Source organism: Pavona decussata, unplaced genomic scaffold (genome assembly GCF_977016875.1).
Source record: "Pavona decussata unplaced genomic scaffold, jaPavDecu1.1 SCAFFOLD_327, whole genome shotgun sequence".
Taxonomy (NCBI): Eukaryota; Metazoa; Cnidaria; class Anthozoa; order Scleractinia; family Agariciidae; genus Pavona; species Pavona decussata.
In genome coordinates this window covers 194,964-265,201 of record NW_028145715.1, presented here as the reverse complement: position 1 = coordinate 265,201, position 70,238 = coordinate 194,964, and the positions used below count along the sequence as shown (strand labels likewise).

At 38.9% G+C, this 70,238-nt stretch overlaps 5 protein-coding genes across 5 annotated transcripts in view; 3 read left to right on the top strand and 2 right to left on the bottom strand.

Annotated features, from left to right (window-relative positions):
- Positions 1-37,534, top strand: part of LOC146453643 (intermembrane lipid transfer protein VPS13C-like) — a 100,500-nt gene extending 62,966 nt beyond the window's left edge. Inside the window, exons 75-115 of the mRNA XM_085096421.1 lie at positions 265-333; positions 1,037-1,078; positions 1,545-2,079; positions 2,309-2,460; positions 3,761-3,853; positions 4,624-4,704; positions 5,857-6,029; positions 6,493-6,610; positions 7,668-7,796; positions 8,545-8,637; positions 11,622-11,732; positions 13,071-13,172; positions 13,793-13,879; positions 14,843-14,950; positions 15,436-15,522; positions 16,140-16,202; positions 17,024-17,286; positions 17,573-17,708; positions 18,471-18,746; positions 19,131-19,240; positions 20,359-20,485; positions 20,996-21,130; positions 21,968-22,049; positions 23,126-23,195; positions 23,965-24,067; positions 25,198-25,263; positions 25,510-25,566; positions 26,243-26,376; positions 27,715-27,796; positions 27,927-28,040; positions 28,411-28,486; positions 29,019-29,104; positions 29,393-29,470; positions 29,543-29,588; positions 30,189-30,312; positions 30,985-31,054; positions 31,446-31,496; positions 32,700-32,785; positions 33,736-33,868; positions 35,054-35,125; positions 36,072-37,534. Coding sequence (XP_084952547.1) covers positions 265-333; positions 1,037-1,078; positions 1,545-2,079; positions 2,309-2,460; positions 3,761-3,853; positions 4,624-4,704; positions 5,857-6,029; positions 6,493-6,610; positions 7,668-7,796; positions 8,545-8,637; positions 11,622-11,732; positions 13,071-13,172; positions 13,793-13,879; positions 14,843-14,950; positions 15,436-15,522; positions 16,140-16,202; positions 17,024-17,286; positions 17,573-17,708; positions 18,471-18,746; positions 19,131-19,240; positions 20,359-20,485; positions 20,996-21,130; positions 21,968-22,049; positions 23,126-23,195; positions 23,965-24,067; positions 25,198-25,263; positions 25,510-25,566; positions 26,243-26,376; positions 27,715-27,796; positions 27,927-28,040; positions 28,411-28,486; positions 29,019-29,104; positions 29,393-29,470; positions 29,543-29,588; positions 30,189-30,312; positions 30,985-31,054; positions 31,446-31,496; positions 32,700-32,785; positions 33,736-33,868; positions 35,054-35,125; positions 36,072-36,116 — 4,665 coding nt within the window. The 3' untranslated portion in view covers positions 36,117-37,534. The remainder of the gene's footprint in view (positions 1-264; positions 334-1,036; positions 1,079-1,544; positions 2,080-2,308; positions 2,461-3,760; positions 3,854-4,623; positions 4,705-5,856; positions 6,030-6,492; positions 6,611-7,667; positions 7,797-8,544; positions 8,638-11,621; positions 11,733-13,070; positions 13,173-13,792; positions 13,880-14,842; positions 14,951-15,435; positions 15,523-16,139; positions 16,203-17,023; positions 17,287-17,572; positions 17,709-18,470; positions 18,747-19,130; positions 19,241-20,358; positions 20,486-20,995; positions 21,131-21,967; positions 22,050-23,125; positions 23,196-23,964; positions 24,068-25,197; positions 25,264-25,509; positions 25,567-26,242; positions 26,377-27,714; positions 27,797-27,926; positions 28,041-28,410; positions 28,487-29,018; positions 29,105-29,392; positions 29,471-29,542; positions 29,589-30,188; positions 30,313-30,984; positions 31,055-31,445; positions 31,497-32,699; positions 32,786-33,735; positions 33,869-35,053; positions 35,126-36,071) is intronic.
- A 5,083-nt stretch (positions 37,535-42,617) lies between these two features.
- Positions 42,618-45,583, top strand: LOC146453642 (uncharacterized). The gene is made up of 2 exons (XM_085096409.1): positions 42,618-45,242; positions 45,353-45,583. The coding sequence occupies exon 1, from the start codon at positions 43,380-43,382 to the stop codon at positions 44,436-44,438; it is 1,059 nt and encodes a 352-aa protein (XP_084952535.1). The 5' UTR covers positions 42,618-43,379; the 3' UTR covers positions 44,439-45,242; positions 45,353-45,583.
- Positions 45,584-52,010: 6,427 nt separating this feature from the next.
- On the top strand, positions 52,011-53,175 carry LOC146453641 (uncharacterized). Its single transcript, XM_085096412.1, has one exon. The coding sequence runs from the start codon at positions 52,011-52,013 to the stop codon at positions 53,067-53,069; it is 1,059 nt and encodes a 352-aa protein (XP_084952538.1). The 3' UTR covers positions 53,070-53,175.
- Positions 53,176-53,725: 550 nt separating this feature from the next.
- Positions 53,726-55,931, bottom strand: LOC146453640 (uncharacterized). The gene is made up of 2 exons (XM_085096408.1): positions 55,614-55,931; positions 53,726-53,826 (listed from the first exon to the last, which is right to left on the bottom strand). Exons 1-2 carry the CDS (start codon positions 55,924-55,926, stop codon positions 53,726-53,728), a joined length of 414 nt encoding a protein of 137 aa, XP_084952534.1. The 5' UTR covers positions 55,927-55,931.
- A 4,058-nt stretch (positions 55,932-59,989) lies between these two features.
- On the bottom strand, positions 59,990-68,098 carry LOC146453639 (thrombospondin-2-like). The gene is made up of 6 exons (XM_085096414.1): positions 67,917-68,098; positions 66,092-66,242; positions 64,922-65,160; positions 64,097-64,267; positions 62,626-62,774; positions 59,990-60,197 (listed from the first exon to the last, which is right to left on the bottom strand). The coding sequence occupies exons 1-5, from the start codon at positions 67,990-67,992 to the stop codon at positions 62,653-62,655; spliced, it is 759 nt and encodes a 252-aa protein (XP_084952540.1). The 5' UTR covers positions 67,993-68,098; the 3' UTR covers positions 59,990-60,197; positions 62,626-62,652.
- Positions 68,099-70,238: the final 2,140 nt, after the last annotated feature.

Sequence of the window (70,238 nt, the reverse complement as noted above, 5' to 3'; positions counted from 1 at the left end):
CTAAAAGGAAGGGAAAATATTCACTCAGTGTAGGGTCTTTGTTGCGCTCATTCTGTTTGCAATAACACTGAACCAGATGCTCTCCAACACATGTAATAATTGCATTGTGACGTTGTAGATTGTAGTCTGGAAGAATTCTCTCTGTTGTCGTTTAAGGCAACAACAACAACAACAAATGTGTTACCAAAACCGAAAACAAAAGTTCTACCAAAATAGAACTTACTGAATAATACTTCATTCTCAAAATTTTTGTTGTTTTCTTAGCTGTGGACAACAGAAAGAACGAAAAAAATAAGGACAGTTCCAGGACCAACATTTCTCATCCATAATCAGGTAAGAATACTTTAGCTTGTGCATAGGTGTCCAATTTCTTTCGCGTTTCGGTGAACAGGCTCCTTACTTGAGTAACGAGCCCGCAAAAAAGGTAAACCCTCTTCTTGCCGATTTTTCCTGGCCCTTTTGCTCTCTACAGAGCTTGCTGACAGGTTAGCTTCGGACAGGAGGCAAAATACACAAGCTAAGCTATGGAAAAAGAACAAATGGTGGGCGTCTGACCTCAGCTTCTTGAGAATTTTGCTCAAGGTCAAGTTGGTCACCCAAAGGAAAATGATGACATCCGAACCTTTTACGTTGGCCTTCACTCACTGTGTTAAGGGGGCCCTGTCAGGGCGATTTTGCTGTATTTTGCTCAAAACTGCTCAAATATTTGACGAAAAACCTTTTTGCTATAATAAAATTGCTGTTAGAGCACCGGAAAGAAAATATTTAGGGATATCTCTAAGGAAGAACTAAATATAATCAGTTTCTAGCGACTTTTCTTCAACGCACGGGAAGAACTTGAAAAAACTGACATTTTTTTCAAGTTGCAATCCATTTCCATCCCAGCCATCCGCAGCCAAACTAATTAATTTCTGTGTACGAGTAGGGATATTCTTAACAGAATTAAACTATTATTTGGACGATTCCATCGATTCAACATATGTTTTTTGGCCATTCAAAGTAACACTGGATGACTTATTGCTCTTTTGTTATTTAGCTTGGAATTCATGCAGCGGTAACAGTGAGCCCTAAACACCAGGTATGAGAACTTTATTTGTGGTAACCGTATTGAATTACACCATCAAACTTTGCTCTTCTGCGTCCGGTGAGGAAGTGTTGTTTGGTGGGGGTAGGTAGGAAGCGGTTTATTACCCAAGAAAGAAACAAAGCTGGGACCAGCTGAAAAAATCTACATCTCTGGCGCAGCTGCCACCGTCGAACATTTTGGTAGTAGGTTATGTTCCACCTTAATTCTATAACACTCTGTATCAACGCATATATTTTTTGCTTCGTTTGTTATGGTACTAGTCGGGGAAGTTTGTTGAAACGTTGAGACAACTCATCTTTGGTGATCATTTTCTTTAATTTCATGATCTGTAGGTTTGATCACGTGGTGGTTTTGTAAGGAGCAATTAGTTAAATCACTCAAAGTATTAGAGCTTAAAGGGTTGAGTTTTACACAAATTTGCCAAAATATTATCTTGTTTTTTTTTTCTTTTATTTAGACCTTAGAAGAGAGTCAGCTCACCATAAGGCCAAGAGTTGAAAAACAACCTGCAGCAAGGCTACCCAGTCTTGCAGAAGCTGCTGCCGTGAACATTTCCACTGATGCGCAAGGATCTACACGTCAGAATGTCATAAGGAACTTCTCTGAACCACTGTTTAACCGCCTGAGGGATAAGCTGCATAACGTTCGAAAGAAAAGAGCTTCTTCTGACCCTGTCTCTCTGGAGGCAATCAGGCAACGAAAATTCTCCCTACAGAACACGACAACCTTTCAAGTTGGCCAGCCTCAATTTAAGACGAAATTTCTCAAGAAAGGTTTTTCTGTAGATTCAGGCTTGAGCACTGATGAAAGAGCTGCCAGTGGTACTCTGCCGCCTTCTGGTTTTTCTGTAGATGAGGTTGAAGGTCATACAGCGGAGGGTGAGGAGGTAGTTAAAAGGACGAGTGAAGAGGCGTTGAGTGCCAGCTCACCTCCTGAAGAACGTGAAAGCAGAGATGATACCCAATCTGCTGCAGATGACACTACTTCCGTTGGTGAGAAATTAAATGTGCCTGACTAGGTCATTATATTTAGTTTTTGAAATCTCGAAGTAATAATACATACGATCAAACGTCTACCCATACAAGTCGTTTCTGTAAGAAAAAGAACTTCGCTGTCAACCAAAGTAGCCGGATAAATCGGTTGTTAAGATAGCCTCATCAACAATTTTAGGATTCAGTCGTAGATTTTACCTTTTATGAATAGAATTTTCTGATATTTCAGGGCTTGCAGGTAGTCACTTGGGTCACACTATTGCCAATATTGGCTCCCTGGTTGGTGGAATGTTTGCACCTCACCAAGCTCAAGCTGCTGAGAGCAAGGACAGACGCACAGAAAACACTGGAACTGACGATGATAATATTATCTCTTTGACTGTGAGCTGGATTTTTGTTGTTACTAAGAACGTTACTTAACTTTGTCCCTTTTAAGCTTTGTTTTAAGAATACATCTGTGTAAACACTGATGTATAACATTTTTGTACTGAAAAAACAAAACAAAACAAAAACAAAGACAAAACAACAACAACAACAACAAAAAACGAAACAAAACCAAAACTTTTCAGTGTAAGAATGTTTTTTTTTCTCTTCACAATTTCGTTTACAATTAACTCGGCCAATGCCTACTGCCGTTCCGAAATTCATAAAAGGACTGGACCCTAGTTTACACATTGTTCAAAATTGCGTTATATGAAGAAATGTACCCACTGCCAGAAAGATCACATAAAAACTAGTACGTTTACCAAGTTTTGTTGTATTTCATTGCGTAGTAACCAGGCTGTGACCTGTCAAAGGTCATCCACATTCCAGAGAAATGTTTCTAATTCTGAGATGGCGTCCCCCAAATCCATACGAATTCTCTAATTTTTCCAATTTTTGAATGTGATCTTTCGTGTGGTGGACTTCATTTTCTGGTTTGAACTCCGGAACGGGCAATAAAGCGGTTTTCAATTGAGTGTAGAAACTAATTTTGCCGGTTTACTTTCGTTTTGCTTTACAACACGAGAGAGAGCTAAGTTGGTGAACTCGTGTTTTTAAACGGCAAACTTCCACAAACTTCAAGTTGGTACTTACGAGTTTGACAGTAATTTTTCCTATCCTTCTTTCTGTCGATTGAAGCTAAAATACTAACATCAAATGCAAATTCGCAAAATTAAACACTACAAGAAAAGTCCATGGTTCAAACGTTAAAATTTCAAGCACTGAGATGGTTACCCTACTTTTCTGTATACGAAAATATCACCCTCCCCCCTACCCCTCCCCAAATCCAGGTTGACGTATAAGTTGCCTTCTGGACACCGGAGCTCAACATTGTATTAAGGAGGAGTGGGGGCAACAAGGATCACTTTCGTCTTGGCGTACGTAGGGGGATAACAGAAAATCGACTTTGTCCCTCGATTTTTGTCCTGGATTGTCCCCAACAGTTTGAGAACATGTTTGTCAATTGTTGTTACCACATCCACACACGAGAATCTGTATCGACAGAGTTTCATAATCCAAATTTAAGTACCTTTAGGCTCGTTTGGTTTTCATGCATGTCTTTTGCATCCAGATTCAATTTTCAATTTTAAAATGTTCCATTTATTGAAGAGAGGGAGATGGAAGAATGAAATAAGTTATTTGCGACGAGTTATTATTTATTTATTTATTTTTGTTTGTATTTTCATATTCTTTGCAGGTTGATGGATTTTACAATGTATCTTTTGTACCTATTGCTCGCTCGGGTTCGTACCTTTATCAACTGTCTCCAAAAGATGCCGTTCTTCGTGAGGTAATTGTTGTTTACTGCCACAGTGATACCGATATGCGTACATTCTTCATCTTAAATACAGTTCTACTAGACTTCTGTATCTCATAACACTTGGGTTAAAGGGAGACTTACTGAATTATTCCCTACTACTCCCAGTGGAGCATAGGTCCATGGAAACTGCCCGCCATCTCAATCTGTTTTGAACTAGCGTTTCAAGCTACCTCCAGGTGTAGCCTGCCTTGCCCACCTCATCGTCTACCATCCTCGACTTCTCTTTCCCTGTGGGTTCCATCTCAGTGCATGCCTGGTGACATTGCATGTTGGTTTTCTAAAGATGTGCCCTATCCAACCCTACTTGCGCCTTCTTGTTTAGAGGGAGAGGGAGTATCAAATACTGTCAGTCTGTTCAGAACAAAATAAAGATAGTAACGTTATTGAGTTTATTGTTGAGTTAAAATCTCGATATTATTTGCAGAGTCACTTGACTCTGACTTCCGCTCAGGTCGTCGAAACGTCAGTCAATGTCAATCAATCAATCAATCAATCAATCAATTACTTACCCACGTAACGTCTATGAGCTAACAAAAGCTCGTTCAAAATACGCACGTGACACCTCAAACAGTCCTTCTCAGGACTATACTCACCCAGATGATCACAACTTACGTACTTATATTATGGTTCGTAGAGAAACCTTCAACAGGTAAGACAAGAATCTCGTCCAAACCATTTACAGTGTTATAAGTTTATACAATGACGAGATAACAGGCTTTTTGCTTCTGTTGTTTTTACAGGCAAACCATAAATGGTATGTTGTTGTTCAAGTGGAAATCAAGAATGGTCGTAAAACAGTCACTATTCAGTCATCATTGCAGGTAGGAAATCGAATGCAGTTGCATGTGATCTAGAGGGCCAAACACTGAGGAATGTTTCAGTGTGCCCTTTTGTTTTAATTTCCATCACCTTGTAAAATTCCTTAGATTTATGTTAGTTTCTGTCAATTTAGTGAAGAACATTAACGATAATAAAACAGCATGACGTTTCGACGACTTCATGTCGTCATTGTAAATGAGCAAAATGGAAATAACGGAAAGGCATATTTATAGGTATTGAAAGTGAGGAAATAAATTAGCATGACAGCATTCAGGTAAAGACTTTCGCGCGAATGGAATCACGCTTGCGTGTTCAGGAAATTTTACATTAATTTATAAACGCAGATTTGTGCAAGTTTATGGAAATATGTAATTGTTATTTTTAAAAGATTCAATTTTACACCCTGAATTGTATTTTTGGGCTTAGCTAGAACACGTTATCCGAGAGGAAGTGGACATAGTGTCTCAGAACGAGGTTCTCCCCGTTGTGTTTTGTCTGCTGAACGTGAGATCTGCTAGCAACCAGAGTCAAGGAAATCACATTAACTTATTAGCTATAGAGGGATTTAAAATTTCGTTCATGCCAAACGGCAAACGGTAGAAATGACCACGTGACCTTGTTTATCCTACATTTGCCACTCGCTGTTTTCAGTTTCTCAGTAAAATTGAGTTGTTTTGGGTTAGCATTTAAGGTCAGAATTATTTTGCATTATTTTCATCTGTGTACTTATTTTTTCAAGAAAACATAAATGCGAATCTCACGTTTGCCTTTTGCTGTAAACGCAATTCTCGATCTATTTTTTTTACTCTGTCGGAGACCTGGGTTATCTGACAATAATTTGGACTCTTCCTCGATTCCTGCTTAACTTGTTATTAGGTTTGCCTATAGTGCGAGGGCTACTTTGTGTTGAGAGGAAACTGATTTGCTATATATACATTACATGCTACACCCAGGTAGACAGGTAAGTCCGGTGCAGGTGCAATCGTGTTTAACAGGATTAGTAAGACCATGTATCCTCCACTTTCCGATAGCAAAACGAGATTTATAAAAACCCGATGCGAGAATCAATACTTTTGGTCAGTTCGTCTTGCAGAAACGTTGGCAGACTATAAACGCTGATGAGGACCTTTTTCATTATTTTAATTTCTTTATAGATCCAAAACAACCTTCCCGTTTCCGTGGATGTTTTCGTGAAGCCTAAAACTTCTTCGGAGTCAACGGAAGAGGTCCCTGTGAAACTCTTTACAGTCGCGCCGGGTGGTGCACAGAACGTTCCTTTGTACACAGCATACGATGAAGACATTTTCGTTAAACCAAGCGATACCAGGCAAGTAACGACTTCAGATAAACATGTTTTGTTTTGGGGCACTTCTTGTCCCTCCCGAAGGGGTGCTCTATCAGCTACACGAGTAGGACGTTTCTCTCTGTCGTGCTATTGTGTCTCAGAGAGGACAATGAAGAATGAATTTTAGCCTAAGCCACGGGGAGAAACCGCTTTTGAAGAATTATTCGGGAAAGCTGGAAAAATGGTATAGGATAACCTTGAACTTGCATCCCGTTCTTGTGGGGATGGGGTGAGAGGAATTGTAATACTACATTAAAGAGATTCGTCTTGAGTATCAGCCGTGCCTGGATACGACCTTACCTTATAGAGAGGCATTCAATGTATGAATTTCAAATGAATTAGAAACTCCTTCCCTGGGGGATGGAAACTGCTCAGTACCATCTCGATTGACAGCTGACGTTACTACATGTGGAAATTTCTGAATTTCTCGATATTTTTCTCTTAGTTATGATCTATCATCAACCGCATTATCCTGGAGAAAGTTCACCAAGGAAGAGCCTAGCTCTATATTGACTTGCCCATCAGTGAAGGATACTGCATCACCCTCTGCTTTTTACATCAAGGTATACCTACTTGTTAATTGACCAAACTAGTTCTCCACAATACAAATAGCCAATAGTTATTTTGTGATTGTCTGCTAAGATCTGTAAGCTGAGAGGCGCGGTGGCCATCCAACGCACTTAAATCCCTCCCTCATCAGTATCGTGAGCTGCGCATGTGCCAGTTTCTGCTCTCGGATCCTATCGGATTTGCCCCGTTCTTGTCATCCGCTATCGTGAAAGCAAAGAAGAAAACGTTGCTTACTGTCGACGATATTCCAATGATAGCAGATGGCCTCGAAAATTGCTGTTGCTTGAAGAGCTGTAATTAACCTGCCGAGCATTTCGCCTCCGTCCACGATTGAAATATTTCATCTGATAAATAAATCCTTTGTGAGTTTTGCGACCGGAGTTGTTCCTCTTTCCGCCATGGTCAGATCACTCGCTTAGGGACGCCATTTTGTTTTTCCTGAGAGAACTTTAAAAAATGTTAGCCAAGTCTTTTTGAAGTTTGAACAACAGGGAGCACATGCGCAGCTCATGCTGATTGCCATTTAATTCGTCCTGGCTAAAAGTACTTAGAGTCTTTTGGCATCAAGCTATTTTAGTGAAAAAAAAAAAAAAAATTGTGATAGGAAATAAGGAAACTAGAACGAGACAGTTAATTGAGGGACTGGTTATTAAACCTTGCCATGACAACGATAGTGCTTCAATTTATATTGGAAGCGCCGCGACCGTGCACAATCCTTTGTTTAAACGTTCACACTACAGTTGAATATCTTAACAAGAACTTTTCCATTGGACAGTTGCTCCAACACATTTCACAATCTAATGTGGTCTGTGCACGGTCAGGGCCAAAGATGCTAGCAAAATCATATAACAAAGAAGTTTGCAGGCTTCATAACCATTGTCTTTTGATTAAGTATGAACGAGACGACCTCGCAAGGTTGCTAACGTAATATAATTCCTGTTTAAAAGTGAAAGGGAATGAAAGGTTTCAATAAATCAGAAATCAATCCAAACCATCCAACATTTGCAGTTGCATTTTCAGAACGCCCTCGTGGTGTATATTACTTTCTAGGCGCTGTGTCAGACTGACAACTTAAACAAGCTGCCACGTGATCACGACTCCCCGCATCATGTAATTCACCTGTATCCTCCCCTTGTGGTGCACAATAAACTGCCTTTGGATCTTGAACTCTCTACTCAGGTAAGTTTGGTGTTTGTTGTGTATTCTGACGTACTAAGAATGCATCTGCCGATGAGTTCTCTTTGTTGTATTTTTTTTAAACCGGACGAACAGGGATGGTGCAGTGGTGAGAGCACTCGCCTCCGACCAATGTGGCCCTGGGTCCGATTCTCGGACTCAGTGTCATCTGTGGGTTGAGTTTGTTGTTGGTTGTCGTCCTTTCTGCGAGAGGTTTTTCTCCGGCTACTCCGGTTTTCTCCTCTCCTCAAAAACCAACACTTCTAAATTCCAATTCGATCTACAAAGTGTCCCCAGTTAGTGCACTCCGTTAAATACATTGAAACGTAAAAATAAAATGATTTCATTACTTTGCTGTTGCCAACGCGCGTTAAAGGTGGGACAGCCGTACATGATGGAAAACCAAACTTTCACAGATAACCAATTGGCGATTCTCCCCTCAGGAGTTCGGCAAGGTTTTTAACTTTTCTGTCAAGTCACGTGACCAGAAAAACTTGAACATTTTCGAGCATCAAGGTCGCTCGGTGTCACTTGAATTTGAGCATCGAACCGTAAAGAGTAACTTATGCATTTGCTGAAATGGAACAAAACAATCACAAAGTTAACGAAACGATATTGGTTTTGCTTTGTTTATAGGTGAACACTCCACTAAGGTTTGATTGCAGTTTGTTTTCCCTACACAAAGCAGTTCTTAATTTCAATGTGGTGGTAATCGGATAATTAACTGAAGTTGTCCTTTTGTCTTTTCCAGGCTCAAAGCAAAGACGTTGAAGTATTGCATCCCGGTGAGAAGTTATCTGATGTTTCTTTGTGTCCGGGAGATGCCTGCCAAATGACCATAAAGGTATAGTAGTATCATGTTTAATATAAACATTTGTAGGCTATCAAGCTAATAGCTGTTACCGTGCTGATCCCACGACATTTTTGTCATCCAGTAATTGGTGGTTTAAAACCAATAGGCCTGCACCTAAAAGCTGTATTTTCACTGGACTCTTATTACCTGCAGCTGCATTTTTTGTAGGGCTGGAACATTGTTCTGTTCCTCGTTCTTTTTTCCTCTCGACCAACCATGTAAGACGTTGAAAACGTTGCAAGTAGCCCCTCAAAAACCGCCACTGACTTGCGTTAGAGAAGTGTCCTATAGAGTGTGTGCACGGCGGCCATGTTGGAGGACTAAAACAATAGAACATATTTGCATAAAAATAGAATATATTTCCCAAACGAAAATCATTGTATTGTTTCCGTCCTCCAACATGGCCGTCGTGCACACACTGTATTCAGTGGGAAAATAGTATTGGTTTTATGCAAGAAAGGCGTCACAAGACGTACGAGACGTTTCTCCTTTTCTTGCTGATCGCTATGAGTTTGAAAGAGCCTTTTTCTTTTACCAGCTATCATTTAATACAGTAATAACCAACTTAACTTACCTAATGGATAAGGGGGTTCGTTTCTAAAGAAACTGTGATGTTGCGTCGGTGGGGAGAAGAAACGAATGTTTGGTTTATCAACAGAATTATTAACTAAAGGTAAATTGGCCGCCGTGAAGAGATTCGAGTGCTGACGTTTCGAGTGTTAGCCTTTCGTGAGGGCAAAAAGCTAAACCTATAACGGAGTACCTGAAACGCAGTTTCTCCCATGGTGATGCCATTCTATGCAATACTCTGCCTCAAAATCTGTGACAGTGTGACTCCCTGGGGGTTTTCATAAAGAAGACAATAGCACACTTTTTAGGCTCCCACGCGGTTATAGTGTAAAACAGTTACTTTTTACTATAAAATTTTAATATATTTAACAAATCGACGGCAGTTTTCTGTGGTCTATACTCTTTTAGCATACCTCAGTGACCGATTATCACGTAAACGCGCAATCTGATTGGCTACACAGGTGCCGTCTATCGATCGATAGACGGCACCTGGAGCTGTTGAAAAATGGCTTCCCCTTCGTGTTTTCGTAAAGTTTGTGAAGAAGACGAACAAAACGTTTTGCAAAGTGCCATGCCAGAAAAAAACAAAGAAAGCTACAAAGTATGGAATAAAGATTTTTAAAGGTAAGTGCAGAACAATTTCGAAATAAAATGCTTTATTTAAAACCAACAACAAATTGCGCGTAAGCTTACCTAAGTTCGTAAGTAAACAAAACAAAGTTGTCAAAGAAAAGTAACAATTGCGGTTCTTGTTTTGTTTTAAATTGGTTTTCAACCCAAAAAGAAATTACAACACCCATCGGATAACAAACCAAAGTCGAATTAAACACGTGTTTGCAGAGGTTTTACGTGTCAGTGAGACAAACAAATGGCGAACCGTTTAAGGTTTCTTCACTTAAAGCCATCCGAGCGGCCATTGATAGATACTTGAAGCAAGCACCTATTAACAAGCCGGGGTCTGTCGTCGGTGATTATGAATTTAAGAAGGCAAATGATACGCTAAATGCAGTCTGTAAAAATCTGATGAAAGAGGAAAAAGTTCGTCCAGTTGTTCATAAAACTCCCATCACAAGCGAGCAATTGCAAAAGCTTTTTGAAAGTGGTCAACCAGGAAATGCAGATACAAAAGATCCTAAACAATTACAGCGAACCGCGTGGTTTTACACATACCTGTATTTCGGGAGGAGAGGAAGAGAAAAGCAACACAGTCTCACTCCAAAGATGTTTATCCTCCGCCAAACACCCCAGGGTAGACGATATTTTGAGCTGCGAAAAGACTTTCCGGGGGCCGCGTTTTGTCGACAAAAAACTGGCCACCAAGGCTGTGTAAACGACAACAACGACGAAGCAGACGGCAAAATGTTTGTCAACTCTTTTCCAGAATTTGAAAATGCCGAGGACTTTGAAGTTAAACGTAGTTTGAGCTTAACATCATTTTTTTCCTTCTACGGTTTGCAAGTTTGAGACTGCGCAATGTATGGCGAGATCACTGTGTAGCTTTGTTTTAATTGATGAATGAATTTTGATGAATGAACTTTGCAAATGCGCCAGTTTTGTCAGAACGCGCGCGATTTAGCATGCATCATTGCACAAATGTATCAAAATTTATGAAATAAAAATATTTTTTTGCTTGATAGATCGATCACTGAGGTATGCTAAAACAATTAGACGGCTTGCTCTCGGTTTCTATCGCCTTTGATAGTTGGCTCGGGGCGATCAGCCGATAGAAACCTCGAGCTCGCCGTCTAATTGTTAATTAGAATAATATCTACTAATGTTCTATCACAAATGCCGTTCTTTGATTGGCTACGCTACTCGCTATCTATTCTGTGATAGATAGTGAGTAGCGGTTTTCAACAAAATGGCGGTTTTCGAAGCGTCTGCGATGAGGATGTAGACAATTTACTTGTTTAGTTTTGAACGACTAGTAGATTTATACTAAAACAATTAGATTGTTCGCTCTCGATTTCTATGCGTGATAGCTGATTCGGGCTGGGCCGTCATCAGCTATCAAGCGATAGAAATCTAGAGCTCATAATCTAATTGTTAAATAAACCATGAAATGGCGTCATGGTTTCCCTGCCAGTTTTGAACATTTTATGGCGTCATTTTATGGTCTATAAGAGTATTGACCATTGAAAACTGCCGTGGATTTGTTTTTTACAATAACATGGAAAAAGTACGAGCGGAATTGTCTTTATTTTCCGTTGAGAAAGCGCGCGCGTTACATGTGACGTCATTTTTATTGTCTGTATTCTTCTAGGCAATAGGTACGAGCCAATCAGCTGGCGGAAATTTTGACAGTTATTGTTAAAAAAAAATTTTCATATTGTGCTGATGATTTTCCGTGTATAAATAAAATTGACGAATTAAGTTGAGTGTTCATTTATTTCTTTTATGCCAAGATGAAAAATTACAAAGACGTCGATTGGATTGGACACATGGCCGTCAGGAAGGAACTGGATAAGTCGTTAGTGTTGCTAATGAAATCGCAGGAAGAAACGTCACAAGAACTTGTAAGTTTTAATGTGATTCAAAGATAAAGAAGCGCAGTTAGAATAACTTTAATTTACCATATATACTTCTTTACCATAACATTCGCCATCCTTCTTTAGTTACCACTTTACACGACGTTTTCAACATTCCTGATTTTCGCAGTTATCTACGCAACCAGACTGTTGCAAATCCTGGAAACAAAGTTCAGGCTTGAACCCATCGCCGAGTTCATGGGCCCAAATCCCGTTCAAGCCCAAATTTTTGTAGTCTGCTGGCTGCTTAGATAACTGCGAGAATCTTTCTTCTATATAATCTTTCATCCGCAGTTCGTATACATGTCATATATATTCCTGATCTTAGCAGTACACACGAAGCATGTCACACATCTCATAAACAAGTCCCATGAACCTTGTTCAATGACCTTAGCTCCCACGAGTCTCCTGTAGCTCAGTGGTAGAGCATCCGAACTAGTAATCGGAAGCTCTTAGGTTCGACGCCTGAAAGCAGCACTCGGATTTCCTTTTTCCGAGTATGCCTGTGTCATTCAGTGAGTAATATATCATTCTTAATCAAATGTAGTGAGCGCTTTTGGAAGTACAATATTAATAGTTAAGCTCCGACTGTCTTTGTTGTTGTTGTTGTTGTTGCATCCAAACTGATAACAGGCTAGCCTGCGGACAGACGTCCCCCATTTCCTTTGACCGGGAAAATTCGAGCCAAAGACTACAAGGGTCTATTATAAACACTCATTTTCCCCAAAGACAATGTCTGAATGGAGGTGGCCCTTTTTTGATTCGTTACGGGGTTTTAAGGTTGCAGCATCAGTTCTTTCATTAATTTTGTATGTTATGGTTAGTTTTCGTTTTGGAAGATATTGTAGATCTATAACACTAAAGGACAGCACTGTTGGAGAGCTTTCAACTGAACAGTCACACAGTAGGAGTTTCCTTACACGCTCAAGTTGGAACAATTTTACACAACCAAGAGAGGCTGAAGCCCTTCATCCTCTCTTGACAAAAAAATAAAAGTAAAATGAATTTATTTAATTGTCGAAGTATTTACCACTGTAAATCAGTGAACTAAATATACAAACTGAACATAACATATGTTTAAAATAAGAACTGGTGGGTGGCAAACCAATTGGCTTTCTACAAAGCGTGGCCTCGGATTTGAAAACGGGCGACCGTGAAACAAATCCAAGTGTAAGAGCGGGAGTTGAACCAGGGATCTCTGGATTATAAGTCCGGTGCCCTAACATTTGGCCACGCCGCCTCCCTTAAACATAACAAAACATAAAGTTTGACTCGGGGAGTGAAGGATAAACTGATAAGTACATCACAAACATCTTTTTTTTTTAGTTTCTTGGAGTGCGAACCATGGCACAGTCTGGGACAAGAGAAATGTATATTTACTCTCCATACTGGTTCATCAACAAAACTGGATTGCACGTGGAGTACAAAGTAAGTGAAGAAGTCTGAACTCTTAGCTGGTACTGATACGGCGTTTATTGACTGGCTCACGGGCTGACTTACGAAATTATATGTTTGCTTTGGATTTTTATTTTTGGTGAGCTTTTCCGTTGCTTAAAAGAGTGTTCCAACATAGTGTAAATTATCAGAACAAACATTATGGGTTTTTCTTTTATCATTGCCGCTTGTTCCCGAAAAAGTCTAATGGTTCTTTAGTCCTTCAAGACTGAGCAAGTCACTGAGGAAGAGAATACGGGAAAGTCTGACTTTTGATACCTACCCAGTGGCTTGAGTTGTAACAGTTTGTAAATAATAGACCATTTTCCGAGTTGCTGTGAACCTCGTTATGAAAGCGAGGTTAAGTGCAAAGCTTTTCTTATGAAAATTAGTTTGTTGCATATGAATGAAAGCTAATTTTCATAATAAAAACTTTGCACTTAACCTCGCTTTCATAATTGTTTTAAGTGTTTTCGACGACTTTTGTGCGAATTTGGCGAGGTTTTGAAACGCCTTGAAGCCGACATTTCTCGACTGCAGACACAATCTCGGAAAAACAAAATTAATTGATTGATTAATGTGATTTAAAAGTAATTTGTTTATATTGAAAACAGGTATCAAAAACTAAGCAAGTGTATGTTCAGTCTGCCGTGGAAAAGCATCCTCTTCTTTTCAATTGTACTGGAACATCTTACAGAAAGGTGAGTCCTCTTTTGCATTTTGGGGAAAATTTGATCTAGACCATGACATGGTATACAGCGGTTATACCGAAAGTAAATAACCTTTTGCTTTGCTTTTAAATTGCTATGCTATGTAATTTGTTAACAAAACTCGCGCCTCTTTATTAACCAATGAGAAGCAAAACCAAAACACGTGTATTTGCTTCAAACTCCGATTGGTTCGTTGCGCTGTTTGAGTCTGTTGTGATTGGTAGAGTAATTTTGTTGGTTTGGTTTTACGACACTTAATTGAAAACCGCTTTACAAGCTCTTCGTTGTGCCAAAGAAAGGAGATCGGCATGCACGTGCACATTTCTCTGGCAGCGTAACCACCACGTATACAATACGTAAATGCCATTTTAGTCAAGAAACACGGACGGCTAGCAATATTCCACAACAGACTTCTGTAGAAAACTTGACTTGTCATAGCTCATAAGCTGATGATATCAAGAAAATTACTTCGGAAAGATACTTAACAGCGAATCCTTACGCTGTTGCAAGACAAGTCGTTGAACTAGTGTTGCGCTTTGCAACGTCTGCTTTAGTCTTATCGAATTTTGTAGCAAAAGGTGTTTCACCTAGTCTTGATAGTCTCTTCTCCTACAGTAGGTTTCACCCTAAGGGGCGCTACTGTCAGGGCAACGTAGGTGGAAAAACATTTTTTCAAAGCTTGGGAAAAGGAAGGAAATTTTGTGTCCAGTAGTATTTCTAAATTCTATCTTACTGGTCAGTGATAAGTCAGGGAATCTAACTCGAGGCTAGTCACAAGGTTTAGAGGAGAATTTCCTTACTGGCAATGGTAATATCATTTCAAATAGATTTTATTGCCGAAGGAGTTGTCTTGTATGACCCGTGAAAGTTAGTTTCTGCCCAGTGAAAAGTTTTTTTTATTTTTTTCTTAAATTCAAACGAAGATTTTGTTTCCGTCTTATGTATGTTTTGCAGGCCAAACTAAGACTACAAGGACATCAATGGTCGAGCAAGTTTTCTTTGGATGCTGTTGGTGATTCTGGAAGAGTGGTGTGCAAGACAAACGATGGCAAAAAGTTTGAGGTGAGTTGATAAGAATCGGGAGCACCCAACGAGAACATTTAAACAAAATACTTAAAACGTTTTCGCCTGTGTTGCGAGATCGTTCTGTTAGCTCTTTTTAAAGACATACTTGTGTTTTGATCTGTTCGAATGCTTTAGCTGAAAATTTGAGTTGCAGAAACTTTAAAGAACGGGATTTTATTACCCGAGTATACTAGCTGCTGTTGGTTTTATGAAAATGCTAGATGACCTTTTTTCGCATTTCTTTAACGACATACTTGCCCCGTCGAAAACGAAAGGAATTAGTTTACCAATTTCAAGCTGACATTTTGCCGAAGAAAAGGGCGAGTTTTCTTAACGATTAAATCCTAATTTCTTGGGCGATAAGGTCCTCCGAACAGATATTATTATTACCGGAACAAACTGTTTCGAAGGCGAAACCACGTCAATCTTTGTTTGTCGCTTTGGTAATGTTTGTGGTAAATTTTGTTCTTTTCCTTTGCCAGTTTATTCTGCAAATTGAAATGTCAAGAACAGGACTAACCAAGGTTGTGACGCTAACTCCAAAATACGTCATCATTAACAACACAGAGGTAATGACTTGGTTCCAGTTCTTTTGCTAGATCTGATGGCAACCGATGACGTCATTCATTGTTCGTCTGTTCGTTTTCTTGTCCTCCAGACCAACCATTTAAGACGCTGCAAACGGTGCAGTCGCCCCCGACTTGCTGCATTAGTGTTGATAAGAGAGTTTTTTGTTTTTGTTTTTTACTTTACGTCTGAATACTACTTGGTAAAATTAAATGCACGTCATGTTTCCAGTTGTTTCGCGGTGATCTTTTCTCTTACTGCGGTTGTCGTCATCGTTTTAAGGCCCTTTGTTGATACTCAGACATGTGAGGTTTTTGTGGCTTGACTGACAGCATTTTGCTAAAGAATACTAAAAAAGGAGCTCTCCCTACCAAAATTAAACCTCTTCAAAATTTCAAAATAAGAAAAGAATGAAAAAAAAAAAAAAAAAAAAACGCCGAGGTGAGGGATAGAAATAATGAATGAACCTATATTTAAGTGTCAAGTGCAAATTATTGACGCTTAACATTAGTAACACTAATTCAAATACATCACTAATCAAATAGCATCCCCTTCTACCTCCGATAGTGGCGTTTGTGCCTCTCTCTAACCAAACTTTCATCACTGTTACTTTTTTCAGATCTCTGTATCATTTATTGAGAAATGCAAAAATGCGTTATGGTTTGTTGTGGAGCCAGGAGAGGTAAGAAAAGTTAGAAGTTAGAAAAGTAAAATATCAAAGAGGAGGAAGATATCCAGACACCACGAAGTGGCCAATTTCGTGGTATTGGAGATAGGATGAAACACTCTTTCAAGTGTTTGATATAGCTTCTCACACCGTTAGTACTGCTAGGAGAAATTAGAAGCCAGAATTCACTTGAGTATTATAATTAAAATCAATTGTCCAAACCTCCTTCACGGTGTTCTAGTGAAGTCTACAATCGGCCTGGCGCCCGCTGGCATTCTAACGTTCACCTTTATTTCTTCATCAGCTGAAAATAATCGACGAATGAAATTACGAACTTGTGATTTTGTTCAGGTACTATCAGCTATTTACGGATTACATGGAAGGACTATTTTGGCCCAAGTTCTCAAGGGAAAACTGACTTTTACTTTCGCAGTATTAATCTTAGCTCGGGTTTCATGAACCATTCTCCAACTCATTTATAATTCATCAAGCCAAAACAAAGCAAATCACTACCGTGAAGGAGGTTTAGAAATGTGATCTTAATTATCCTAAAATTTTGTGAAATTTTGCTGCGAATTTCTCCAAGAATTATCAATAGTTTGAGTAGCTATGTCAAACACTCGAAAGAGTGTTTCCCCCTCTTTCCAAATACCTCGAATTTGGCTAAAAAAAAATTCGGCTGCGCCTCGTTTTTCCAACCTACTTCTCGGTGTTTGGAAATCGGAGGAAACACTCTTCCTCGTGTTTGATATATTACTTATAGTGGTTTACATGCTGAAAGTGCGTGTATGTTAGAATGTTAAAACTTTTGGTAACTGTCGACATTTTGTGTTTAGAGTAAACCGTTTTGGCCCATTGACAAGTCCGGTGTGATCGTCTTAAAGCTAACCATGTCGAACGTCATCTCGAAGCCGTTCAGTTTCAACACATCTCACACGACTGTTCTGAGAATTGCTGACCTACAAGCGCTTACTGTTGACGTCCATGGTGAGGTTGAAGACGCTGTTACAACTGTGGTGGTTACACCCTTCTCTTCTGGGGTCGGGACGATTAGGATCGAGAACTTGTGTGACGACATTCCACTCCGATTTCATCAAAAGTAAGTAACAGCGTTTGCGATATATACCAATTGCGAGTTGCTGTGAACCTCATTATGAGAGCGAGGCTAAGTGGAAACTTTTCATACGAAAATTAGTTTTGTTTGCATATGAATGGAAACTAATTTTCATAATAAAAACTTTGCACTTAGCCTCGCTTTCATAATGAGGTTCACAGCAACTCGGAAATAGTCTATTAATTACGATGTCTCCTGAGTGAGCACATCATAAGTATTGCCTTCGTTTCACGACAGGGTTTTATACTTATATGGAACATGTAATTTACAGGGATAGTGGCCAAGTAACAGTTCTTGATCCCAAGCAAATGATCCTTTATTCTTGGGATGACCCCCTCGGAGTCAGGAAACTGTTCTGGAAACCTTACACTGGGCTAGACAAACCAATGGAGGCCACGGTGGACAAGGTAACTTGCTTAAGTTACGACGTTGTTAAGAGTAAACATGTTGTGGATGAAATTTCATCCATCTGCATTTAAGGTGAATAATGTAGATGAAGTTTCATCCGAAACATGTTTACTCTTTTTCTTTTTCCTAAGAGGTGTGTATGCTTTTTTTTCTTGACGATCTTTGTACAATCGAACCTTTTCTTCTACAGCCGTCTCGACAGTGCTGACATTCCAATTTTTCCGGACAATTCGTTTGGTGTTGTCCTGGTAGACCACAATTCGTGCAGACTCTTCCTCTTTTTTTTTCAAACATCTGAAATGATAATTATTGACATTATTTAAGTTGCATCAATAAGCGTTCAAGGTTTTGCGATTTACACTTCACCTTTGTCCGTTTGGACAATTTTCGGCACTTGGTATTAGTAACTGAAAAACTGCCTTTCACTATTCTGAACACGTGATATTACTGTTACAACACCGACCTGTTAGTGCGGTTTTCAATCGAGTGTTGTAAAACCAAAAGCAAAGTAATTTCTCTGGCCAAATACAACAGATGTAAACAGCACAATCAGCCAATCAGAACTAGAAGCAAATACAAATGACCTGCGTCAAGCGCGGGAAAACGCGTGTGACCAAGCACGATTGGTTTTGGTTTGGCTTCCCATTGGTTGAGTAAATGGCGCGAACTTTGCCAACCAATCATAGAGTCTAGTAAAGCAAAACCAAAGCAAACGCGAAATTACTTTCGACACTCAATTGAAAACTGCTCTATATCCACAGGATGATTTTGGTGAAATTCGAGTGGAGCTTGACGAGAACTCTCCGCCAGTCAAAGACGAGCGAAAGCAACTGGAGGACAGAGACACCACCTGTGGCCTCATGTGCGGATCATCTACCACGGTGCCTGATGGGATAGACCAGGGTGTGTGGGATAATGTGGATGGACGGCCACAGCACAGAGTGAAGAAAACTATCTACTGGGTGTCGGTTATGGATGGTCTTCAAAGAGTTCTCATCTTTGCCGATAATGGGAAGTTGTCCTGCTTGGCTCGAAAGGTTGGTAAAATTTAATACTAACGTTGATATTTTTTCCTCAATTCTCGAAAATATGCAAAAGTTGATCCTGTCAGATCTAGTCAGATTGTGGTGATCTTCTAAAAGTAATGCTTATAAATGTTGTGTTTGCTTCTACATTTTGAAAAAAAAAAAAAAAAACGATCTTCGGAGAGTAGCGTCAAAACCTGATCTCTAGTTATTCATGACGCAATTCCTAAATGCACAAGAACAACTTAAATCGGTCTGCTGAAAAACTGACAGGTCACAGAAATGAACTACAAGCGTAAACTACACAAGCTGTAATATAGTAAATTTGTATTTGTTTGTTTGGTTGTGACTAAGACTGCTAAACGCTTTTTTTTAAACGAATGGTTAATTCTTCAGTGCTGTGACTACGAAGTTGTTAACATGGAACTGTTTGTGTCACTGGATGGAGTTGGTTTGTCTCTCGTGAATGGAAAACCTGATGAAGTTGCCTACATTACTTTGTCCAGGTTTGTGGCAAAAGGTCGACAATTAATAACAATTTAACCCTTTCAAGGAACCATTATTCAAATCAGTTAGTGCTTTCCTATCTAAGTCCTATTGGTGTCATCATAGTACATGAGATGTCCACAAGATGACGTGTGCAATTCACACAAACTCGGGTCACCGTCGCCTAGTTTTTACAAAGTTTTCCGAGAAATGGTCGAAAATAATGAAGAACTACCCGACTTTTCTCTTGGAATTGAGTCTTTCCAACTGTACCGTACACAACGTAAATATCGTGATACAATCGAAACCTTAGTTCCGGCCTTTCAACCAATCTTTATTGTTTATACACGAAATTATATCATTTTACATGGTCTTCTTAGGAGTCGTGTAGCCTAAAATACATTAAGTTACGTAACTACCTAACCTGAAGGAGAAATGCAATAAAACTTTTAAAGTTAATTTTCACTGATTAAAATGGTCGCAAAAAATCTTCCCATTGACTGAAATTTTAAAATGGTTTAAATTGGGCCACTGCCTAATCTCTAAGGGGATCCTGTTCCATGGAACAGATTCCCTATAGTGTAGCCTCCCTTTTGCAGACTCAGTTATTGGTCTGGGGATACAACAATTCTCACTAGACTTTGAACTGAACATTTGAGTACTTAAACATTCTGTGGGCTTGGAAACTCGTTCATTGATTTCAAACTAATTCAAAGAAGCAAGCTTTCATTGACAATTTCAGATAAAACGTTTTCGTTCAGACCATACCGTTGTGGCGTGTTGGTAACCAGCCAATAAACTGGCAATTAAATAAAAAGCACCAGGGGAGAACGCTGAGCAATAGCTTTCGTCTGAATGGGTAAAATTTTGATTTGAACCACTGGTTGAAAATTTAGAACGAGCCCTTATAACATAATAAACGGTATCGTCCTAATAAGTCATTAAACGCTATGAAAAACGCAATGAAGATGGAGCACACAATTCCTTGTATTGTTTTTAAGTTTCTGTGTGAGTTTTTTCAGGTTTTTCTTTCTTAAGTATTTGAGTCGCTTGAAGACTTGAGCTCAGTAAGTGCCGTTTAGTTACGAGTAAGGCCTCAGTACGTCGTATCTTATTTTATTTGTGTCTTGCGGTATAGTTCGTCCTCGATCTGGCAGGTGGAGAGATCCGCTGGAAGATGGAAAACGCTGAATCTGGAGTTGTCGACTTGGTTAGAAGACGCCTGGAAATATAACGATGAAGTAATCGATTTGGAAGATAGGAAGGTATAATTACATTCAACCTTTCAACAATTGACCAGTTGATCAGGAAGACGGGAAAGCAACCTGTCAGTTGGTCGGTCGGTCGTTCGGTCGGTCCTTCCGTCCACGGTTCGTCCGTCAATCGATCAATCAATCAATCAATCAATCAATCAATCAATCAATCAATCAATCAATCAATCAATCAATCAATTAATAAATGAGTAAGTCTTTAGTTAATGAGGGTGCACACTCCTTCCTGGTGTCCGAGTATTTTACAGAGAACAATGATATCACAAGAAAAAATGATCATTAAGAAGTATACTCAATGTTGAAATGGTCTCTTGAGGAATTTTCGACCAACATCTTTCTTTGCTAATTCTTAAGGAAACATTTATGTGATGGACTGTTCCTAGGCAAAATTTCAGTATGAATCAATCAATCAATTAGCCGTAATCTAAGTTATTTTTGGCCAAATAACTAGGCTAAGGAGCTGGGAACAATCTGCTCACCCTTGACGTTTCCAATCTTTTTAAGGTTGACTTTAGCTCTATGACAATGACACGTCCTCACAGAGGTGCCATTCGCCGACTGTTTGAACCTGCAGTTTGGTTTAACTACGCACGCTCAGACCACTATCACAGTTTACACTGCAAAATGCACAGAATTCAGGTATGGTAGACGCCCCCTAGTATTTTCAAATTTAACATAAGCCTGTTTACGTGTTACAGATGGTTTTTATTCAATTTTTTGAAAGCTGTGATACTCTGTCTTAAAGGTGAAGTATCACGAGAGTTCGGTTTCATATCTAAACTTCAAATCGTTTTCTTATCAACAGAAGCCTAAAAGTAATGCTCAAATGTGTTGTAGGTTGTCACCCAGTGTACTGAGAGTATTGATGAGTGCCTCTGGCCACAGATGGACTGGGTTAGACTAACCGCAATTTGGAGGCTAACTGTTTTCAAGTTTTCGCATTTTTGTTTCCAAAATGCACTAGAGGAGGTCACGAGTTGTTCCTTTCAAGAATTCAGTTGATTTCTTTTTGTTGATGTTCTAGTATAAGAATTATTTTGTAAAAAAAGTGAAGGTGTTGTTGCACCATTTTCATCAGAAAAGGTCAAAATCCCAGTGATACTTCCCCTGACATGAGCAATGAGGACCATTTTATAACAGTGTGGAAGAATCTGTTTATGTGAAAATTATGACTAAAAGGAGTACATTACCCAGCCCAAGCTGATGCTTTTGACCGTTCCTGGTCGGCGAACTTATCCTACTCTCCTGACATTCAAATCCTAGCAGTATGCGGGATGTTTGTTTGTCCCATGAACCTAGTTTAATGGCCTTAGCTCCCACGAGTCTCCTGTAGCTCAGTGGTAGAACATCCGAACTAGTATCGGAAGGTCTTAGGTTCGACTCCCGACAAGAGCACTCGGATTTCCTTTTTCCAAGTTTGCCTGTGTCACTTTGAATAATATATCATTCTTACGCTGTTGTTGTTGTTTTCCTCAGATTGATAATCAGCAGATTGGTACGGTGTTTCCTGTAGTTCTTTATCCATCTCCCCTCCCTCCGGTTGTCTTTCGAAAGACAGGTATGTTATTGGCAAGGAGAAGGATTTCAATCCGCGACCTCCAAATCCGAATCTGTTTTCTCGAATTTCTAGTGTCTATTCCTATAAAACGCGCTCCTCTACCTCTGATCATTTTTATACTAAGGAATCTCGCATTAATGCCACACGAAATGCATTCTCGCGTGTTGGGGTCAAGATTTGGAACGGGATGCCTGCAACTCTAAAAAAAAGTACAAAAAAATCTTGTGAAGAATCCCTAAAAGGAAAGTTATTTGATTCACTTGAAACTGTAGACTCCTATATTGGACCAATTGAAAAACTAAAGCTGATTATCCATGATATTCTCTTTGCCAGTATAATCTGATGCTCCTTTTCCCTTTTCATCTCTTTTCTATTGTAATATTAATGATAATAAAAAATTACATATAATTTACTTTAATTTTGATGTATAGCCTTATCTAAATCTGTTAAGTTAAGTTAAAGTTAAGTTTTCCGTTTACTAGCATGTTTGTAATTTTCTGTTTGTAATAATTATTAACTCACACAGCCCGCCTCGATTAGCTCTGCTATATGCGGGCTGTGTGTATTCCTGTAAAAGATATGAATATTTAATAAAGTTGTTTAATAAGTTGTTGTATGTTGCCCTGGTGGCATGTATTTGCACACGACTGACTTGGTCTTCTGTTTCCAATTAGTTAAAATAAGATAAAGAAATCACTTTATTTAAGTGTCGATGTATTTAGCGCAGAGCACTAATTGGGAACAGTCAATCAATCGATCAACTTCATTTAACGAGGTTGACACCTAACAGTCTGTTACGACTAACAAACCTGTGGCCGTCAGATTCCAGGTCAAATTGGAATTTGGAAATGTTGGTTTTTGAGGAGAGGCGAAAACCCGGAGAAAGACCTCTCGGAGCAAGGACGAGAACCAACACCAAACTCAACCCACGTATGACGCCGAGTCCGGGAATCGAACCCAGGGCACATTGGTCAATGGTGGGAGGCGAGTGCTCTCGCCACTGCCCCAACCTGGTCCATTTTGTATTGCGAACAGCTTCTCGTCGCGTATAATTAATAATTCATTTGTACTTTCAGGGTTCAAGCCTTTCATTGAGGTGTCAGTTATTTATCACCAAGTGCCCAAGGAAGGCATGTATCACATCAAGTGAGTACAAAATTTCATGTTTAGAATTACTGCAACGTAGCCGTTTGGTTTTGTTTTTGGAGGTCGCGGATTGAAATCCTTCTCCTTGCCAATAACAGGGTTGCCATGATAAGGGAAAAGTCAAGAAAAAACTGATGTGCTTCTTTTTTTCAAAGTCAGGTAAAAGTCCGGGCATTTTTCATCAAATCAGGGAAATTCTAAATTATACCTTCAACGTCAGTGAAAAGTTGGGGAATTTTATTTTTCTAGCCACAAAGTTTGCAAAAGAGTTTCCTTGTTTGAAAAGGTAATGTCGTTTCAAAAATATTTATGATGGAATTGATTTTTGCAGTTTCATCGCCAACTTTTTTTCCAAAGTATTTGTCTTGGCTAGTCTGTCTGCTGAGTGAAAAGTCGGCAAAAGGCGGGAACTTTCAGTTCTTAACCTGAATGGCAACCCTATTTTCGGTAAACTAACTTAAGGTTTCTCACAGGTAACTAAATTTCTCACACAGCCCACCAAACAGTGCAGCTAACGAACTAGTCGGTCTCCTACTTGGTTTTGGAATGTAAGTGTTTTTTGAGATGTTACATTGGTCGTTTCCAAATTTTGGGTCGGTCGGTCGGTCGAGGTAAAACTAGTCTATGCCGTAACTATCATAATCTGGAAATGAGCTTTGGTATCAAACCTAAGGTGAATTACAAAACCTGGTGTCTTTTAAATTAGTCATATTTAAAAAAAAAAAAAAAATTAATTGTTGCGCATCCTCATTTTTTTTCCTCCGTATAGGTACGCCAAAGCTTTAGTTCAGGAGATGAATGTTAAAGTTGACAAAGGATTTTTAATTGCCATGGCTGGGCTTTTCAGGCAACAAAACGAACTTCTGGAGGAGGTATTGTGTCGTTCTTCCTTTTATTTGACCTTCAAGAAGATTGTGTTGTACAGGAACCAGGGACACCGAACGGTTTATTTCGGTGGATATCTGTTCGGATGGCCTTAATCACTCAGAAATTCGGATTTAGTTAGTGTAAAGAAAAGTTGCATTTCTCTTTGGTAAAATGTCAATTCAAAATTTCCTACCAGTGGAAGGCGAATTCCTTTACTGGACAAATACACTTTCCATTTGAAAGGGAATGAATTGTTTAACGTTGTATTAGCATTGTGTTTTAAACTGTCTCAGGAAGGTTTTTTTTTCAGGATTTTGAATGTAATCACTAAGGGTTAGACGCATGGCATTTGCGTTTTACAAGCGTTTATATCGACCTTTGTAATGACACAATCTGTTTTCACTCTTGTATAACGATATCTAAGAGTAAAAACGGCGGAAGTAAAACCCCTTTGAATCACCTTGAATCAACTCAAAAAGGACAGAAGATAAAAAAAAAAAAAGACACATTCATAATTTTGCTTTCAAATGGGAAACGTTTTTCTCGCATACAAAACGTTATAATTACACTATTTACGCAACGGTTACCGTGACGCTGAAATTACCGTGATTGTACAGTGCTCGAGCTCTTTGGCCAGCGGTTAGTGGACAGGAGAGACTCTGGGGAACTCGAATTTATTACCGCAGGATTTCTGCGGTAAAACAATGCAAACCGTTACGAAGCAGCCAAGCAAAAAATTTAAACAAAATTCCAGTTCCCCAGAGTCTCTGCTGGCGACCAACCGCTAGCCAAAGAGCCTGAGGACTCTGGGAACGAGATTGAAGGTCAACATACACGCTTGGGCTACCTGTGGTACAATGCGTGCAATCCTGGAGGCGACCTGCACCGTTTGCAAATCTTGCATGGTTGGTCGAGAGGACAAAAGAACAAACAACAGAACAATGCTCCTAACCCTAAAAAACAATGCAGCTGCAGGTTATCAGGGTCCAGTGAAAATAGAGCTTTTGAAGGGTGCAGGTCTACTGCAATCCCGCCAGCATTGTAGTCTATAACAGATCCTTTGTTGCTCTTTGGCTTTCTTTGGAATAAAAATGGTGTGAATTTATTGACGAATTTTCTTTGGCTGCCACGTTAGGAAAGCTACTTTGAGGAAGACCTGAAAAGAGTCGCCGTACCACTGAGGGAAACAGAGGCTGTTAAGGTATGTCTGGTCTAGAAGCATGACCAGGACGGTCACAGTTGTAGTTGAGGATGACTGTGCGGATGACCATGTGTTCAAGTCATGCCAATAGGCTTCCTAAGAAAGTCTGTCAGCAACGCTTTCGTTTATTTGCATGCCTAGCAATAAAAAATGCAAAGAACTTAACCTGTGGTTAAATATAACACGAGCTGAAGATTGTCCCTTGAAGAAACGTGCCTTACTTGATTTTTTTTTTTTTCATTGCAGGCTGCTTTGGAGACGCAAAAAGTTTTCCTGGAATTCTTTCATTTGTCCCCACTCAAGGTGTGATTCTTTTTCTTTTAGCCTCGATGAAATCAGCGATAAAACATTTTTATCTAAAGGCTCGTTTAAACGGTTTCAACATTCGATTCAACATCCGTTCAACACAGTTGTTGAACCAAATGTCGGGGGTTTTTGAACGGGTCGTTCAACATTGTTGAAAGGGTAAACGTATGTTGAAAGCTTGTTGAAAGTGTGTTGAATCAAATTTAAATTGGTTTAAACTCTCATTCAACATCGATTCAACATTTTCTTTGTTCTTGTAAATGTCGAATGGCGTTAAAACCGTTTGAACACTCCGTTCATCCAACATTTGCCCAACATCCGTTCAACTTTTGTTGAACGAATGTTGGGCGAATGTTGAAACCGTTTAAACGAGCCTTAACTGGTATCCAGCGTGTTGCAAAATTAAAAAAAATAGACCATTTCCGATATATTAAAATTCTAGCTTGGCTCTTTATTCCCCCAAGCCTCGTGGCCAATTTCGAATTTCAATTTATCGGAAATAGTCTATTAGCTTTGTTATTGCCCAATGTGCCGCAAGAACACTATGAGGATGTGTGTGGTCTTGTTTGCCCGTTGTTAGTTCTCTTGTTGTTCCTGCTGGTGTCACAGTCATACATGTACTTTTAGGGGAGTAATACATTGGTGGACGTACTAACTTTAACGTGTTCTCTAGATTAATCTGAGCTTTTCGCTGGCATCCTCGTTCGACGAAGAAGATGAAGAACAAGCTTTTGCTCAGGATCTTTGGGACTTCTTCATTGATTCTATTGGAGCGACCCTTACTGACATCAATGATGCGGAACTAAGGTAAGAGTTACCACAACACTCGTAGTTTACTTTTCAACGTGAACTTAATGTTACGTTGCGATGGTGCATTAATAACCTAACTTTGCTATGGAGACATATTTTGCTGGTGAGAATTAAATAAACCTTTATAAGGAATATGATAGTGTAAAATTTCTATGAGGATGTTTTTTGCGAAGTTGTTAATATTCGATTTATTGATATTAATTAACTCCAATAGACTATTTTCATGATGGCATTATTTGATTACAACTAGCTATCAGAATTCATTTCGTTTTTCTTTTCAAATTCAAATTTTGTAATCCCAGCAAAGAACAAGAACAATACACACTGTAGCTCTAATTAGCATGAGAAAACAACAAAAAAAGAAGGATTCTGGTAGTTGCAGTTAAATGACGCCATAGTGAAAACGTCCTCCTTTTCGGAAAGATTCCAGAGAAATCTTCAAGATTCCATTCAAATGCCGGACATTACAGAGAGGAATTCTAATGTTCATTTCATTCTCGGAAATACTGGTCATGCGTGGCATAGTCTGACTGTAATAAAATATCTACTCCTTTTTATTTTATTCCTATTATTACAATTTGCGCTACAATGTATTCGACACTTTACTAAAGTTTCTCACTTTACCACTAAGATTTGTTTTTTTATGCATTACGACATGCTGTGTGCTGTCATAGTGTAAACTGAACTATGGGGACTCATCGTATATGTTCATGTTCGCGTTCGCGTTTGTGTTCGTGCTCGTGTTCGTGTTCGTTTTTGTGTTCGCGTTCGCGTTTGTGTTCGTGCTCATGTTCGTGTTCGTGTTCGTGTTCGCGTTCGCGTTTGTGTTCGTGCTCATGCTCGTGTTCGTGTTCGTGTTCGTGTCGGTGTTTGCCTTCGTGGGTTCGTGCTTGTGCTCGTGTTCATTTTCGTGTTCTTGTCGTTGTTCGCGTTCGTGTTTGGGTCCGTGCTTGTGTTCGTGTTCATGTTTATGTTCGTGTTCGCGTTCGTGTTTGGGTTCGTGCTTTTGCTCGTGTTTATGTTCGAGTGCTTGTTCGTGTTCGCGTTCGTGTTTGGGTTCGTGCTTATGCTCGTGTTTATGTTCTTGTGCTTGTTCGTGTTCATGTTCGTGTTCGCGTTCGTGTTTGGGTTCCTGCTTGTGCTCGTGTTCATGTTCGTGTTCGTGTTTATGCTCTTGCTCACGTTCATGTTCATGTTCATATCTATCTACTACGAAGTACTTTTTAATGACAGGGGTTTTTCAACTTACAGGTGGTGTTAGTGGTGTCAGGTGGTGTTATGTTATACTTGTAGATGCTTCACTTTCTTTCTTTGTGACCTTTTCTTTTGTTGCAGACTTGCTTACTTTCAACGGGTCAGTGCATTTCTGACGCAAGAGAATCTCGTTGCTCAGATTAGGCGACATTACACCATGCAGGTAATGAAATCAGTTCTGACAAATAGTTCATCGTTTTTCTTTTTCACTGTTCTTGTAACGTCTCTGCACAAGTTCGGTTTTGTTGCTGATGTTGCCGTTGAGAGTCATACGGGTTGAACATTTTCCACAGGCTGTTCGCCAAGTCTATGTCCTCGTTTTGGGTCTTGACGTGCTTGGAAACCCATACGCACTGATTCATGGGATTGGTGAAGGATTTAAGGACTTCTTCTACGAACCTTATCAGGTGAGGTTTCTGCTTTCACCATATGACCCTCGTTTAATAGGAAACTGTATCCGTGTGGGTCGATTGCAAAGATTGTATTCCTATTAGTAATGTGTTGTACTTTAGAGGGGGAACTGCAATAACGATGATGTTTGTCTAATGAAGCGTCAGGTCTGTAACTTTTGAGTGTTTTTCACTTAAGCCTCTTTATTGGACATAGTTCTTATATTAAGGGAAAAATTAAAAGACACTGCTTAGCTATGCCGCGTTAAAATCCAAGGAAAACTATGAACTTCCGTCGGCGTTTTGGGGAGAGAAACAGATGTGTGCGCATTTACGTACAATCTGTCCTAACAAAATGGGGTGTCATTAATATTCATTTTTCTTTCAGGGTATCATCGCTGGGCCTGGGGAGTTTGCTGAAGGAGTTGCCCGAGGTGTGAAGAGCTTGCTGGGTCACGTGATAGGTAATTCACAGATCTCTTTTGCGGATTTTACGGTGCACTTAAAGGGGAAGTATCATAGGGTTTTTGATATCTTTTGTTAAAAATGATGAGATAAGACCTTCAATCAGCTGTCAAATAATTCTAGAATGACGAGGGGAAAGAAATCAACTCAATCCTTGAAAGGAACAACTGGTGATCTGTTCTAGCGCATTTTGGAAACAAAACAAAACTTGTAACATTTTTCAAGTTTCAATCCATACCGACCTACTCTGTCTCTGACCAGAGGTACTAAGCGACAGTTTTATTGCACTGGGATGGTAATTTATAACAAACTTGACAATTATTTTGTTGTTTCTGCTGACAGACAAACATTTTTGGGTTTTGAAATGACGGCAAATTTGCGTGAAACTTCCCCTTTAAACAATGTTTATTCAGCAGTTTTCGGCACTGTTGTTCTCAAACATTTTTGTTCCACATTCCTTCCTGTTTGGGTTTTTTTTTATAGATTTCATGTGATTGGTCATCTTAACATTTAGTATTTATTTGTTCCTAGGCGGTACCGCGGGGGCGTTCTCTAGGATCACTGGGTCCTTGGGACAGGCAGTAGCAACACTCACCTTCGACTCAAATTTTCAGATGGTAAGTACAGTCAACTCCCGATAACTCGAACCTTCAAGGGAAATTGAAAAAGGTTCGAGTTATCGGGAGTTCGAGTTATCGAGGGTAAAATTATATATAAAATGACCTGAAAGGAAAAGAAAATTGGTTCGAGTTAGCGGGAGGTTCGAGTTAGCGAGGGTTCGAGTTATCGGGAGTCGACTGTAACTTCGTCAACTCTGACACTGAATTGTTACCAACGGAATAAAATCCACTAGTGACTTGACCTTGTCCGTACAGGGGACTTAAGGTATGTTTTTCTTTCTTCAGCGAAGGCGTTTGCGCATGCACAAAGAACCTCATGGAATCGGTCGAGGATTGATTATGGGAGGAGAGAGTCTGCTAATGGTGAGTTTAAACATTTGCTTTGTTTTTGGTGTTAAAGAAATGGGTTTACTTGACTTAACTTTCCTTTTTCAGGGTCTTTTCTTTGGCGTGTCCGGAGTAGTGGTCAAACCTGTTGAAGGTAAGCAACATGTGGGTGAAGAAATCCATTCCTTCCTCCCACTTCTTCCTGCGTCATATGTCATCCTCAAATCGCCTGGGCCGAGGGCACAGGTACGTCATCGGTGAAGGTCCATTTTTGAAGACCTGCCACTATGGGCAATTTGGGTCCTGAATAAAAGTTATTGAGAAAAATAGATTTAGCTATGCTCACTCTCACACTCACTTATGTTCTGTCGTGGATGAACCACATAGCTTCTCCACAAAGCCTCGACCATTCCTGTCCCTCTTCAGCTGCCCTCACTTCTTCATCGAAAGAGACCTGTAATCCATGAGATAAGTGGCAAACGTTTCACAACCTAACAGTATTTAACTAAACTCAGCATTTAAAATAGGTATTTTCGTTGCTTTCGTTAGAATACTAATACTGGCTCGACCAAACACACCCAATGTGTCGCCCAAGTGTACCAAAATTCCATGATTGGGCATAAACATTACTGGTTATTTAGAGTTGGAGAAAGGCGGACTAACCCATTCAACGGTTGAGTAATTTAAGGAATGCTTTCTCATAAACTCGTGGAAGATTCCATTTTTTGTTTGTTTGTTTGTTTTTTGTGATAAGGTGCTCGCTCTGAAGGTGTTGAAGGGTTCTTCAAGGGAATTGGTAAAGGTCTGCTTGGACTGCTTACTCATCCAGCCGGAGGCGTTATTGACATGGTCAGTTTTACCCTTGATGGCGTGAGAAGGTGAGAAGTATTTTGGAAATTTGTAATGCAAACTGCCTTTATCATGAATGTCTGAATATTAAATGTGTAGGTGCTAATAGGTTAATAATAATAATAATAACAAAATAAATGGAAATTTCAGTGGCGTCCACAGAGTGGCTCTTTGATCCTCTGTTCCAGGTCGAATTGGAATTTGGCAATGTTGGTTTTTGTGCAGCCTACGCGTTGCCATTAGGCTAGTTTTTGTGGAGGGAGGAAAACTGAACGGGAGTACCTGGAGAAAAACCTTCGGAGCAGGGACAACAACGAACAACAAACTCAAACCACATATGGCATTTATAAACACCGGGAATCGAACACGGGCCACATTGGTGGGGGCGAGTGCTCTCACCACTCCACCATCCTTGCTCCCCCTTCCCGTTAAAACGTTCGGCTGTTCAGTAGTAGCATTTCTGGGACATCCAAAGCATTCAAACTCTACACACAAATACCCCTAACTGAAACCTAGCTAGAAATCCAAACTTGGCAGGAGGCAGACAAGTTAACAATATTTCCAGCATGCCTGGAAAGGGGGCCTATCTCGGCACTATCGTAAAACCATTGCCACTATCGTTTAGAACCATATTCGTCCATAGTAGTGAAATGAAGACCTCTTGTGTATCTATTGATTAGATTGCTCACGGCTTTTTGCAGGTCAGCGGAACTCAACGGTGAGGACATAGCACATCGCATGAGACTTCCACGCTTTACAGCTCCTAACATGGTAAACGCAAATAGCTAGATGTTTCTATTTGAAGAGTTTATTTTACCGATAGTCGTTCAAATGTTTCGTTTTCCCTTGTAAGGAATCTTGGGTGCCGTTTTCTTGAACACTTTGAAAAGAATCCATAGAGCTTTACCACGGTAATTTGAAATTTCGATTTAGGCCAGAAAACGAAAAACCGTTGACACTGCTGAAAAGAGCACCTTAAAATTAGTAAAAAAAAAAGCCAAGTTAAAAAAAGCAAATTTTTAAAATAGCGAAGATATAGTTTCGTAAGTCTGAAAATTTATAGACGTTCGTATGGAAACGAGCAAGCGGGCCTGCATCTAAATTTTAAATTACCGAGATTAGAAGAACTGATACAGTCTTTGTATCCCTTCTTTTTTAAAAGCCTCTCAAGCCATTTTCAGAACACGATGCTGAGGGAAATTGTATCTTAAAGGTGAGATATTGATTCACTGTGTGCTTATTGTATATACATGTATTATTTTAATAAATAAAATAATCGTTTGTCTCACGATGTAGTCACTTATGATGTAGATGGAATAGAAATTCTGGATGCCTGGATATAAACGATAAACAAGCACAGCAGGAAATCGGAGCATCTGCGGACCACTGAGGAGACCGTTTCTTCCAGAAGCAGCGAGGATCGAAATCCGCCAATCAAAGCCGAACTTCGTGATGGAAATACTAAACTACAATCTGCACCTTAAATGGCTACATCGTGAGACAAACGATTAGTTTACTTATCATTGTATTCTACCACCGTGACCAATGATCTCCTTTCACGGTATAATATTTTGTTTACTTCCTAATAGCGAGCGCCAAGGTTACTCTCTAATTGAGTAATATTGGAGGCAAATGATCGGTCAGACAATGAACTTTTTAATGTATGTTAAAGTGCTAAGTGAACCCTTGAATATTCCTACTGAGCGTTTTAAATAGGGATTATTAACCGAAATGGGGGACCGCACGAGGCAATGATAAAAAACTCTGGCCTCGGGATTAATTGAACTCGCAACTTCCGGACTTGATCGTCCGTCCCTCTACCGACCGAGCCACGAGGCCAGACGGGAGCAAGTCGTGGACGATAATGATGGCAATTGCGGCAATGTGAATGTGAAGGGTACAAATAAATGTTGTGCCGCTGGCACTAACGACACAAATAATGATCAGATAATTAATTCTAAGTAGGTTGTAAATTAGGCGCATTCCTTGTAAATCCCGGAAAATCAATGGAGACAGTAGACGGTGAATAATCATTAGGGGGATCTCCATCTTGCTTCTATTAGTTGTTAGGTCCAAGACTTGCAGCAAGTACGTCCAAATACAGGTTTTTAGTGATCATTCATTAATCAGTCGGTATGATTTTGAGCTATGCATGACGTTAGGGAGATATTGTTGTTGCTGTTGTTGTTGTTGTTTCATTGAGTATAATGTAACTGTATATATTTTTTATGGATTTGCTTGTATCAGTAGGTTGTATTCAGTTAGATTTTTCTATATTGTAAATATTTCAATTTTTTTTGTCACTAATTACAAAAACTGGTAACGTAGCAGTGTTGGGCACGTAAATAAAGGTTTTGCTGCCTTACTATTTCATTGGCGCACCGTCACATCAAATGGTACATGTTTACTTCGTCAGAGTTTGGATCAATATGATGATGTTTACGTGGACCACGTGACTGTCACTTGTGAAGAGTCCAGCTTTGTTATCCTCCTTACTGACAGGTAAATTGCTGTGAGTTCAACGCTTCGTTTACTTCATGTTGCCCTTTGAAAAGTGATTGAACATCTCGATCAGAAAAAAAATTAAGAAATAGCTTAATAGGCCATTTTCGAGTTGCTTTGAACCTCATTATGAAAGCGAGGCTTCGTGCGTAGTTTTTGTTATGAGAATTAGTTTTCATTCATATGCAAATAAACTAATTTTCACGTGAAAAACTTTGCACTTAGCCTTGCTGTCGTAATAAGGTTTAAAGCAACTTGAGCGAAGGGCGACCTGCACCGTTTACAACGTCTTACATGGTTGGTCGAGAGGACAAAAAACGAACAACAGAACAGTGTTCCCTGCTCTAAAAAGCAATGCAGCTGCAAGTTGTAAGGGTCCAGTGAAAATACAGCTTTTGAAAAGTGCAGGTCTACTGACTCGGATATGACTTCTTATCATGTCGTCCTAAGAAGGTTCTCAGAGATAATGACACAACACCACCAGAAAATGGCCAATTTTAAATCCCAGTTAGCTGTTTATATGTGTAGCCCTGGATTTGAACACGGGGCTTCTCTGAAGAAGAGAGGGACTTGAACTCGGACCTTTGAATTACAAATCTAGCACCTTGACCACTTGGTCACGCCACCTCGCGATTAAGTAAATATTAACACAAATTGTGAAACTGACCGCGTATTACTTCTCACCTAAATATTGAATGACGTCCTCAGTCGGTTGCTGTCATAAAAAGAACACTCTGATATAATTGCTACCCATCCGTTTTCACAGTCTATTTTTTCGGCTCTTTTAAATGCTAAAAAGTTTTAAAATTTCTGTACTCATTCGCATATTACGGGGGTGAAAAGGCACACCTTTTGGGCGGAGTTCCCCCTCCCTTCCCCCTCCCCCCTCCCCCTTTATAGAGTACCTCACCTAGGGCTTCTCACGTGTGGTAATGATGTAATTTTTGCAGGAGGATATTAAACCTGTACCAAAGTAAATTCTGGCACGGCTGGAAGGTCAGATGGAGTTGTTTGTACGAAGACATTGCTGGATTTCCCTGTATAACGGCAAATGCACTTGTCATCAAACAAGAATCCGATAAGGTAAATAACTATTGACATTGACTTCCGTGATTGCTTGTACGATTATTACAGTGTAACTGCTCGAAGGCTTACTGCTTTGGACTGGTTTTCGATTATTTTCGAAAATAATGCACGTGTTCGCTTCGTTTTTGCTTGAAGGTTTTAAAAAAGAGATTGACAAAGAAGAAAAGAAGGAACGAAGGGAGGGAGGAGAGGGAAGGGAATGAAAGGAAGAAAAGGAAAAGAACAAACTCGCGCCATTTTCTAATCCAGCCAAACTAAAACTCAACTTAATTTACACTTTAAAAGATACTATCTGCCGATAGCACGATCTCGGCGGGTAGATTTATTGAGTGATTATTTTGGTTTTGTTGGCCTTGTTTCCACCAGCCATCAATGGTTTAAACTCAAAAATCAGATGAGCAAAGCCATTATATTAGACTAAAAAATAGGCTAACTTCTTTCAAACAAAAGAACAGAGTGGAAGCTGAGTAGCATTGTTTCCCCGGCTCAGCTTTCCTGGCCTTTTTTACAGCCAATTGTTTTTGGTCTGTCTATTTATCCGGACTGTTCATACGTGTTGGGCCAGTGATACGAATCATGAACTTTGTTTGCTCACGCATGCGGACGAACCATACTTAAGGACGGTGCCTACTAATAACGAAGTATTTTTGTGCGGTTTATGACTATGCGGGAAAAGCAGATCTTAGGAAGGCCTATTGGAATCCAAAAAGAAAATTGGGGGTAGCCACGCATTTTTCAGAGATAATTGAGCTATAATATCTCTAAAAATCGCCAAAATATGAAGCAATGTATGGGATTTTTTCCTAAATTGAAGCTTAATTATCTCTGAAAAATGCATGGTTACCCCCAATTTTCTTTTGAGATACCAAAAGCGTTTGCTAAGTTCTGCTTTCTCCGCATAGTTTTAAACCGCGCAAAAATATTCCTGTATATGCAGGCACCACCCATAGGAAACCCGAGTATTTCGAGATGCGCAGAACGTATGCGCAGTAACAATAGTAGGCACCGTCCTTAAATTCAATTTCGTTGCTACTCCTGGTCGAGAATCATGACTGCGAGGACGGGAATCATGATTCTCTTGATGAACACTTAGTACTCTCACAGCAAATGCTGAGGGAAAAAATATTCTTTAAATAAGTAAAATCCAGATCTAACATCGACTGTAACGTTGACATTTTCCAGGATAAGGGATCCACCATAGATCTTGCAGCTCCTATGTATGAGATTGTCTCCAGTGACAAGTCAGAACTTGAGGTTGGTAAAAAGTAATCTGAGTTGTATTATTTTTCCGGTTTCCGTGGCAACCAGCGATAAGCAGGCAAGGATTACAACTCAGAGTCCCTTTCAACTTTTTATCAAATGGAACTTCTATTCTTATAAGACATCTTGAAAAACGGTATATTTTCTGCTTTGTTTGTTTTGGTCTGTGTGTGTGTGTGTTTGGTGCCGTTTTCTTGTTCAAGTAACATCAATTCGTAAATGATTATTTCAAATATAGCGTTGTGTTTTGGTTTAATTCTGCGGTTTGTATTGTTAAGCCCGTTCCGGACGCTGCTCCACTCATGTGCCAAGCCTAATTTTTTTAGTTCGACTCAAGAGTGACTTGGGAGCGACAAGTGACTCAGACGGCGTACTTTCTACCGCACCTAATTCGCCAAACGTGCAGAAAAGAAATAAACAATTTTCTCTGAGTCGCAAGAACAAGAATTCTGTACAAAGATGTGGCTTAGCTGGTGTAGTTATTTATCGCCAAATGGCAATACCGTGAGAAAAGATAAACTTAATCGGTGATTTTGCATAACTTTTTCCAGAAATTATAGCTTTAAATTCAAGATCTCTGATGACGATGAAAAGAGCATGTAAAGCAGATTTTTGTGAAAACAATTCCCTCTAAATGATATACAAAACTTAGCAAATTGAAAGCCAAAGGAAGAGATTACCGAGGATCAAGCGATAGTCACCTTTGGCCTTATTTCACGCTTAAACCTTATGCGCGACTCTTCATACTATGAGGCTTTCAGCCAATCACAAGCGCCGCAAAACAATCATTAATTTAATTTAAGTTCGGCACACAAGAGTAGCGGCGTCTGGACCAGCTGCCTCTGCACCTTAATTCGCAAAATGCGTCAGTGCCTGTCGAACCTAACGATGTTTGCCTCACCAAACTTGCCGTAATCGAGATTTTTCTAATTTTTTGCAGATTCTGAAGTCGAAGATTGATAACTCTATTCGTCACTACAGCTGAAGACGAGAATGAAAAGAATGCTCTTATACTGAATGTAGTAGCTTTCCGGCGAATCGGATTGATTTCTAAATCACATTGAATTTGAAGAGTTCGGTCCATGGGCCTGTTTCTCAAAACTCTCGAAATTTTTTCTGTCCCTAGAAGTGTTTTTCAAATCCCCTTTCTTTGTAATTTTTTTCAACGTTTTAGCTTTCAAAAATTATTAAAACTCGAAATTCTGGCAATGGGCATTGTACCCGTAAAGTAATTATTCGAGACCGAAATGCTTTCGGAACTTTTGAGAAACGCTCGCGAGGCCTTTTTTCAGAACTTAGGAAACACGTATCAAATTGTGAAAAAGACGCTGCAGTGAAATTGCTCAAATTATTGACATTTCCTTAAAAAGTCGCGTCGGCTTGCTCAGAGATTTAAATAGTTAGGTTGTGTTTTTAAAATTCTAGAGATTTTTTTATATTAATATATTTCAGGCTTTCAAACAGTGTGCAGGCGGCTGTGGAATTATAGACTTTAGGAATATGAATTCTAGTTCAGTCGTAAAAGGCATTTCATTGTTTTCCATCAATGAGAATTTATGGCAACCTTCGAGCGACTTTAGATAGTGCTTGGTAAGTTGTTTAAGATCTTGGGTGATTGAAAAAAATTCATCGAAATTGACCGCCGTGTAGTTGCAATTTAAACACAGCATTATTATTTTACTGAGGTTTATTTTCAAAATGATGTACTATTGTTAACAATCTTAACATGTCTAACGTGCTGTTGATACTATAGGCTTTTGCACATTATGCTTCTGATTTCCCACTAAAATGCTCCAACTTAATGCTCTATTTTTCCACTCGGTTTACCTTAAAAAGTAATTAAAGGGGCACTGTCACGGTGATTTTGCTATATTTTCGTCAAAATGGCTCAAATATATGATAAAGAACCTTTTTCCTAACATGATATTGCTGTTAGAGCACTGGGAAGGAAATATCAAGGGATCAATCCAGGGAAGAACGAACTATAAGCAGTTTTTGACGACTTCTCTACAATACACGGGAGCAACCTGAAAAAAATTGGCCAACTTTTTCAAGTTGCAATCCATTTCCATCCTAGCCATCCCCAGCAAAAGATAATTAATACTAGTTTCTGTGCATTATTAGGGTTATTGTTAACAAAACTAAACCATTATTTTGACGATTCCATCTATTCAAATATTTTGTTTGGCTTTTCAAAGAAACACAAAAAAATCGGTGACACTGCCCCTTTAAAATGCTCGGACAATGAGTCATTATACACTTGCTTATTATTTGATTAATTAATTAATAAAACAGAGTGCAAACTGGATTCTACAACAATGATAATTCTATTATTCATCTTGCTTTTAAGGCTTGATGCTTTAGGTAAGTAGCTCACTGTACTTGATAAAGTTGTTTATCGAGTTTCAGTTGTCATTTTTTCTTTCTTTCTTTCTTTTTTTTTAATTTTCTCTCAAAAACTATTTTTTTGGAAAAATGCCACTACAGTGCTCGAATAATGCTTAATGTTTTTGCCTCACCAAAATGCTCAGCATTCAAACAAGTTTTAAATGGTATTTCGGTTATTCTCATAGCATATTTAACAATTATTCCACGAGCATATCCAAAAAAAAAAAAACGTTCAAGAAATTTTGCTAGACCTTGGTGATTTTCGCTTTGCAAGAACAACCAGAAGACAATTTAATGGTCGCGATTTCTCGGGCATGCTTTATACAATAATCCAGTTTTTATTAAAAACCAATTAAAAAAATCGCAGTCAACTGGTCACAAATCGTGCAGTCTTAAAGCGCTTTTCATTTCTCAGAACTGGCCGGCCAGACTGGTCAGTTCGTATGCGGAATTTGCTCATAAAAAGGATAAGTTGTATCCTAGTCCTTTGAATTTCTTCAAAGCAGCGCGTACTATTTTCGAAGTGATTATTTTTAAAGATTTTTCAGTACCATCACTTCAAAATGACGCATTCGATGTAAAGACCGGCCTGTTCTGACAAATGGAAACCACCCTGAGTCACATTTTTAGGGACAGATCTCGTCCCCTGAGCCGGGAGAAATACTCCGCCTTTCCCGCCAGTGAACTTCCCACCTGCCCGCCAATGTTGTCAGGTTTTAGACCACACAATGAAAATTCTTCCTGAACACAGTCTTAGTTACATTTGTATAGGGACGGATCTCGTCAGGCTAGCAGAATTGTGAGAAACAACATTGAGAGGGAGGAGGGGAGAACGGGAAGGAGAGCATTAAAGTTGTGACGTGTCCCAACCTACAGTCAGTCCGGAACCCGCCGGAACCCACTCCTAACCAGAAAAAAAAATTAATAATAATATGCAAAAAGAAAGATACCTACTCAATACAAAGTAGTTTCACCTAAAAAGAATAAGACGGGGTAAATAAAGCTAAAACAAGAAGAAAAACTTAGCATTCTAGAGAACGTCGCATATCTTCTAATACAGTCGAACACCACCTCTTGTAACCGACCACCTATCCTAAACATCCAATTTTTTTCCCGATCAAAAAATTTTCCCGGTCAAAGCCTTATTGTTGGAAGCTCTCGTAAACGACCACCTCTTGGAATGCGACCACGGCCACTTTTTGAGGCGAGGGCATTAAAAGTTTTCATTATTTTTAACCTCTTGCAAGCGACCGCTTGACACATGGTCTGATCTCCATGTGCGCTGTATGTGCTAGGCTACTCAGAGTTTACAAGGAACTTTTAGTGACAACCTAGCACTGCTCGTATTGTAACTAGGAAAATGTATGCAATGAATTCTCTTCTAATAAGATGTGTCAAACTTGTTCTCAGAAGAGACCCCCTGCGGTTCGACTCTCCTGAGCGACCACCTCTTAATGTAGATGTCTGTTTGCTTGCTCTAAGAGTGAAGGCAATTCTTGGAGAAAGCTGTCTACCTATCAAATGGCCACAAATTAAAACAACGCGTGCTCAACATATTTCCAGACGTAACTAATCGATGACCAATGACATCAATGAGTAATCGATGGTTAATCAATGAGTAATCAACTGATTAGTCATTGATTCTTGGCGATGATTGATGGGTAATCGATGACTAATCGATGAACAAAAATTTAATGGCCTATCGATTACTCATTGATGTCATTGATTATTTATTGACGCCACTGATTACTCATCTATTAGCTATTGATTACCCATCGATTACTCATTGATTAACATTTAACAATTATTCCATGAACGCGCGTTGGATATGAGATGGTAAATAGCCGACGAGGCGCGAAGCGCCGAGTTGGCTATAATTAATCTCATATCCAACAAGCGCGAATGGAATAATTGTTTTATTAAATTCTCCGCGTTTGGATATTGCTGTTGAAGTTTACTGAATTTTTATTTTTTAAGAAAAAAATTCCTTCCAATTAAAACGACCGGATGTTGAGGCAACCTCCGACCAAAGTGCGCGAAAAGTAATGATCACATGACACGCGCAGCTCTTTGCAAGCGGGGTTGAATGAAAAATCGAAAGCGAAGAAAATCGGACACAGTCGGACATCTAAAATTCAAGAAACGTTTAAATGTATGAATTATAACCTTTCTGAGACTAGCATTCAAGTGCTTTTGAGGTTCCAGCTCATCGAGAAGCGTAATAGTTGTGCACATTTGAGCAAATGTTCTGCTGTGTGGTGCCGAGCGAAGGAAGAGATCAGGGCAAGGACGGCTTTCAGTTTTCATGCTGAACTGAATTCCTCGCGGACGATTTAAAACACTTCAGGCAAGTCCAAGTGTACGAGGTACAACCTCACTGAGACAAGCATTCAGTGCAAGTTTTTAAACTGCAAGCTTATTTGAGAAGAGTAAGAGCTGTGCACATTTGCGCAAATGTTTTGCTGAGTGGTGCCGATCGACGGGAACGAACATTATGGCCGCCGCTCGTACGGATTTCAAAGATGAACTTTTCCTGAAGTCCTCGTAAATGCGTAAAAACATAAAGGCAGGCATAAAGCTCTTCCTAAGAGATTTCTTCGATTGGCTTTAACCTCTTACCGCCAGGATTTGCAAGCCATCCTGAAATTTTTAAAGGTAACCGGTTGTTATTGTTGTTGTTATGTGATCTAAAAATCGTAAAATCTTGCAATTTTGAAGATTTCAAAGGAAACTTCAGAGATACGTACCATTAAATAGTGTCATACCGAACTTTGTGGCTTTTATTGTTGTTTTATTGAGATGGCATTGTTTTGTATTTCTTTCTCTTTTTTCTTTTCCTACATCAATTTCCGAAGAAACTTTCGCTTCCCACCGGAAAAAAAAATTTAGCTCAGCGACACCTGGGGCATTCGTTTTCTATATAAGGTCGAACTACGGTATATGAGCTGATAACCGAGATTTAGTGAACCAATCAGAACGCTAGAAATGCAATATCCGAGGCTGAGAATTTAATAAATATTAGTACGCTGCACATCTATAACTGATTTTCCCGCATTTTTCTTTATTATAACTCGCTTTATTCCCGTTGTAAATCTTTACTTAAATGGTACGCGACTATAATAATAGGCAAAGGGGAATTTTACATGCAAGGTTAAACGGGGAAAGTAACAGAATTCATAGGAATCCAAGACTCGTCTGTAGGCTATTGCAATGTATAGACCATCTATGCGAAAAAAGAAACGGCATGTATTATATTGATTTGATGGATGGTAAAATTACGGGAAGGAAATGTTCAGAAGGTCGAGTTGTCTGTCTCACTCTCCTGGCTAAGAGTTTCAGAGTCTGGAAAATATACGTGTAAATTTTAGGCAATTTTTCCTACCGGGGTAAAAGTTTCCAGTCTAAGGCCTTTATTTTGATCTATAAAATTAATGTAAATATGAGATTGTTTTTATTTCTTTATTTTCGATTCGGCATAGTTTGTGTAGCCACGAGATTATATCGATGACTAATCAATGTCATCAATGACCTGAATCAATGCAATCGATGACCTATCGATGACTGAAAAATTGTGGCCTATCGATTATTCATCGATTACTCATAGATCATCGGCAATAATCAATGACTAATCAACTGATCTATTACCCATTGATTACTCATTGATTTCATTGATGTCATTGATTAGTTACTTCTGGATATTTTTACGTCAGAACGTGTATTTACCGTAAATGTGTTTTCGTTCATGATGTATCTTTGTGTCGGTTTTATAACACATTTTTATCATGACCCCGGTAATTTTGGTCTGGCAGGAATGCTTAAGTTTTTCTCCATATTTATATCCCTATCATTTTGTCTTGAATGGCGCCCCATCAGGGACGACGGAGAAAGAGGGTTGGGGGGGGGGGAGGCTTGGGAGGCTTTAGCACCACCAACTTTTTGCGAGGACGACATTTTGTTTTGTTTTAGTATGAGGTACGCATGAAGAATAAAAGAGAAAGAAGATGCTCCCAAGAAAACGACGCGCCCCTTCACGTTATGAAGTTGGTACTAGCGAGCCACAACATCCGAGCACAGCTCGTGACTACTACCGAGGACTATACTTTGAAGCAGTTAGATTGGTAAACATCTGCCATAAAATAGCGTTTCAACCAGCCAGCATTTGTTGTTTACAAGAAGCGCGACGAAACGTGAGTGACGCCCGACGCGAAATCTTTGAATGTAATATACACAAACCAGATATAATTGGCTAAGTAGCAAGAATCTGTAAGCTTGTACACCAGTTCAACAGGAGAGTTTTTAACCGCTAGATGAGTGGAAAACCTGGCTTCGTTCTAAAATGTATCGAGCACGTTTTACTCATTTGTCCATCCACAAGACAAGACTGGGTGGCATTTGCCTGGTACCGGTTGCCAATGCTTTTGTATAGCTCAATGATAATCGCCAGAGAAATTTTGGGAAATTCACGGTGGCGAATTTGATTAACTATTGTGTTGAGATATAAGTGATGCCATAAGAGTGCCGTTGCTACACTGAACTACCGACTCATAATTTTGAAATATGGAGCAAAACTTGTAATAATATGTTATAAAACGCCATTTTATAGTTATGAAAATTTAGTTACTGTTATTGACAGTTATTGTTGTCATTCCAGAATCGTTTTTAAGCAAGGTATCGTATCTCGTACAATTTTTGACTGAATAGTAAAGTACTTTCATTAACGTTAATCAGTCGATTCATGCTCACAAGTTATTTGAGAAAAGACGTAAAATACAAAAAAGATGAAAGTAGATGAAAGTAGTGTAAGAATCATACTTGCTTTATTTTGTGGCGAGACCAAGTTTACAAAGCTTCAACCTTGTACAAAAACTGTCGCAAACTTTTCGACAGAAAATGTCTCGCGGAGAATGTTGAAAACTACCATTACCGAGCCTCTAGATTCCAAACTTTTCTGGGGGAGGATGGCTCCAGACCCCCCTACAAACTCCCCCCCCCCCCCCCAGCCCAGTTGAAAAAAGGCTCCGCCGTCCTTGCCCATACAAGCTCATACAGCAGCTAATGATTATAATGAACTCAAAGTTTTAATGGACAAGATTTTAGGAAAGCAAGAACCAAAGCTGAATTGCCTGATTCCGATGGAAGTTGCAAGAGAATTCCTCGAGGACAAAAATTGCCAGGTTTCAAAATCAAAACGCGGAGAAGACTTAAAAGAATTTGTGAACGTGGTAAGAAAGTAAGACTGAAAAGTTATTGAAAACGTTCAATTCACTGTACATGTACCGTGGTTCCTAAGGAATCTGTCAGTTGAGTTGATTAAAATTTAAATACATGCGTCTCCAAATGGTCAATAGCTTAGGATTATATAAATAAAAGACAGACACCCGCATTTTATTTCTGTTTCTCTCGTCTGTGATTTTTCAACAGTTGCGGTTGCATCTAACTTTGATAGAGCATTCTCATAAATTAACTTAAACCAAAAGGATTGAAACGGCGAGATTGACTGTAAAAATAGTCATATCACAGCTCATTTGACGGGATCTATGTTTACATAAGTGACCGATTCTTTTTGTTCTCAGACAGCTAGCTACAGCTGGTCAAAGCCGGCAATCCAGCATGGATTGAGAGGTGAATATGAAATGATTCAATATAATATTGTGTCATTTTTCCCTTTTATATATCTGAAAGCGATACGTCCACGATAATCAGCCATTGTTCATTTTCAAGAGTTTTCGTGTCCAAATGGACTGCCACGGTTGAAAGGATTCAATTATTAACCGGTCGCTAGTACAAATCCAACTGCCAAGTCAGTTGATAATGGACAAAGAAAGCTGATCACTGATTAGCATGTGCCGAGTGGGCAATCATGGCAAGGAAGACAGCAGTTTATCGCCGGGCTTTTGCCCGCATATTAGCGATCGTCTTGCTTGTTTTACAAGGAGTAATGCTAGATTATTATCTCATCATCGATGGGAGCTCTTCATGGGTGTTTGCGTGGATCATAACAGATGCTATCGTGTTATCTGCGTGGATCTTTACAATGTGGATGTCGCATAGAAAATCACAGAGCATAAACGCCGTGGCTAAAGATGAAATCAAGCTCGCTTACATCGCATGGATTGTGTACGCTGTACATTTAGTACCCCAACTAGCGACTTTATTTAAACTGAAAGCCACTGTTTTTGACAACGAGAAACTTGTCTTTGGACCAAACACGCTGAAAATGAATTTATGCCTCACGCCGTTGTTGTTTTTGTTTCTGATATACGCCCACCACGACGCGAAATCGCACTCACGACGAAAATATTATCTAGAGAAGATGACGGCAGCGGTGGCTCTTGATTTGTTTGACAGCGTAGAAATGCTGGAGTATCTCTTTGACGCGGAGAAAATCCCAATTGAGATGCAAAATGCTATCTTGGCATTTTCCTGTATGAATATTTTTCTTCCAACCTTCGCTTTGTTCGAGCTGAAATTCAACAAGTTTCACGACAGCGGAGAGGTTTCACCGATCTCATTCAAGTTTATTTACATTTGTAGTTTCATGGTTTTTGTCAACATTCCTTTCTTGGTTTTGAGGCTAATATTATGGCATGATTATCATTTGGATATCTCGGTATTGCTGGCCAAAAATGCTCTGGCAATTATTATGGGAATCATTGAGATGTTTGAGTTTTTTGGTGAGCAAAGGCCAAGAAGATGTGGGACCTGTGCGAGGACCTTTGCCAAAGATTTTTTCAAAGCGCATCGCAAGATCTGCTTGACCGAAAACGATGTGAAAATGACAGCTTGTGAAACGTTGAAAAGTGAAGAAGAAAAGCTGGTTGCCAACTCCCCCGAGTCACCACACCATACTGAGATGTCCGAGATCGGTTCAGATACGCATAAATGTTTGTCAGGAATCACAAAGGAGTCTTGCGTTTGATTTCCTGATTTCGTAGTTAGGAAGCCGGAAAATAACGCCAATCTAAACATTTACATTGTTGCAAAACGGCGTTTTCTTTCAAAATGATACAGAGTAGTGTGGCTGTAGAATGAGTAAGGCTAAAGAGGGATTTCACTGTGTGGGACTCGCCGTTCAGCTAGACAGCGAGCAGTCTCTCTTTTGCTCGAGAAACCGCGGGAAGAACGCAAAAATCTGAGCGAGGACGAGTCACGCGCACGAGCGCCGGAAGGCGCTACTCGCGGCTGTGCAAATCGCGCACGCGACTCGCGCTTCGCTGAATATCTTGCGTTCTTTCCCGCGGTTTTCTCGAGAAAAAAAAAAAAAGACTGCTCGCTGTCTACGCCGTTCCTAAGTTACGTGTAAGAACCTGACATGTAAAAATCCGACGGTGACGTCAACGAGAACGTCTCAAACTCAGGATTTTTAAAATAGTTCTGCGCATGTGTTATACATTTTGGTACAAACAACAAAGTGAAATGATGAAATTCAAAGTTTCATGGCGAATGGAAACACACGACGGCAAGTTTGATTTAAGTAGAACGGATTGGAATAATCATCGCGAGGAAGGCTGAGTTCAAATAACGCAACTCACATTTTCGACTGACATTTTTGTTGGCGTTGCAGAGGAATTGTTAAAGGTGCACTTTCACCGAGAATTTACAGTATTTTGGTCAAAACTTCTCAAAAGTTTGAATAAGAACCTCTTCTTTAACGTGAAATTAGTCAATTACAGAAGGAGGAAAATATGAAATGATTTCTCCGAGCAAGGTTAAACTATAATCAGTTGTTAGCTTCTTCGTAATTATTCCAACTCGTTCAACTAAATGTTGTAGGCAAACTATTTAGGAACTAAATTGCTAACAAGGCCGTTAACGGCATTCAAGTTCATTAAGAGAGCGAAACGTTACTCGTCATTTGCGCACGCTCTCCACAAAATTCAGTTTGAATTTGTTCTTTCCACCTTGTCGTTAGGCGGGGACGGCGAAGAAACCAAAACTTTCTGATTTAAAGTATAAATAATTAAACTAAGAATTTTTGAGGGGATGAACAAATATAAAGTACGAATGACATTTTTGAAAGATTGGCATTTGACAATAGTCAACATCACGCCGGTAATTTAGATACCTTTTGATTGGTATATAGCTTAAGTGAAAAGAGTATTACACCGTACAGCAAAAATCAATAAAGAACAAGAAAATGTCATGGATGATCGATTGATCAGGCTCAGCCAGATTCTCACAATTGCTGCAAACGATGAGGAATTTGCCTTGCGAGGCAAAAAATATCAAACCTTTTGGATATTTTCCTCATGGCCTCGCGAGGCGAATTTCTCACCAAAACTTCGCCGCACACGAGAGCAAACGGCTGAGCTAACTGCTCAGCTCTTTCTTCACGTGTACGGCGAGCTAAAATCCTGCAGTGCACTTGAGGAAAGAGCTGGGCAAACTACCTTGCGAGGCATCGCGAGGCAATCTGCTCAGCTGTTTCCTCAAACATGACAGATATTTTCCTCATGGTCTTGCGAGGCGCAAAAACTAATGAAAACTCAACCGCACACGTGATGAAACAGCTGTAGTGAGTTAATCGCCTTGCAAGGCAGTTTGTTCAGCCCTTTCCTCAAGTGTGGGGCATGCCTTAACTCGAAACTCGAATGCGTTTATCAGTGATTCTTCAGTGCGTTGACTACCTAGTTTGGGGAAATTTTAGAAATTTTATGGAATAAAGGCTAGTTCATAACTCTACTTGAAGACTGTTGTGCTATTGACTGCAAGTTTTTAGTTGTTTCGATTATTTCGGGTGAAACAAAAAACTTCCTTATGAAAAATGTACACGTTTTAAGCTTATTCTGTTTTAAAAACTCAAGCTTAAGTCCAAGGGATAACAACTTTTTAAATGAGCGTTTTGGTTACTAGTCAAAATTTAGTAATTCTGTCAGTAGCTTGGTTAATTTTTTCTAAATTAGAATATACCGAACTAAAAATCGATATGTGAAAGCAGGGGCGTTAACAGTGACCACGCTTAAAAACCTTGTAAAATTACAACCCAGTGGTGGTTGGACACGGTCCGCAAAGCATGCTGGGGCGAGTTGTCGGTTCGTGGTCAGTTGTAACAAACCTTCGTGCTGTGCAGATCTCAAGGAATGACAAATTTTCGCTTCAAAAAGGCAGAAAATCGGTTAATTCGGTAATTTATTCGATAAGTTTTCTCCGGTTACCGTAAGCGCACATCAACTGACTAATTTAACGCTCAAAACGTTGGGTTTACACGGCAATCCTAGCGATCGATCGATCGAAAGCCGGTACAGCCGAAACTGCTCCATGTAATCAGTGTAATTACCACTTCCATACCATTGCAAAACCAATCCTGTTGTCCTTATATGAAATCGTACCTTTTGAAATATAATGTACGATCACGGGCTCGAAAATCTGGCAATGAAATATTCAGAGTTCATAACTGCTGGAATCCAATTCTGGTGAAAATAGCCGAATATTATAAAACGAAATGAAGTAAACAAGGATTGTAGGGAAATGAAGATTTTCACGGCCTTACTGGATAGGAATTTCGTTTAACCATTCTGTATACTGGTTGCCAATGAGACTGGGACATGGAAAAAAGCTCTCACACAAGTTCAGCTTGCAAGAGTCATAAATTTTAGCCACACAGGAGTACTAAATTAGTAAGTATATGTTTGACATAAGTTCTTCAATAATAATTTGTTTTATTACATCACATGTTGCATGAGGGAAATGAAAACATCAAATTGATCTTGAATGAAATAAGTCAAAAAACCTTGTAAACAATGCCAAATACTCTACCTTCCTTTACTGGGCAGACCCTTACTTTGTATGGAAAGACAGTGTATTGGATCAAGGTGAGGGGCCCTGGGTGCATGCTCCCTCTTTAATTATATATTTAAAAGAAAATAAGGCCTTTTAATACAAACATCAATACACAAAACAATGTTATGGAGATTATGTACATTAGTACCCTCAAACATAGAGAGTGTGAAAGCCAAATAGCAAGGTGGTAAGGAATCACAAATGAACAATAAAAATTCAGAGTAAGTACAAATAGCTGCTCAAAAATGATTCCATAGTCCAACAAACTATGATAGCACACAATATAAAAATATTGACTTCACAAAAGTTTTGCCCCCCCCATCCCCCTTTCCCATTACTACAGTGGTTCAGCCTTATGACAAACTCCAAAAAACCTGTGAGCAATATTCTCTTTGATCTTGGAAGATTTCTAGTTCAGTACTAACAAGACAGACTACCAAATATCAAATCTATGTTTTTATTTTATTTCAATAATAACAATAACAATAATAATGAAAACTGCTCTACATATTGCACATGTAATTCATAACTTGGCAAAGGGGCACAGTATTATAGTCACACTAGATGTCCTCCTCTCCTTTACATGTACTAGTCACTTTAAATCTACAACATATCTATGATGATTATGTTATTGGATAATTATGTAATTGGATTGGAGAAATATTGAAATACAAATTGAGGGGAACTCTGCTCACAAGGCATGCCCCCCCACTCATAAACTAAGGGCCTGTTTACATCGAAGTGTATCTTGTACACCAATGTGAAGGTGGATGACTCCGCATAGTTTGCCGAGCATACCAGAGATTTCAGCTACTGACAATGGTCAAGTGTAATTGAGATCAAATTAGCATACATCTTCTTTGAAGGTCATCTTGCAAATCAGCTGTCAATCCCTTTTATTAACAACACAAATTACATACAATCTATACACAATTATAGATTAATACAATAAGCACAGAGGTAATAAGCCAAATCATCAATAGAGATTTCATATATGCTTGACTTTTGATGTAAAATATATGCCTGAAGTGACCAAATATTTTCTTGTATGGGAATATATGGAAATATATACAGTCAGTTAATGCATAGAGTGTATAAATATACAGCTCAGGCATGCAAATTATTGTACAAGCATACAAGATATACTTTAAAAGTATAAGTAGAATGTAATTTCTGCACAACTGATTCTTAATTTATGGAACTAAGTCGCAAGTGTTTCCCCTTTTTAGTTATTAATTTTTCTGTGGATCTGTGCTTGTGATAATAATATTTCCGATATTTTAGTCGACATCTACCAACAGTCCATAGCCCTGAAGCCTCAACATTTTTGTCCTGAGGTGAAATAGCAGGTCATTTAGAACAGCCGGCTAGAGCTTTCACTTGAGCTTTACAGTCGAACCAGGTCAAGCGTACCCCCCTAGACTCTATTAATGGATCGATTACTTGAAAATTGAACCGATAAGTGCATTCATTTATTCGTTGTTAGCGCGGATCGATGTTCAAATTAAAATTCGTATAACATAGATCCGCGCTAACAGTAAAAGCAATAGCCTGTAAAATTCAAACTACAGTACATAATTGAAACAGCTCGTTCGTTCAAACTGTTCCTGCGTGTTGTTGACACATTCATATAATTCGTTATGCAAATTTGGTCATGGCAAGAGCACAAAGTCAAGCACTTGCAAATGAGTCGGGTTCAAAAATTCCAATTTATCTTTCATGTATAGCTAGCATTACCCACCTTGTAGCATGAAAAAGTTTGGTATGTATTATTATTTCACCAGACTGTCCATTATACCGCGACGAATAGCGCAACACATGTGCTGCCATTGTCGAAGGTCAACTGAAATGAACATCTTTCACTGTGAGTTCGCATACTTTTCGCCAAATTAATTTGCATATACCTCAAAAAGAGAACCGTTTTTTATGATAAAACGCTTCCAGTCCTTTTTCATTTTTGTTTTTGAATAACTAACGGAAAAAACGCAAGTGTACAAACGTAAAATGTCCATTTAGTGATCATTAGTGAGTTTAAACTTACGCGACAGGACCACCGTGCCCGGTTTAAAATGGCGAATTTTTTTTCTGACAGTACGCGTTGACTGCTGTAAATCAAGAAAAATCTGCTTTTTAAAAAATCCATTGTTATGTAAGTCAAGAATTGCCGCTCTGAATATATTAAGAGAGGTTTTTCCCGCGGGCTTTCTGGTTTTCTGGTTTCATGTATTGTTCGTATAATCCAATCAGAAATCTAATTTTGATTTGAATACTTGAAACGACTAACGGGTTCAATTTTCAAATAATAGATTCATTAATAGAATCTAGGGGGGTACGCTTGACCTGGTTCGACTGTAATTGTAAACCTAGAGACAAATCAAGCAAAGAGGAAAACGTCACAATAAATCTTTGTTTTACATCGTGACTCGCTCATTGTTTGCTCCTCACAATCGCCAAACTTTAAACGCACATAGCAGAAAAACGGTGAGAGGTGCGATGGGGTGCGATGCCATAACATCCAAGAGCAACTTTTTATTAAACAAATGGTGTAACTTTTTTTCCTGGAACCCTGACGATATAGCGTCAAAAAGCAAACGCGTTCATTGATCATTGCACATGGAGAAAAGCGGCCATATTGGACAAGCTTGCGAGGAAGTCGAATATTGACGACAATAACTAAGGAAATTATGAGAAAATACAATCACTGGTCACCTACATACCTCGTCACTTGTTGAATCCTTTCATTTGGAAGAAAAGCCGTCTACACGGTAAATAAAACAGTAAATAAGACGAAGCAATCATTCGCGTGAAGATCCTTCCTAAAAACGCTGGTGAAAGAATACGGTGATGTGATTGGCCAATTACTGCTACCATGATGCTCTTCGGACCGTGTCCAACCACCACTGCTTACAACCAATGAAATTTCTTTTAAGGCGTTTGTCCTATGCTCCATTTACACCAAGGGTTTTAAAAACACGTTTAAAAGCTGTTTAGTTCAACACAGTTTAAAATTGTTTCCTTCATAAAAGCTGCTTCTGGTTTTTTGTCGACTACAGATTTAGCGCAAATCAAAGCATAAGTTAAAGTTTACTTGAATCCTATGTCAAAGCCAATGGTTCAGCTTTCTGTTACCAATTTTCATTTTGCTAAACCTGGTTTGATTGAACATGTTTTGTTGGTGTGAATGGAGCCTTAGATGGAATAAACTTGAAGACCATTTTTCGCTGAATTTCTGGGGCGCATCAAACTCTTTTGAAAAGGTTTGTTTCTGAAAATTTTATGTTCAGAACGGTGAACTATATGCAAGGAGAGTTAAGCTAGTGATTGCAGAAATAAATCCGATTTTGTGCTAGATTTTGCCAGCATATAATTTGTTTATTTGTTTACCCACCGAACACCAAACCCGCACAAAAGAGCTCTCAAGGAAGTCGTTCAAAGGTGCGTTCCGGGTCGAATTGGCATTTGAAAATGTTGTTTTTCTTTTTGTGGAGGGAGGAAAACCGGAGTCCCCGTAGAAAAATCATCGGAGCAAGGACAAAAACCAACAACAAACTTAACCCACATGTGACACCGAGACCGGGAATTGAACCCGGGCCACATTTGGTGAGAGGCGAGTGCTCTCACCACTGCGCTATCCCTGCTACCATACAGTCGTCTAGGCGCGTAAATGACACCAGTATCTCAGTTAAAAAAAACTTCCATATAAATATATGTTATAAAAGAAACGGTAAACGCCACAGGTGTGCAACCATGAAATAATGGATGCACGTAGTGGGAGGTTTGCTAAGCACTCAAGAAGCCGCTGAGAGTTGCTCTCGGCTACGCCTCGAGCAACTCTTACGAGAAAACCTCCCGCGTGCATCCATAACTCGATAGTTGCACGCTACTTACGTTTACCATTTCTTAATAGGCCTTATCACGGTTTTCGACGCCATTTTGACGGGTAGGCAAACAGGCTTGAAATAACAGTGTTTGTATGGAAATCCGATGTCAAATAATTTTGATAAAACATCGCTTATGGAAAATTCATGAATTGGAAACTTTTGGCACTAGGAAAAGGATTTTAGGAACAAAATTGGAGGGATGTAGCTATGACAGAAAGCGTCCAGTCGTGTTTTGAACTTTCCATGCATTTCCCTGTCAGTTTTTTCCCGCGAACTATTTTTAATAGCAGCTCACGGCTGGTTCGCAAAACAGACAAATGTATGGAAAGTTCTTAAAATCCTTTTTCTAGTGCCAAAAGTTTCCAATTCATGAATTTTTGAGAAGCGATGTTTTATGAAAATTATTTGACATCGGATTTCCATACAAACACTGTTATTTCAAGCCTGTTTGCCTACCCGTCAACATGGCGTCGAAAACCGTGATAAGGCGTACTATGTTCAGTCTGAAGGAAGGCTCAATCGTGTCACAAAAAAAGCTCTCGTTATCAATTGTTGTACTTGGCATTAACAAGCGAGAAAATAAAAACTAAACTGTCCAGGTGTAGGACCGAATTTAAAAAGTGCTTTAAAAATATTCTTCAAAACATGATTTAAAATACGCGTTAATTGCTATTACTGAATCACCTGCCAACATCGAGAGAAGAGCACGTTTACAGGATCATACTCACTGTAAACAAACTAGCAAATGTTGAAATCAATTTCACGACACAGGAACTTCGGTGTTAATTTATTCTGCAGGAAGATCAACATAGCGTATGCAGTGGACAATCATGGCAAGGAAGACAGCAGTTTATCGCCGGGTTTTTGCCCGCATATTAGCGATCGCTTTGCTTGTTTTACAAGGAGTAATGCTAGATTATTATCTCATCATCGATGGGAGCTCTTCATGGAGGTTTGTGTGGATCATAACAGATGCTATCGTGTTATCTGCCTGGGTCCTTACAATGTGGATGTCGCATAGAAAGTCACAAAACATAAACGCAGTGGCTAAAGATGAAATCAAGTTTGCTTACATCGCGTGGATTGTGTACGCTGTACATTTAGTACCCCAAGTAGCTACTTTATTTAAACTGAAAGCCACGGCTTTTCATAACGAGAAACTTGTCTTTGGGCCAAACACGCTGAAGATGAATTTATGCCTTACGTCGATGTTGTTTTTATTTCTGATATACGCCCATCACGACGCGAAATCGCACTCACGACGAAAATATTATCTGGAAAAGATGACAGCAGTGGTGACTCTTGATTTGTTTGACAGCGTGGAAATGCTGGAGTATCTCTTTGACAAGGAGAAGATCCCAATTGAGATGCAAAATGCTATCTTGGCATTTTCCTGTATGAATATTTTTCTTCCAACCTTCGCTTTATTCGAATTGAAATTTAACAAGTTTCACGACAGCGGGGAGGTTTCACCCATCTCATTCAAGTTTATTTACATTTGTAGTTTAATGTTTTTTGTCAACATCCCTTTCTTAGTTTTGAGGCTAATCTTATGGCATGGTCATCATTTAAATATCTCGGTATTACTGGCGAAAAATGCTCTGGAAATAATTATGGGAATCATTGAGATCTTTGAGTTTTTTGGCGAGGAAAGGCCAAGAAGATGTGGAACCTGTGCGAGGACCTTTGCCAAAGAATTTTTCAAAGCGCATCGCAAAGCCTGCTTGACTGAAAGTAATCTGACTATGATAGCTTGTGAAACTGTGATATGTGAAGAAGAAAAGCTGATTGCGAACTCCCCCGAGTCACCGCAGCATGCTGAGATGTCCGAAATCGGTTCAGATACGCATAAATGTTTGTCCGGAATCTCAAAGGAGTCTTGCGTTTGATTTCATAGTGAAGAAGAAAATGACACCAACATACACATTTTTTCCCCACATTATTGCAAAAAGACCTTTTCCTTCAGGATGATGATACAGAGTATTGTGGATGAAGAGTGATTAGGGTTGAAGAGGGATCGGCCGTTCCCAATGTACTACTTGTAAGTATCTTAGATGTCAAATAAAGAAGCCCTTTTCCGTAGTGTTCAGCCCTGCAATCAGTTTGGTTTGCTTACATGTCAGATATACCATCATTTTTAAAATGAGGAAAAAAATCGTTCTGCGCGTGTATTTTGCATTTTGGCACATTTCTCTGTTGTTATTCTGCAAAACGACAGAGTGACAGGACGAAATCCAACGTTTTATGGAGAGGACTCACGTCTCCACAAAACTTTGAATATTATTAATAATAATAATAATAATAATAATAATAATAATAATGATGATGATGATGATGACACCGGTAATAATAGTTTATTGAACTCTTTTACTTACTGAATTAACGAGTTACTGATCGCAATGAAAAGTAAATAAAGTCAACTAAATATATTCTGTATGCATTAAATGAAATCATATACACTACATCGGAATATGCATAACATTGTTAGAAATGCTTAAAAGTGAAAAAGTCTTCAGTGTGCTTAGTTCTGCAGGTGGTAACACTCTTATAAAAGTACAGCTGGTCTGATTTGTGCCTCAAGGTTTAGGGACGAGATTGGACTGTCTGTTTGGCTGTGCACAAAGCTCAAAGGCGCGTAGGGAAAACCTGCAGGTGAAAGAACAAAAAAGACTAGAATTTAGTCCTTTTAAAACTCGTGATATGTGCATGGCTAATGAACGAAAATGACACTCGCTCGGTCGTTCCATCATTCCATCGGTCGTTGAATGGGCGTTAGGGCTCCTTCATTTAAAATACACGTTTCTGGTGCTCGAAATTTAAAAAAAAAATAGCCTAGAGAACACTTGACCGCCGTAAAAGAGGATATTGGGGATTTTGAGAATCTCAATGTCAATTCGATGAACTACACAAGCTCTCGACCAATAAAACCGAAGTGCGGACTTTCGGCATGGATTTTTAAATAGTGGACTTGAGAACGCTACGTTACGGTTTAATAATCAGTTGTGTTAAGCCAGTAAAGGTGGTAAAATGTTACCTCTCAATCCGAACTAAAAAGATAACACATAAAAATAAAAATAAAAAGCAGAGGAGGAAAAGAAATGATCATAGAATATGCCCCCTACCATCCCTCCCTTCTGGGAGTCGATCACATCACGGCACGTACAGATTACCGAGGACTTGCCAAGATGCCAACCCAGCAACACTGTCCAAAGGTTGAACAACAACAACAACAACAACGAACACAAATCGTAGAGGGGCAACACCAACCTATTGAACTGCTGATTAGTACTCGACTTCTGCGGTGTTTCTTTGCTACATTATCGGACGATTGCTGCTCATATGAAAATCAAAGAAGCAAATAAAACAACTTTAAACATAATCTGAAATATCATTTCATTCACCTGTTCAATTTACGCTCACTGAGTGCTATGATTATTTTTTAAATGTGCACATGGTATTTACTTATTCCTTAACCATAAATCAGTTCCGAAATAGAGCTAACAGGTCTCAGAATTTTTCCTGAAGCTTTTTTGTTACATTGCATAGTGACCAGGCAGCTGTGACCTGTCAAAGGTCGCCCGAATTCCGTACAAGAGGGTCTCATTGCGCCATGGGGCTAACCGTCAGGTCTAATAGCCTAAAATTTAACCATCAGCCGTCAAAAAACGGTAACTTTTACCGTCAACTGTCAAAAAGAGCAGTTCTTATTAGCCGTAAAACAGCTTCAAGGTCTTTCAAATATCAGTAAACAGCTGCACATCCCGGATGTCTGGCTCTCAAAGAATCGTTTTAACTGGTCAACCAGTTTCCATGTTCCCAAATATACTCTAACCAAAACTGACATCACAACTAACTTCCGCCTGGAAGTATTTCTGGTTTCAAAATGTTAATGATTTACTATGTAAATTGATAAATAACTTTTTTCTCACGAAAAAACAACCTCCGGAACACAATTGTTAATATTAAAAGAATGCAAAAGTTAATATAAACTTTAACTCATGGGAGAAATTTGCCGTTGATTACCGTCAACTGTCAAAATCCCTAAAATTTAACCGTCAACCGTCAAAGCTACCTCCCATTGAGACCCTCATACAAAATGTCTCTAATTCTGAGATGGCATTCACCAAATTTCCAGAATTTTAAAAGCCTTCTACATGATGGCAATCTAACGACAGAACCTCAAACTTGGTAAACTGAGTAATCTTGTGATAGGCTCCAATTTCTGATTAAATGAAAATTTAAAAACTCGTTCCCGCTTTCCATTTGAACTCCGGAATGGGCAACAAGAGTCCCATAGGAGGGTGTTCACTTGGTGTGGAAGATATTGAGTGCTGGGCATAGATTACAGATTGTTGCCTCTAACCAGTTTTCCCGAAACGTAAACTGACGACAATCGTGAATGTCTTATCATAAGCTAAAGGTATCAGGCCTACCTGCTTCCGAATCCATATCTCTCTGAACACAGTTCACTTTACATATGACAGACTCTGAAGCAGAGTACTTCGTTGCATTGTTGAACTCGCATTCCAAGTTGTTCCACCAGAAATTAAAGCTTTTACAGTGCGTGTCATGATCACACTTCAAAAGACACCCAGCAAAGTTAGCAGCGTGAACCATCTTGTAAGTGTGATTCATTAGAGCGGAGCCCCACAGTATTTTATCCTGTCCACATCTTCGGCCCTCGCTAGCTGCAGCGTCGGCCATGAGGAACATAAATGCCCAAGCAAAAAGCAGCTGTAACTTCATTGCTGTTCACTACAATGAAATAATTTATCTTGGTTAACTCTTTCGATATGTTTTCAAGTTGATGAACGTGTGGGCTAATAATTTTACCTTCGGAAAAGCCTAAGTCAGGGAGAGGCACATACACAACACGTGTTTGAATCTCGTTCCCAGAGTCCACGTTCTTTACGGGGGAGCGGCGAAATTACCTTATCAGCTTTGTTGATAAGACCAAACATTCGTTTCGACTCCACCAACCGACGCAGCACCACAGTTTCCTTAGAAGCTGAGCCCTTTATCTGTTGATGGTTCTTGCCAATTTAAAGTATGAATAATTATACTTAGAATGCTTAAGAGAATGAACAAGTCTAAAGTACGAATGAAATTTTTGAAAGATTAGTATTTGGTAATCGTCAACACAACGCCGGGAATTTACATACCTTTTAAATGCTGCAACGATACAAACCAGGTCAAGATTTGTTTACAGCTGAGGTAAAAAGGAGTATTACTGCAAAAAAAAAAAGAGTAATTTTTTTTCTAAAGAACCGAGATTCAATAGCCGTTCCTCTAGATGGACTAAGTTTGAAACTTCGATCTATCACGCATTTTGTTTCCAATTCAAGCTGGTTAAGATTCGAGCGTTCACGAACAGCTGCAATGCAATAACTAAACTCATATTTATTGCTATCAATAAGCTCGGATTATGTGAAACAGTTTACTGTACATTATTTTTAGTCTGCAAGATGGCTCAATCGTGTCAAAAACTCTTGTTATCATACTCGTGGAACATGGAGTTATAAGCCAGAAAATAAAAACATGAAATCTTCAGGTGCAGATCCGATTGAAATGTAAAATTGTTTAGAAAATATTCTACAATACAGTACCTAAAATTAACGTTAATTGATATATGTTGAAATATATTTCATGACTTTCGGTGTATATTCTGCAAAATTCCCTTCTTGCCGGTATAATTGCATGATCACCACGCTTTGCTTTTTCCTGATCGTCTCTTTCTAATACTCCAGGCATACGAGATTCTTCTGCTAATATATAGTTACATTAGATATATGAGAATTGTCAAACCTGTACCCTTCCATATAACTAACCTGATATATGGTTTAGGCTGCTTTAAGTCTCTCTACCGAAACCTTGCTCCAGTGAAACTTGAAACTTTTAGATGGTAGGGTGGCAAACAAAACGACAGAGTTTACCGTTATTTTTGTTTACACCCTCACAGTTAATTTGTTTAGTTAACTCTCGCTAACGTTTTGGGTAAGGGGTTTAGTTTGTAAAGAAACTACGATGCGAATGTTTGGTTTATCAACAGAGTGGATAACTAACGATCAATTGTCCACCGTGGAGAGATTCGAGTGTTGACATTTCGATCGTTAGCCCTTCGTCAGTGTTTTGAGTAGTTTTGGGGTATTAAATATTAATTACAATATATTAACACAGTAGCTACAACTATCGATCTTTGATTCAAACACAAACAGCTACGCGCTTTCTCTATTATGTTGAATTGAGCAGGTGCTTAAAAGAAAATAAAAAACGTAATATTACTGACACGACCAGAGAAGTCAATTTGGAGCTATCAAGTTTTGGATATATGCAACAAACATCTCACGACGTGAAAGCGCTTATTTAAAAGATGATTGCTGATACTTACAATCTTATGCTTCTATGAAGCTTGAAATTTTCAACTTTCACGCATTTCTTCCCAGTGTAGCTTCGGACAGGAAATTCGTCATCTCAATGTTTATTGCTGGGTTGTAAATGAAAACTATAGCTCGAGTGACTTTTTCGCGAAATGAAGAAGAACCAAGTTAAATTATTAATATCTTTGGAAAACACAGGAATAATCAGTCTCCTCCGATTACTCGGCTGATTATAAATTCTCGTATATGATAGGGTGAGATTATGTGCATGCTCCTTGACTGAGAGAGCCCACCTATATGGCGCGGCGACTGCAGCGTGGTCTCCTTGTTATGCAGCCGTTATTTGACCTAAAAGGACTGGCTGAGTTGGAGACTAATGTAGAATCAGATGTAACTGTGCAGTGAAAGTTTTAAAAATTGCTATAATGAATCCACGAATTTCAACCAATGCAGTGAGCGTTCACGATCACCCTAGAAAGAAATTGGGGGAAACACAGAAGACAAAGAAAAAAATGCTTACACCTCGATGGAATAGAACCCGTAGTGTCTTTGTATTGCAGTATGGTCATTGTATTACGTCACGAGCAGAAATAGGAGAGCGGGATATAATACGAGCAAGGATTACAAAGTGCGAGTTTTCAGAAATGAAGAAGTAAAAGGAGTTCAGTCTCATTACAGTCAAAGATTCCATAGAACCCACGACTGTTCTGTCGTGAATTGTAATACCGTCGTGAATTGTAATACCTGTCGTGAATTGTAATAACAGTTGTCGTGAATTGTAATAACGTACCTATCGTGAATTGTAATAACCTAAGACTTATTACAAATCACGACAACGTGGTATTACAATTCACGACAGCTCCGATTATTACAAATTACGACAACAGGTTATTACAATTCACGATAGGTACGTTATTACAATTCACGACAACTGTTATTACAATTCACGACAGGTATTACAATTCACGACAAGTGTTATTACAATTCACGACAGAACACACGACCACGGCACTAGATCAAGCGTTGCTCTACCGACTGAGCTGCGATTTGCTCCCATCTGGCCTCTGAATTTCAAACTGTTTACAGTTTTATGTAAATTGGTGCGAAAAGATACTTAGGGGGCCCGACACGGCAACGGGACCGGAACTTTCAAGAAACACACCCCGGATTCGATAGGTAGAGGCCAGTCCTCTGAAAAGAAAGGGCGGCAAAACGACCATATGGCTTATGAGCGAACTTTGATGCCGAGAGAGACTGGCGAGAACGCGCTCAGAAGCTATGGCGGCAAATGCGGTTGAATGGTTGATGTCGAAAAGGGATTACTACGACGGGATCATCCATTTTGCAAGATGAACATTTCTATATGATTTTGAAGCATTTCTTTATGAGCTTAAGAATGGGTTTTTTTGGTGAATTAACAAAGATTTTTTCAAATTAGTCAATCGAGGCTCTTCCATTCTCGTCCCCAGAGCCCCAACGTTTTTTTTTTTAATTGTTGAACGAGTGGCTCTGGGTCCATCCAAAAATATCTTTTTTTTCCTTGGCTGTCGAAAACCTGATGCGCTATGAGGTGAAAAATGCTACGCTTCTGCGCATTTGTCTTTACTTCCTAATACTGAGCAGTACTGAGCAATAATAATACTGAGCAAGCGCAATGGTAATTTATCACACTGAGCGTGCGCTACCGGCTGTTACCAGGGCCTACGATCCAACCCCTGACCAGAAGATCGTAGGCTCTGGGAACGAGGATGAGGTTCTTCGAATCGCTTTATACTTAAACGCAAAAACTCAAACGTTCATTCCATACAATATATGGGAGTATAAGGCATAAATTTCAGAATATATGTAGAGCGTCGCAGAATATATGTATGTAGCTCTTGCATCTCTTAAAATGTTATTTTGTACTCTTTTGAACGTTTTCAATCAGAGACCACTTTTAAAAGTACTAGTCATGAAAAATGAATTCAACCAAAATTGAAAAGCACACAAAAAAAAACTTGCAAAAAAAATAAGGCTCAAAATACATAGAGCGAAAATGACTTCTGTTGGCACTAATGCCTTAGGGAGACATAGCTCAAGAGAAAATGGAGATACTTGTGTACAAAGACAGGAAAAATTCTGAAGTTGGATGTTCAGGGCCACAGGGTTTAAGTGGGAGAAAAATATTTATTTTTCTCAGCAGAAAAACGATGCAGAGGCAGAAGAACCAAGGAAGGGACAGAAACACCAAGAAAGTGTGGGAAACAAGAAGTTCTCATCCCCCCTGGCCATCCAACTATATTCTCACACACACACCCCTTCGTGTAATCAAGGGAGATTTTTCATGGGCATACAACCTTAAAGTGATGGGCTGACAGTTCAAAACTGGTGGTTCGCTAACCTTGTCCCTATGAGGAGGTTTCTGAAACAACAAAGCGATTTTGTAATCGGTATTCACTTTTCTAATTACTTTATTAACAATGTATTCTTTTTTTTTCTGACTATCGTGTATTATTCAAATTAAAGCCTGACATAGTCAACTGTGAATCGAGCACGTGTTACGGATACATTTTAAGTAGTTGAAATCTTAGCATTGGGATACTTGTCCACCGTCTGTTCTGTCAGTCCATGGAAGTGTTTCAGTTCACTCACAGCCTCCTCCTGTAAAGTTCAAAATATATTATAAAATGATAGATGAATTTTTCGGTCAGTGATATAGGCAAACTCGAAAAAAGAAAATCCGAGTTCCTCTAACAGGTGTCGAACCTAAGACCTTCTGATTACTAGATTGCGGGAGACTTATGGGGATTGGTCGAATCAACTTCCCGGCCTCAACTTCAAGCGCGTGCGTGGAGAGAATTGGCTTAGGTTTTGCTTAAGGCCGGGCCAAACGAGAGCCGATAGTAAACGATAGTGGCCGATAGTTAAACTATCGGCCAGTATCGGCTGCTATCGAGCGGGGTGCCAAACGGGACAATGCTATCGGCGACTATCGACAAAAATTTGAGCATGTTCAAACTCGGTGAGAGCGGCCGATAGTGGCCGATAGTTAGGTACCATAAGAGAGCGAGAGTTTCTTCAACTATCGGCTCTCGTTTGGCCCGGCCTTTAGAGTATAGACTCAAGAATGACGTCATAAGCTGCAGAAATTTCTCGTAGCCCTCTGCCGGAAAATGTTTAGTTTGTAAACGAAGGTGACAGACAATCAGCAAATCGTGATGCACAGTCACTAGCGTGTGCGCACGGAAATCTTAGGACACTTTATACCGAAAATAGCACCCATAATTAGAATTACGTCTAAAATTAAAAAGGAAATTTGGAGATAATAGTGTCATCATGTCATCATTCTAAAAGCGTTCGTGTTCATTAAAGGGCATTTCAAACAAAGCAACAATTCGTACAAATGAGAAACGCAATAATACTCACTGACGCAAACACGGGATAATTTAAAAGCGCAAAATCGAAGAAAATTGATTGGGAAACATTGGTGACTTTCATGTTCCTTACAAGTATTTTTTACGTTTCTATGAGAAGTAACAATTGGGAAAATTAAATATGTCTTAGAGGAGTCAAAACTGCTTCTGAGGTTTTCCCTAGAACAGCAACAACAGCAAAAAAAAAAAAATGTAAGTAGATGTAACGAAGAAAGTAAAGGAAGCGAATGGGAAGCTCCTCTAACAACCGCTTGAGCCAATTCCACAATTTGCTGAGAGGATTTTTCAGTTTCAATCTTATACCTGAACATTGTTTCAGGTGACGAAGACGGAAACGATGTACGTGTGGGTGTATGTTGTGTGGTCGTTCTTGGGGATTTCATTTACAACCGTGGTATTCCAAACAATTGTAATACCGTCGTGAATTGTAACACCTGTCGTGAATTGTAATAACACTTGTCGTGAATTGTAATACCTGTCATGAATTGTAATAACAGTTGTCGTGAATTGTAATAACGTACCTATCGTGAATTGTAATAACCTGTTGTCATAATTTGTAATAATCCGAGCTGTCGTGAATTGTGATACTACGTTGTCGTGATTTGTTATAAGTCTTAAGAACAAACAATTACAATGATGGTAAAATAATGAAGACAGGCCAAACATTATTGGTCGAGGTAGGAAGAATACTGACCTTCAAAGCTAATTTGCTTTTACGAGTACGTCTTTCAAAGATCTTCCTGTACGAAAGTAAGGAAGGGTCTTTCTAGATCTCTCTTAGCAGAGGCTGATTTTCTATCAAGTGCCATTTACTCATCTTAATGGTTTTTAAGTAAAGCACAGACGGGCGACATTCTGTAACAAACAGCAAAATGTTTTTGCGGGTTTTTTTTGTTTTGTAGGGCCGACATTCTATCTTTAAAATTGACTTCTGAGAGAGTTTTATCTATAAGGTTAGTGGGGTAACCTCTGTAGCGTAATCTCTGTTTGAATAGAGTAATTTTTTCTTCAAATGCTGTTTTTGAAGATTTTGTTCTGAGAAGTCTTCAAGGAACTGTTATTTACAACCGAGTGTAAAGTATGTACGTGACTCTCATACGTTTGAGACAACACGCTTGCAGAGCATTTTAAATAGAATGAGACGGCTTCCTTGTCCAAATGTATTCATTCACCACCCAAGATCTCTTTCTTATTTTTAAAATACTTTGTTTACTTATGAAAAAGCGTATTTTTGTCGTATTTTAGAAAAGTCACGCAGTTGAAATACGGTCAGTGGAATAATTTTGCCCAACAAAGGGTGCCTCGGACAAATTGTACTCTTCGGGTGTTAAAACGTTGTGTTGCTTTAATTTCAAAGCGTTACGAAAGCTGGATTTTGTGTTTCAAAATTTTAAAAAATACACATGGATCAAAATAAAGGTTGGTTTTTTGTAATTGTTTGTTTTTAACACTTATTACAAATCACGACAACGTGGTATTACAATTCACGACAGCTCGGATTACTACAAATTACGACAACAGGTTATTACAATTCACGATAGGTACGTTATTACAATTCACGACAACTGCTATTACAATTCACGACAAAACAAACTCAGTTATTCTTGGTGGATACTTTCTGTTCCTTTGAAGTGATTATTATCAGTGACGCTTACCCTTTGGTTATGAGGCCAACAAGTGAGTTAAGGACACCTTCCACAAGATTTTTTACAGTTTTCCAGCACCTGAGGATACGACTCAGTGCACAGTCCTCGTTCTTTATAAAAGTCACATAGGTGATGGTTGTTCTCGCAAGGCATTGGTACTGATGCAAAATAAAGAAAAAGGATAAAACTATAAAATAGGAAAAAATATGATGACTCTAGCTTATGTTATAAAAGCTCCGAAAAAAGAAGATATTTAACAATTTTCCTGCGAAATTGCGTCGAATATCGCCTGATACTTAGCCGACGAGGCCGTTCGCCGAGTTGGCTAAAGTAATGGATATTCCGGAAGATTGAGCAGGATAATTGTTTTATTATTCAACGCATTGATAACAAAGCACAGCTTTATTGCAGAAAAACCGGATATACCGGATTTTTTTTTTGCCATTTGTCTCCCCGACACACGAAATTACGTAGCACGACGAATATTCAGTGTACCATGACCATATTTTGGCAGTGTTACAATGTGTTGAATGATAATTTGAAATAAACACCTTTCTTTGAGAACGCCCTCATCTAATAAATGTCCCCAAAGTAACAACCTTGTTTACCCAAAGCGGTTCTTTGATCATTTAAGGTGAACTTAAAACCCTTCCCCTATTTAGCTTCCCTCTTTCTAGAAACGAAAACAAAACAAAACAAAACAAACAAACAAACAAACAAACAAACAAAAAAACGTCAAGTAACGATAATTAAACAATATTTAAAGAGCTCCATAGTTGTACATATTGAACAATTGAACAATTCCCCCTTAAGTTGTGGCTCTAATTATATGTATTTTCCAAATATAAGGAGTATATATGACGCTTATACTGTAACAGTGTAGTTTATTCGACTACCAGGTTAAGAGAACGGTTTCGCCCGCTCCAGTGTATTAAATGCAGTTTCAACAATCAATCCAACTCTTTCCAAGACACGAATGTTTGGTTTTATTGACAGAGTTGATAAGATAATTAGACCGCCTGATAGATAAGAGTGCTGAGGTTTCGAGCGTTAGCCCTTCGTTAGAGCGATTTTGGATGTTTCACGTTTACGGTTCGCTCCTGGAGAAGAGCTAATTAACCCTTTAACCCCGATTATTAAAGAATAAATTCTCCTATCTTGTTCCCCATACTTTTCTTTTTAAAAAAGTACTGGGTAGAGGTTATTGAAATATCCAGAAAATTGACCTTAAGTGATCATATTCTTGATCAGTTCTCATGACCTCAGGGGTTGAATAAGCGTTGATATTACAAGATGAAATTTAATGCTGATCACTGCATGTCAGGGACGCTCAAAACGTTAGCACTCGAAACAAATTACCAAATTACCTTATCAACTCTGTTGATAAAAACATGCATTTGTGTCCCTGACGCAGTACCAAAGTTTGGCTTTAGAAACTAACTCCCTTATCCGCAATGTTTTCAAACACAGGCATCCTTACCAGGGCAAGCTTGAGTGTTACAGTTTTCCACTTCTTCATCATCACCTACACAGCTTTTTCCACATTTGCTTGGCGGCGGATTGCTACATGATCGTGTTCTCTTCCGCTGTCCTCCACCGCAGCTTTTGCTGCATTGACTCCAGTTAGACCAACTTGTGAAATGACCATCCACTGCAATAAAAAAGTAGTCAAAAACGTGCCTTAACAATGCCATGGAGTCATTCCTGGTTAATATAAAACGTGGGATAGTACCCTGTTTTATACAAGTTTTGAAGGGGCTCTTAAATGGAGAGCTTCTTTTTGCTCTTTACAAAGAATTTGAACAACTTTATCAGAAAGTGTGAGTTTGAGAAAATTAGGACGGACTTGTCATCCAAGAGGGTTTACATTGTCCCCAACAGTTTCCCAAATTCGACTCATGGAAGTGAGAGGAACTACATTAATCGTTAACGTGAAAGAAAAAAAAAACCTAAACAAACAGAAAAAAAAAACAAAACAAAACAAAACAAAAAACCGAAAAACATGCGCACAACTTGCAAAGGACTTAGCATCTTGATACGACGTCGTAGAAAAAAAAAAAAACAACCTTTTAATCATCGACTAACCATAAAAGTCTCCTTGTGATTAAATTTTTGTTTCCGATAAAAACAATAATGTTTATTTGTATAGGGAAGGACAGTTCCATTTTTAAATGAAAGTGGATATAAATACATAAAAGACGATACGGTCTTTTATGTATAACAATTGTAGGTACGTATGATGGGTTTGTGCCCTAAAACAAAAGCACGCCATTTCTGATCTCTTTGTCGATTTCATGTCATGTACCTGGAGGAATAATTCTGTAGACATAGTTTGTAAATTCGACTCCAACGCACGCTTCGTGTGAAGCATCGTTGCATTCCTTTAATTCCACGCTGTTGACGGCCATGAGGCATCGTTTGGAGGGTCCATCCTTAGCATAGGTTTGAGTGGCGTTTACTCCACTCCAACATTCTCCATAAAATTGAAGACCGAAGATGTTGAAGCCATTTCGGGAAGCGGCTTTTGCACAAAGTGAAAGTTCGCTGAAATAAAATAACAGTAAGCGATGACACAAACAAATAAAAACTAATAAATAAACAGAATCATTTTTAATTATTTTATTTTTTGATAAAACATTTTTGTAATTTTAACCTCGTGACTGTAGTCGTTACCCAATTTAAATATCGTTTGCCCTAAACAGCCCTTCAGCTTCTTTTAACCTAACACCCCGACCACCACTGGCACAACCTTTGCATTTGTATTCCGTACATTTTCAGTCTCTCTGGCAAGGTCTTTACACTGCTCCTTCTTTTCCATCTCTTTCTCCTCATTTTTAGACTTTCCAGGAACGGCAAAATCAACAGACCTCTTCTTCTTCTTCTTCTTTCCCTTTATTATTATTATTATTATTATTATTATTATTATTATTATTATTGGATGTTTTGTTGTGTAGGGTCGCTGTACATTTTTACGTCGAGTTGCCCTGTATTTTGGCGCCCGCGAAGGAAGAGTAAATAAACAAGCATTAGCGCAACTACAGGGAACGAATAAAGTGATGTATAAATAAATGAAGATTGTTTTTGGGGGTCAGAGTCATTCCTCTTTTTGTTCTCTTAGCAATCAAGGACACTAGCGACGGAGTCATCGGTGTCGGAGTCGTAATCAGAAGCCTAGCGTTTGCTGTCCAACCAGCCGGTATTAAGAGCGCCTGGAGAACAACCATTGTAATTGGCGTTTTCTTCTGCTTCCATTTGCGACTCGAAAAATCTGGTGCTCACTAGATCGTAAGTGACAGAGTCATAAGCACAATCTGGTTTCTTGTGACTCTGCTTCTGCGAGCTTAACGGCTCCCACTTACTAGCTTGTTTGGTTTTCACTAGGTCCATAAACGTGTACGACTCCGCTAATGACTTCGACTCCGTCAGTTTTGAAAACCACCCTTTAAAAGAAGCGCTGTCTTCCAGTTTGACTAACCTTTTTAGTGTCTGTTGTAAGTTGAACCAGTCGATTGTACCACGATAGTTTTCTATGAGCTTCGGTAGAGGGCGTTCGTTCGTCAGGTTGTCGTTAAAGCAGCCCACTTTTTCGTATTCAATGCATTTGTTTAAATCCCCAACAGCGAGAGCTAAAAACAACAGCAACAAAATTAAAATTAATCATTCTTCCGTTTTCTGTTTAAAGGCCTATTTACAAGTTTTTCATGCAAATTTGGTCGCACTTCACTGCAAGTTTTCTCGCGCAAGACTGCGACCTCCAATGGTACGTGTGAGCCACTTGGGATTTCAGTTTGATTTTAGCGCGCTCCGTCCCGTACTGGACGTTTTCTGAGGAGTCCTGCAAATTTGTATCATCTTTCAAAGATATTTGAAACCCTACGATATCGATCGTTATCGTGCTGAAATCGCCGCTAATTCACACACTCGATTTAAAACTGCACCTTGGGCACAGAAAGGTGCGACATTAACGAATTAACATATTTCGATTGAGCCCGCATTTTAATTTCTTACTTCCTTATGTTTAAATCCTGTTTTAAAATCAATACTGAGACTTAGGCTGCTTGCAAAGGAGAGGATAACACAGTTTAAATTATTGAAAGTTGTAAAGATGATCAAAGGCCACGATTGCAAAAAAAGATAAAAAGAGAGCACATTGTGCCTATAATGATTAGTGAGTGACAACCTTCTGATCAGTTGAAGTGACCAGCGCAACAGGAGGTTACTTAGAAATTTCGACCTCGTAATCTAATTGCTAAATAGAAAAAACAAAAAATTATAAAAAACGGAAGAAAAGCGATAAAAAAAAACCCATTTTCCTTGTTTTCTTGAGCGCATGGCTTTCGACCAATCATAGGACACGAAGTTTCTTGTTTATTTCGTTTTTATTTTACAAAATTGTGAGTATCGTGTAGTGAAATTGAAGTATTGCATCAATCACGGCTGCACGTACTGGTACAATATATTGTTTGCAATAAAGTTGTGCGAAGCGTCAGCTGTAACGTTGAACGGTGCGTGGGCATATAGTCCCAGACCGTCGTCTTTTTCTATTCTGCTGGATGTTCATTCACTCGTGCCGTAGCCAAGTCCAAGTTGGCAAAGTGTGTTTTGTCCGAAGACTTTGTCAGGTTTGTTCCGCAAATTGGGAAAGTGAACTGATACTTCTTTAAACATACAACTCTGTTAGATGGTACCATAAAATACAACATATCAAACTTTGCCCATTGTTATGGTTTAAATTTTTTAAGACAATAAACCTTTTGTTGTCTGTCCGTAGGGATTTTTCTTCAAAGAGATTTCACTCTTTCAAAGACACAAAAATGTCTCAGTCCTCGATTCAATAGTAGTATTGCGTGCAAACCGTTTTGTTTATGCAAAGTGGATTTTTTCGCTAGCTATAGCTAAAACAAAATTAGTGAAGGACTTAAAAATCGGTCGAATAGCTTTAAAGAATAAACATCAACAGGCGGCCTCTGACTCAAAAGTACGCTTACGAGTCATCAGAAAAATTTTGGCCGGCACGTCGACGTTTGCTTCGACTTTAACTGATATCTACTAAGAATATCCCAAAATAGATAACAATTTTTAGTCGGCTATTTGTATTAGTTTGTGTAGTGGTCTTAAAACAATTTCCTAAAGTTTTTGTGGTGTCGGTCGAGAAAAACGATGACCAGTTCCAGTTAAGACAAGTCAGTTCTTTGTGTTTAGTTCGCCTGAACTTGTGACTTCTCTTGAGCTCATGTTGACACCATTTTACTATTTTGATACAATTCAATAAACCTTACTGCCAAGAAATAAATTCATACCTTCAATAAATCCCCAGTGAAGTAGCCAAAGGATGCCCATGAAATTGAGGGAAACAGTAACTTTAGTTCTTCTCATATCTAGTTTTAGCCCGCTGCTTTTCAAGAAATACTGTCCCTGTTAACGAAGAATAAAATATTTTCCCTCGTAGCCTCGTGTCCTCACTAGTGTAACTCTTTCATTGTGTCCGTCTGCTTTTATTAATTTCTTTTCTTTGCGGAATAAACAAACATGACACTTTTATAGACTTCTTTCTTCCTTATTCCGGAACGTCTTATCCGGTGGTTTAATATGTTCTGATGTGTTTTTAATAGCGGAAAACTATACGAACAAAATATCCAAACTTCGTAAACCCCACTGTACATGATTTTTTCGCTTATTTCCAGAATGAAATCGCTTTTCTTTTCACAAAAACAACGAGTGAGCAGTTTGAAAATTTTCACACCGCCATGTAGATTCTGCTCTTTCAAAGTGTTCCAGTAGTTTTCGTCTTTATAACTGTTGCACTGTTGTTGGTCTCTTTACTACATGTATCAAAGGTTTACTATCAAAGGAGAAGGTCATTAATACTTTTTCCTGTGGTTATTGATTTTTTTCTGTCTTTGTCGCTCAACGTTGTCTTTTCCCCTTACTTTATTCAAATAAAAACGAGTATTTGTTCTTCTTTATGCCATATGGTGAAGTTGTTTCTTTGAAGTCAATGCGAAATACAATTACGTGGTTTGATATCAAGATAAAATAGAAACATCTGGTCAAATAAAATCGTGCGAATTGTCAAAGAGGTATATATTTACTTCGAAAAATGGCTTTCCTCTTCATCTGAGCTTGATTATTACTCTTTATATATATGTAATTTACACAAAAGAGTAAAGCGCATATGCTGATTCCAATACTGAGACTGTTTAAACCAAACTCTATTTGAAAGGAGTCAGTTTAACGAGCCTTAAAAGAATCAATTTTGTTCTATTTGCGGCGAGCAACTCTTATTAAAGGAGACATATGAACAATTAGCAAAAACTAATACATTCAGTTTTGGGTGCGTGCGACCTTTTTCAGACTCAATATTGAGTCTGAAAAAGGTCAAAATTAGAAAGTGGTTCTTGAGGTGAAACGACAGTGTATACGACTATTCAGGTTAAAATAGGACAAGAATTTAAAATTACATTCAGCACGCTGCTTCCAAAACAAAACCCAGACTGGACTACCAGCAATTGTAACATACAGTATTTAACTGCCTCTAAGGTCATAAAGTATTTTACTGACACAGTTGCAAAACAAAGTTCATTTGGTTTGCTCCTCGTCATTTAAAGTCAGTAAATAATTACATTAATTCCACAGCTCAAAATTAAAATATTTTAAACTCAGAGCATTCCTTTTTTATTTTCTTTGAGAGTTTATACCTCTGTTTGTAATGATATTAAAATCATTTCGTTGATATTATCAATTTTGGCTTACTGCCTGTACATTCGGAGAGTTAAACCACCCTTAACTTATGATCTTTGGAATAGAATAAGCAAGTTAGCTCGACCTTTCAGATCAAAACTATTTCACGTAAGTTGACTTTCCTGTATTATACAAGGTGGTTTCAGACCTTTGAGTCGACATTGCTATAAATTAATGTGTTAAGTATTACTTTCAGGTGATTTTTTTCAACATTTCTAATTAAATAAAGTTGTTTAGCGATCAACGTTTATTTTCAAAAAATTGTATATATACACCATGACTAGTAGCTTGCTTGCCCCGAAAATAGCTACAGCTAGTAGAGGCGGAACAAGATGAACACAAAAAAATGACAAGTACAAAGTAATAAAACACTTATCATTATCTCTTGTTGATAAAGATGATATCATTAGTCTGTTTTTAATTAAAGGGTTTAAATGCAAACCTTCAGAAATCCTTGAAGGTTTTTAATAAAGGTTTTAAAAGATAAGGTGCGTCACTGCTTATCCTTCTCCCACTCGACGACATTTAATTTCCTTAGATTTCCTTTTTATCTTGCTTTTGGTGAGAATTTAATACAAATGTTTACTTTATTTTCGGCCCCCCAAATGGTTATTAAAAACTTTTTTCACATACGGGGTTTCTTTATTTTACCTAGTAACACAAAGAGATAAAAATGTTACGTGAAATTGGTTCGCAAGTGTCGTACGAGAAAGTGTTCATCTCGGTAAAACGTTTTCCATTGAAAGCCGGATCCCGACCATTTTAAACAATTATTAAAACTCGGCATTTCTTTAACCGCCCTATTTTTTATCAAAGGAGCAAGTGTATTTTTTTTTTCAATTTAGAGAGTCATATTTCTGTCATAAAAATACGTTAATATT

Excerpts from the sequence above, each read along its gene's own strand:
- LOC146453642 (XM_085096409.1), top strand. The coding sequence starts at position 43,380 with ATGGCAAGGAAGACAGCAGTTTATCGCCGGGCTTTTGCCCGCATATTA.
- LOC146453641 (XM_085096412.1), top strand. The coding sequence starts at position 52,011 with ATGGCAAGGAAGACAGCAGTTTATCGCCGGGTTTTTGCCCGCATATTA.
- LOC146453640 (XM_085096408.1), bottom strand. The coding sequence starts at position 55,926 with ATGAAGTTACAGCTGCTTTTTGCTTGGGCATTTATGTTCCTCATGGCC. Across the intron at positions 53,827-55,613 it reads AGATATGGATTCGGAAGCAG|GTTTTCCCTACGCGCCTTTG; the intron begins GTAGGCCTGATA and ends TTTCACCTGCAG.
- LOC146453639 (XM_085096414.1), bottom strand. The coding sequence starts at position 67,992 with ATGAGAAGAACTAAAGTTACTGTTTCCCTCAATTTCATGGGCATCCTT. Across the intron at positions 65,161-66,091 it reads TTACAACAGACACTAAAAAG|CGAACTTTCACTTTGTGCAA; the intron begins GTTAGTCAAACT and ends ATTTTATTTCAG. Across the intron at positions 62,775-64,096 it reads TAACACTCAAGCTTGCCCTG|TACCAATGCCTTGCGAGAAC; the intron begins GTAAGGATGCCT and ends ATTTTGCATCAG.